At 40.9% G+C, this 72,089-nt stretch overlaps 3 protein-coding genes across 6 annotated transcripts; 2 read left to right on the top strand and 1 right to left on the bottom strand.

Moving 5' to 3' along the window:
• The first annotated feature begins 22,113 nt into the window (after nt 1-22,113).
• plvapa (plasmalemma vesicle associated protein a) lies at nt 22,114-29,003 on the top strand. Its single transcript, XM_080033689.1, has 6 exons — nt 22,114-22,753; nt 23,263-23,326; nt 23,499-24,217; nt 24,976-25,732; nt 26,419-26,476; nt 27,064-29,003. The coding sequence occupies exons 1-6, from the start codon at nt 22,373-22,375 to the stop codon at nt 27,095-27,097; spliced, it is 2,013 nt and encodes a 670-aa protein (XP_079889815.1). The 5' UTR covers nt 22,114-22,372; the 3' UTR covers nt 27,098-29,003.
• An 11,908-nt stretch (nt 29,004-40,911) lies between these two features.
• LOC307255111 (anoctamin-8-like) lies at nt 40,912-59,888 on the top strand. 3 transcript variants are annotated; one of them, XM_080033731.1, is made up of 18 exons: nt 40,912-41,203; nt 44,089-44,199; nt 45,849-45,981; nt 47,438-47,576; nt 47,807-47,903; nt 48,166-48,282; nt 48,482-48,609; nt 48,928-49,089; nt 50,029-50,181; nt 50,527-50,653; nt 51,190-51,245; nt 51,633-51,707; nt 52,725-53,213; nt 55,601-55,741; nt 55,863-56,054; nt 56,222-56,353; nt 56,631-56,741; nt 58,606-59,888. In XM_080033731.1, the coding sequence occupies exons 1-18, from the start codon at nt 41,008-41,010 to the stop codon at nt 59,269-59,271; spliced, it is 3,225 nt and encodes a 1,074-aa protein (XP_079889857.1). In that variant the 5' UTR covers nt 40,912-41,007; the 3' UTR covers nt 59,272-59,888. The 3 variants fall into 3 exon arrangements, with proteins under 3 accessions (XP_079889857.1, XP_079889858.1, XP_079889856.1); XM_080033732.1 differs by having other exon boundaries at nt 48,166-48,285; nt 58,609-59,888; XM_080033730.1 differs by having other exon boundaries at nt 48,166-48,285.
• A 400-nt stretch (nt 59,889-60,288) lies between these two features.
• Nucleotides 60,289-63,387, bottom strand: LOC307255820 (DET1- and DDB1-associated protein 1-like). Of its 2 annotated transcripts, none has more exons than XM_080034619.1 (5): nt 63,071-63,387; nt 62,740-62,820; nt 62,556-62,607; nt 62,218-62,279; nt 60,289-62,104 (listed from the first exon to the last, which is right to left on the bottom strand). In XM_080034619.1, the coding sequence occupies exons 1-5, from the start codon at nt 63,077-63,079 to the stop codon at nt 61,997-61,999; spliced, it is 312 nt and encodes a 103-aa protein (XP_079890745.1). In that variant the 5' UTR covers nt 63,080-63,387; the 3' UTR covers nt 60,289-61,996. The 2 variants fall into 2 exon arrangements, with proteins under 2 accessions (XP_079890745.1, XP_079890746.1); XM_080034620.1 differs by having other exon boundaries at nt 60,289-62,101.
• Between the last annotated feature and the right edge of the window lie 8,702 nt (nt 63,388-72,089).

Genomic DNA, 72,089 nt, shown 5'->3' with positions numbered 1-72,089 from the left:
TAAAGGAATTCCTCTCCCCCACAGACACTTTTATGACATTTTTGTGTGACAGAGAGGCATTGTCCTGGCCATTGTGTGGCTAATGGGTCATCAGAGGGTTGTGTGTGGGTGTGTGTAATTTGAATGAAAGTCCCTTTAATTAGGCCACTGTGCCTGCTTGTTGTCGCATCTTGTGTAAGGAAAGATAAGGCTTGTCAAATAAAAGGTGCTTGTAAAGGATTATGTGTGAGTGGGGTGGGGGGATGTAAAGAAAATGAGATTTCCACACAGCCGTTAATCAATACTTTTGTAATTAAACAGCACATTTGTTTTATAGCAGAGATATCAGCTCTGTGTTCTTTTAAGCAAGGCCGTCTCATGCTGTTGGTGTGACATCCACATTGAATTTTTTTTTCAATCATGTTATGGCAAGTTGGCTTTCCAGCACAATAAATCTTGCCTAATCTTGTCCTCACTCTGTTTCAGAGTTGCTGTGGAGGGAAACCCCCAGATAATAGCCCACTTCTATGTCGTAAGTAAGTTTATTCTTAAACTTTCTTACCACACAAAATTTGCAGCAGTTTGCCTTCATGACATGGCATGGAAATATACACGACTCGGAACTTATTACAGGAACACCGATAATTTGTAAATAATGTAGTTTACATTTATTTTTGTTTAATATAGCATTTGAACATTTACGGCCGGCCATACCAGGCTCGTTAACCGGCCAGTAAACATTAAATAAACCCAGACGAAACCATGAATCAACGTAATAATGATGTAATTTATTAAACCAATCCCACAACTCAACTCAAGAAGGAGGCTGCAAAAGAAAAAGGCTAAACGGGAGGAAGCCTTGGGCAGCCACAGTTGGACTGCAGTATTGCCCAGGTCTTCCTCCAACTAATCTATTCCCCTGCCCCTCTAAACTACGATTAAAGTAAAATAACAGAAACAACAGGAAAGCACAGCAGCTCAGTAGCCGAATCGCCCAGAACCGACAGTCAGGAATGTGGTTGCTCCCAGCTAGGAATCCAAAAGATGCAAGACTGCAAAATATGTCGGCCAAGCTCTAATCCCAACAGATGTACAGTATAAGAGACACAGATGCATCGGCCACTTTAACAACAACTTCCAGTTCAAATACTCTCTTCAGACCAAACACGTCAAAAGGGTCAGGTTACCACCAATATCCTAAATTTGATTATTAAGTCCTAATTGACAGTGTTTATCATTCTTGGTGTTCCGTTCATGATGGCAGCCAAATGTTCTTAAACAGTATATATATTGGCATGGTGGCTGACTCTTTTGAAGCATAAACCATTACAGGGCTGTACAGTGCGACAGTTTTGATCGCATTTGCTACTGAAATTGATCACGTCCGATGATGAATACAAGTCCACTCGCACTAGTGCGACAGCTTGCTAATGAGCAGATGCTGTCTCTTTGAGACACAGAGGTGCGCTGCACAACACTGCTTAGAGGGCTCTACATTAACAAACTCCAAATGCGGGTAAATGTGGTCTTTGGCAAGTAAGTTATTGAGTCCACCCTCCACTTTGGCTGGTGAAAGACGTGTTTGGAATGAAATCAGTCTCAATATTAATGAATGCACAGAGAAGGATTCACACTTGTATTTTGTGATTTATATATAAATGACTCTATTCTCACAAATACATTTCAATGCACACACAAATGGATACCGTCATATATATAAATGTAAAATAAATCCATCTATAAAGAAAGGTTTCACAAACACATTTCCAATCCACACACAAATGTGTCTTGTTTTAAATAAATATAAATCCTAGGGCTGTCAAATTAACGCGTTAATTTCGATTAATTAATCACAGAAAAATTAACGCGATTAAAAAAATTAACGCAGATTAATCGCACTTCTATAATGCCCTTTGACCCGGTGCAAAAGTGGTGCGGAGCTGCACCTGTAGATTTGATATGTCCATGTTGCCGGGCCGGGCGCGCGGGTAAAAGGGAGAAATGTAAAGAGTGAAGCAGGGGAAAGGGGCCGACTCGAGGGCTCTATGGACGGTTTATGGGATGCTTCAGCAAATAAACATGAAGGTAGGAAGACATCTTACTAATTCTCTGCAGTGTCTGTGCATTATTGATTTAGTGGGTGCAACAATGTAGGCTATAGGTTCAAAACAGTAGGCCTATCTCTCAATCTTCCTCCAATTTTGTTTGCTAGCTGTCTCGCACTTAAACGAGTGTGTGTGTGTGTGTCAATATTTTTGCCTATGAGTAGGCTACGAAATGGTGGCAGTGCAGCGCTGTCTGTTGTGGGAGATGGAAAGTCGTCATTTGTCTGCTTGTTTTTTTGAGAAAATTCGACGCTAGTTCATGTATAAAGCTGGCTGAGGGGAGGAGACAGAAGTTACGAGAGATGGAGAGAGAGCGAACGCGAGAGAGAAAGAGAGAGAGAGAGACAGACAGACAGACAGACAGACAAACAGTAGTAGGCTATACAGCTGTTTATAAACAGGTATAAAAGTGTCATATAAGTATGCGATTAATTTAGATTAATTAATCACAGAGCCTGTAATTAATTAGATTAATTTTTTTAATCGCTTGACAGCCCTAATAAATCCATAAATATATTAACTTAAAAAAGATTTGCAATTTTGATCAAAAATGTGTTTGGATGTTGTTACATTTATATACAAACTGTTACATTTGAATTTACAAAATGCTTTTAATTTGTGAACTTCCTTGCATTCGTGTGTGAATTGGTCTGTATTTGTGTGTGGAATTATGAGACTCCCCTGACGTCGCTAGATTCACGAATGTGTTTTTTTCAACCAGGAACTACCTATAGCCAATCGGATGTCTTCCTCGTTTTCAGCCAATCACATGAGCGCAGTCTCACAAGGGTCCGCTTATGCCCAGAGACACAGGACGGTACGGCACGACTGAATGAGCTCAACCTCAATGCATTATTTTTAAAACTGCCGTGGAGTTGTTTTGCTGCAGTGGACCACGTTTTTGGTGAATCATAAACGAGTCACCAACAATTCCAGCATTTGCAGCGTCCATTTCTCCAAAGAAGAGTTTAGTAACTTTGGCTAGAAGGCTGCTGGCTTTGCAAAGCGTTTATGTCTAGCTGATGCCTGCTGGAGCTGCCTTTCTTATCAGCTTAGCTGTACATTACATTTTACTGTCTCATTAGCTTTAGTTATGCTACTACAGTGTATTTCACTTGTGTGTTGCTAACATTTAGCCCTAGGCCCAGTGTTTGAAGCTAACAGCTAACGTTGTTATCATAGTAGCCTACTACCGAATGTTTATTTTTAGCAGGTCATGCTAGCTACCTTGATGACAATCACACAAAATATAGCCACTGAATTAAGAATTATATTATACCCTAACAGAATATCTCTGTATTACAGCATTACAGACAGCCTATGCCAGAGTGAGGGCTAATGCGACATTGAGCCTGAACCTCTCATCTCAACCCGGGACCCTGGAGGACAGACGATGTGACCTACACATGCAGTAGTTAAAGAACCATGGAGAAGAAAAGGAACAGAGGTATGATGAAGAATCTACTCATGCTAATGTAGTTAAAGATATCCTAAACTGCATAGAACTATCTGTATATTCTATTTGATTGTTTCAGTTAATAAGCTTATTAGGTGAACAAGCACATTGCATTTATTCTTCTCATAAGGACTGTTTTCTTCAGTGTCATCATTGTAAATCTATTCAATTTCTTCTTAAAAGCAGAAACAAGGTTTTACTCAGACATCTTGAAGCTCAGCCCACTGTACCAGACCTCCAACTTGGAAGTTTTCAAGGTGTTGTCCAGGAGTGTCCACTGGTTGTCTCATTTTCATACTTAGGATGCAGATCAGGTACTTATGAATACATATGCTAATCTTATAGTGTATGTACAATAAATGCCCAATAAACAATTAACAAACAACATATTGTACTTGCAGGTGTTCCCGTGGAGAGTGCCAGACGACGACAGTAACTATTTGAAATTGTATGTCGCAGTTTGTAACATTGGTGTGCAGTAAATAATAAATGTATTATACCGCTCAAATCTCTTTATCTATATTCTGTGATGGCTTACCTTGGCTGAAGGAGCATAAACTAAATTACTTTTACTATGAAAAACATTTTTGCTGTACCAGTGCATGTCCCTGTACAATAATACTTTCTCCAGGTCAGGAACGAGGTGCTTCTGGAGCCTCCAAGGTGCAGGACGCTTCTTCAAGGCCTTGAACCAAATGTTTCTCAACCCTTATGCCTTAGAAGCTGCTCTACGTATATATAGGGCACATTATGGAACCCTGCATTTGAGAGGGAAAGCAGCTTACTAGATAACTCAATATCCATCATTCTTCAATAATACTGTATCTACTATTTGAAAATGCTTCATCATTTATTACACTTCAATTATATTATAATTAAAATAATTATTTTAAAATTCATAAATACACATGCACACAGCGTTGAATGAAAATATGGTTGCGTTCCGAATCGCACACTCTTCCTTTTTTCTATTCTACATACATCCGACGATAAAAATAATCTAGTTAGGATGCAGTATGCATACTATTGGGACATACTTTACTCTCTTATTTCATCATAACATTGCGCCTTGATCTTGCCTCTTGCTTTTATATCCGTCGCATCCCCGTTTGTTTTCATATGGAGGCTTCGTCGATGTGACGTCACTTCACGTGCGCACTGGATTGTGTGTCAGAATCGCCCAAATAGGATGCAGTTTTCAACACTAACAATCTTGGCCGCATGAAGTAGGACATCCGGGTATGTCTAACCATCCTAAATCTGGCCACAAGAATCGGGAACTCCTAAATCTTTTTTCTACATACTATATAGTAGAAAGTATGCGATTCGGAACGCAACCTTTGTGAGGCTGTATTTAAAGAGTTTGAAGTCAGTAGGTCTTTGAGCAGGACACTTGCACATAAACACTTTGTCCTTCCAGTTCTTGATAACTGCAACACAAAAGCACAGTGAGAGAAAATAGGTAAAGGTTTGCTTATGGTTAACACACACAGGCCTGGCTAACTGTTGTCAAATGATCTACAGTGGGTTGCAAAAGTATTCATACCACTTGAACTTATTTTACAAGCCACACTTCAGTTTTTTTTTTTATTTCAGAGTCACCAAGTCTCACGCTTTGGCCGTGAGACACACGCATATCAACCAGTTCACACGCTCACGCGCCACACCTCCAATTTCTCACGCAGAGAAATGAATCCCCGTAATATATATATATTTTTTTGGTACTTTTACTTTGAAAGTATTATTTTGAAAAGCTAAACGGACTGAGTTCCGTGACATCCTCTTTCTGCCATGCTTTCTGCATGCGCGGTGTCTTTATAGGTCCATGGCCGTGTGCAGCCCGTAGCCGCAGCAGCCACTTGGCAAACCACCACGGCCACGCCCCCCTGCGTTACACTACAAAACTAATAAAAACCCTCCGCCTCCCAGTCCCGCCCTTTGTTCAAATTATATGGAAAATTAATGACAACAAGGACGCCGGTATTAAATGAACAAAGAGGTAAGAACACCTTAATTCAAATCAGTCACTTCACTTGATATATTCAAGCTTGTTTTGCATTATGTTATTGGGCTGGTTGACACACCAACACATTTTTGTTCTAAAATGTTGTCAACATTAATTGAATGAATGTATTGAGTAACTAAGCTTAGAGGTTACTGTGGGAAAATATGTTCTGAGAAGACATCAAGTGTCATAGATTTAATATAATAATGGTGAATTGAAATTGGATAATTGGATAACCCATGCAATGTTGAATACATATAGAATAATTACCTTTATTACAGTTTAACCAAATGTTTTAACAATAGGCTACAGGAGATATTTGAAAGCACTACACATGCATTGTAGGCTATTCAATTAAATTCAGCGAAACCGTGAATGTTCTTTTACTTTACATAAAAATTAATGCAGAAAAGGCACACATTGCTTCATAAAAATTCACCAGAATGCAGGAAATTAAGTGTTTAATGCTCAAAATTTTCTGGGGGGGACCCCCAGACCCCCACTTACAATATGTCCACACCCAATGTTTAATTAAAACCTGTCCTACGACTTTGCAATTCATGAATTTGTTTATTTTAATAAGATTTTTGATGTTTTATCACATTTTCCGATTGTCTTTTATTTCTGATTTATTATGAACAATATGTAAACTTGCAGGACACTAGCAAAAATGATTGGGTGGGAGAGAGGACACGGTTTTGGGTCCCTCAGCCAAAAAATCTCACTCCAAACTTTTGGTGAAACTTGGCAGCCCTGGCCGCACACAACCGGGCGAGTTAACTAATGCTATCCGACCGGTGCTAACTTGGTTTATCGGCTAAAGCACAGCCGCACATATTCACTGAATTAACCAGGAAGCCCATTCACCTGGCTCACTTTCCCCACGTCTTCTAACCCCGAGCGGCATACAGCACCAGCCGCCCGCAAAATTTCCTCCTCTGTGTTTCTCAGCCTCTGTGTGCACTGTCCTCCCACCGTGCCGATGTCCGTGACGTCGGGTCATTCTTCAGGCTGATGCGTTGGAGCGTTAAAAGTTCAATTTTTTGGTGCGGTAGGCGCGCTTGTAACGCGGCTACCGCGCCCAAGCTTTACCGCGAGTAACGCATCAACGCACCTAAACCAATGCTTTCCTATGCAAAAATGCCGATTTTCTACGCCTCTAACGCGTTTGGTATGGCCGTACCTTAAAAACTTCACCAACAGTAATAACCGGAAGGAGACGGCTCTTAACATTAACGCAGTTAAGTTAGCGCGTGTGCAAACAGTACATTTCCTTCACATTAAAAGCCTGTTAATAGCCAAACGTGAGTTGACTTTTATTTTGAAGCCGGTAAGAACAGGAAGTTTACAGCACTGTAGTGCTCTAGCTTGAACGGCAACTCCTTCAGCTGCAGAGAAGTCAACAGTGGTCTATTTAAACAAAGTTTGAAATCACTGAAAAACTACTCCCAACACATTCACAACAACCTATTTAATTTATCCTAGAGCTACCACCTAAAAAAAAATAAGCGTACTATTTTTGTGCTACTGATTTTTTTTTTGCTTGCTAGCACCAGTGCTACCACCTAAAAAAATAAGCGTACAGCCCTGCATTAAAGTTGGAGTCAGCAATTCTGTAGAATGCTTGTCAAATCACTTTCTGTCAAAGTCAGTGAATATCCGTCCATAATGTGTGTGTGTGTGGGGGCCCGTGCTGAAAAACAATCCAGTATTAATACAGAACCTAGGCTCTGTAAACGGGCATGTTGCTATCTACGGTGAGCCATATTTTGTTTACATACCCTTTGTGTACATACCAATTGACGATGCCTAGGCTGTGTCTTAACATCTGATATTTTTTCAGCGCACAGAATGGACTGATAAGAAGATATTCACAGATTTAGAGTTATTAGAGTTATTTTGACAACAAACGTTCTCAAGAATCACTGACTCCAGAATCACTGACAAATAAAAAATGGGATCCCTTGCACTAACTGACTCGACTACCCACAAGAATTTGTAACTTCAGTTCCTACAACAATAACTCATCTCAATGTCAGACAAGATTTCATCATTGAGGACATGAATTTTGAAAAATTTTAGGGAACTAATTACGTGCCTAAATGATCAACCTCCTCCACCCCATCAGGACCAACCTCCGGTCCAGGGGAGACAGAGCCTTCGCTGCAGCCGCCCCCTCCCTCCTTAAAGCTCCCATATTATACACTTTTCGGTACTATTATACACCATATTATATGGTCTTAGTGGTCCCTAATACGTTTTTCTTTAATTGTTTGCTGAAAAAAACTTTCAGATAATTTATTGTACTATGCTGATGTTCAGCTAATCTCACAATGGCCTATTTTTTTAAAAGAGCTGCAGCTCCCCTCGTAAATATACAATCTTTGAGCTCCCCCGCCCCCTGTCCGGATGCGAAGCCAGATACGCCTCGCCCTCTGTCTGTCGGGTCCGTGGACCAATAAGAAATAGGGGTGTGGGCTGCACAGTGGAAGCTTCTGGCTTTCCAGTTTGTGAGGTCAGAAACAAGGAGAATTCTGACTGGAGTATATTGGGGGGAGGGATGGGGGTTTCAGAAAGGGGGAGAGTGAGAAAAGGAGAGATTGTTATTTTTTTTAAATATTTTGGCAGTCTCTAGGCACACCGTGGACCCATGGATATGTTAGAACACATTTAAAAAGTGCATATAGCATAATATGTGACCTTTAATTCCCTCCCCAACCACATCCGCAATGCCAAAACAGCCCTCAAAACACACCTTTTCACCGGCTTTTGCTTTTAACCTTTAAACTGTTTGTTTTGTTCTTGCTTCGTATGATTAAGCTGCTATTGTGAAGCGTCTTTGTGCATTTGGAAAGGCACTATATAAATTAGATTTATTATTATAATATTAAAAGACATTATTCATTTAACACTGTACGAGAACTATTCTTTTGTTAGTGAGGGCAGACCTACAGTATAATATTTATAAAGATTCCGTCCTCAACCAACCACCAAAATGAAGCCCATGGTTGACAAGAACACCTGTTCTGATTTTAATCTCTCAAACTGTTATACAACCCCTAAAAACACTAGTTTGGGTTTCTGGAGTTTTAACCGCTAAATCCTCACACTGCCTTTCTGTTTTCGTTTACTGCAGCCATTTTAAGTCTATTCTATTTCTGGTTTCCCAGGCTTACACACACCTGTTGAGTATTCATGCAGCACCAGCAGTCATTTTAAATAAAAATAAACAATTGTACACTACAGCAGGTGCACACACACATTTTAATGCACCACCATGTTTGTCCATGTTTAAATATACTATCGCCTTCCTGATGTTGCATTGCTTGAAGGTACTCCTCTTTTTGAAACTGTTACTAGAATTTAATTTGCCTTATAATTGTATAATATTTTAATGCTCAATACATGCTTTCTGCCTGTTGAACGTTGTCCCAGTAAACTAACAGCCCCAAAGTGTTTTGCTAAGACAAAAGTTGTTGTTTAGCCTTGAAGAAGAAACTGCCTAATAAGATTTTTGGCACATACAGAGGTATGACACATTCATGTGCACAGTGGTTGAGAAGAAAAGACTCCCTAAATTTCCCATATTCTGTTATCTGCCTAATTAAAAACATTTCTGCTTTCGCCAGCAAAACAAGGGCTGGACACACCAAACCTAGTATGTGTTTGCGCACACACCACCTTCTCTTGCATATAATCCCATGTACACTGTTAATTTCTTTGTATTCAACCATGTACCAACCAGATACATTGTTGATTCCCTTGCTGCTGTCCGCAAGTACATTTCACCTGCTCTGAAGCCTGCCTTGACTCAAATTCCTTTATTACAAACACTTGGGGTTTTAATAATTCCTTTAACAGAAACTTTCAGTCAACATAAATGTATGAAATGAAATGGGTTTGTTACCAATAATTTGTGCCAAGAGCAACATCAGTATTGTGGCATATCCACACAACACTCATGACAGACCGCTTAGCTTGTTATTGTATACCCGCATTATTGGGGGGAGAAGTCTGTTTTTCTGTTTGTTTTGGAAAAGGAGGGGGTGTTAGACTCCTTAAATGACACAGCCATACAGTTTACTTGAGGCCTTGTTACCTGTGAAATCAGATAGGCATGCATTACCCTTACACACACAGTCCTCATATATTTATATGCACCCCATTTTTTTTCTCCTGGAATTTCCAGATTAATCACTACATAGTAAATCTGCTTCTTGAAAGAGATACTTTGTTTATTTGAGTGCAAAACAACTTTTTATTTAAAATAACCTTTAGTTTTCTTTGGCTTTCAAGTTAAGATTACAGGGTGGGTCATTAAACCCCACCCGTTGGCATTTCTGGGCAGGCCCAAACACGACTAAGTCAGCTATTGATTCAGTTAACATTTCAACCATTTAAGTTAACCTTTTATGGGTCTGTTACAGAAGACCGTCCCAAATAACAACCATCCCACCCCCTGCGTGTCCTGAGTGCCTAAAGTTAGGCTAGCTCTTGTCCCTTGGGCATCCCCCAGCAACCACTGTAATTCAATCTGTGTGTGTAAGAGTGTGCTCTCAAGCGCATCAGCATATGGAAAGTAGGTCTTTACTTAAAGTAATCGCGAGGCGTCTGTGCGGCCTTCTCGCGGGGATGGTGTATTTCATCACGCTCCGATGGCTGTTAAATGTTTAGACTTGCGGTGACAGCTTCTCCCTGAGACCAGAGTGACCTGTGACCTTTGAGGAATGGACAAGCCCTGGAAACAAAAACAGAGGCCCTTTTGTGAGGGTCAAAGGGAAAACATCTGCTGGGCACAGGACACAGAGAAGATGTGGATTAACTCGGGATTCATCATTTGAGCTTTTCAGCCTCATCAGATGAGGTGCCTGATGGGAACGTGCAAAAAGGTCACTGTACGTCACACCATGTTCGAGCCAAACCCTCCTTATTTTAGCCATTGAGGTCCCAGCTGCCTCCTGGCTCAGCAGGAAAAAAAAAAAAATTAAATGAAGAAAAACAGATTAAAAGAATATGAGGAAGAATTTCTTTGATATGAAATGCCGCAGTCTCTCTTATCACATCCCAACAGGAGCCGCCGGTCACAGTCACTCTTTCATTTTTTAAATTAATTTTGAGCTTGAATAAATGATATGAGAGGATTTCACATCAGTGCCTGTTAAAAAAAATCCATTTAAGCAATTCTGGCTTTGATATCATCATGCATTGTCATGATAAATGAGTGTCTGTCTGAATTTTTTTCTAACCCCTCTTAATCGGAACAGTATCATTCGAATTCGGCCTATTGGATGCTGCTCACCGGGGATGCTGAAACATAAAGGAGCATTTCAAAGCATTTCTCTTTCCAAAAAACACCAACTCTGCACGTGCAGTCATTTAGCAACATATTGTTTATTTGTCTCTATTCAGGCTGGTGGTGGATTCAGGCATTTAAAGCTCCCATATTATACACTTTTCGGTTCTATTATACACCATATTATATGGTCTTAGTGGTCCCTAATACGTTTTTCTTTAATTGTTTGCTGAAAAAAACTTTCAGATAATTTATTGTACTATGCTGATGTTCAGCTAATCTCACAATGGCCTATTTTTTAAAAAAGAGTTGCAGGTCCCCTCGTAAATATACAATCTTTGAGCTCTCCCCGCCCCCTGTCCGGAAGCGAAGCCAGATACGCCTCGCCCTCTGTCTGTCAGGGCCGTGGACCAATAAGAAATAGGGGTGTGGGCTGCACAGTGGAAGCTTCTGGCTTTACGGTTTGTGAGGTCAGAAAAGGGGATAATTCTGACTGGAGTGTTTTTGGGGGGAGGGGTGGGGGTTTCAGAAAAGGGGAGAGTGAGAAAAGGAGAGATTGTTATTTTCTTTAATATTTTGGCAGTCTCTAGGCACACCGTGGACGCATGGATATGTTGGAACACATTTAAAAAGTGCATTTAGCATAATATGGGACCTTTAACACTTGCCCTCTGGCCTCGTCTGTGTGTCTTCCAGTAACAGAAACCTCTTTCTTCGGTCGAGCGATTTGATCTAGAGCACGGCTGTGATATGGGTAACCAGAGCCTTCAGAGCAAGTTAGCAATTAGTCAAACATCTCTGGAGGGAAACCTCCTGGTGTGACCATGTGTTATTCAAGCATTGCCATGATGAACCTTTACATATAAAACAATATGGCAGGTGGAAAGGTGCTGGGGTGAATAGAAAATGGAGAAGTTTGATTATTTTCCAAATATTTGTTTTCATTACAGGAATAGTTAGACACATTGCAGAAGCTCCAAGTAGTTACCGCTCTCAGCCAAAAAATAGTTCAGGAAATAAGAACAGCCAATCGTATTTTTTTATATTAACAAAAGTTTTTGTGTTAACTAGTGAGCTTCAGAGCTGCTGGTAGGCAGGTTTTGTTACCTTAGAGACAGTTACCATTGTTACCACAGAGCCAGGCTTCCTTTTTCAATGTTTCCGGTCGCTGCACCAAGCTTAACTAAACTAAGCTGACCCGCTGCTGGCTTTAGTGGTATCGATCTTGCCAACTAGCTCTTGGCAAGAGACTGCAAATGCCAACATGTTCCTTTTGCTGTTAAATTTGTTAAAGGAATAATTCAGCATTTACAATTTTTAGCAATTTGCCTCACTCTCCTGCTCAATATAAGGCGACTGAAACGATCAGTGACAGGAAAACCCATGAATAAGTGAAAATGTAAGTTTGAACATAGTGCATCCTGTTGAGCTGTCTATCGTATCCCCCATGTGCTACACATAACCTCACTGCTTTACTGAACTTTTAAAATCTTGGAGTTTATTCACACACCAATTCACCACATGTATTGATATATTGTGCAAGGACATCTTTAGCTGCAGTAATATTGATTCTCCACTAAGGAGCAGTGTTTCCATGACTTTTAAAACTGTATGTCTGTCTTGAACATTGCATTGTGCCATCAGTCCAAATGTCATTACATAACTTAAAAACAAGCAGCCCGTTTTAATTTTTTTTTTACTCAAATTACTGACTAGCTACATGTATACGTGAGATTTACAGTAACCAAGAACAGCAGGCAAGGTAAATATACCAATTTCCTGTCATCCTCCAACAACATGATTTATTGTGTGCATGTGTAGGCTTATTGTACTATATATACATATATGTTTGTTTAAAACAGTATAATCAGTTTAAGTACATTAAGGTTTATACACTTACCAGTGGTGGGCCGTCAGGGCCAGCAGGGCCTTCTCTGCTGGCCCTGTCAAAATCCAAATAATATTTTTTTTTTGTTGTTTAAAATTATATTAATATGTGTTTAAATGTGTCTGAATTTAATAAAAAATGCCAGTAGGCTACGTTACAATAATGATTAAATTTGTATTGGAATATAGTTATTGGATAATAACTTTGACTGACATGTCTCATCAGCCAATCAGATTCTGATGTGTAGTGACAGCCTGCCCCAAAGCCCAGCGATATCGCAGCCGCTAGCCCCCCGTGATGTCATCAGCGAAGTTTGAAACTTCGGCGGGCTATTAGCATTGTGATGTGAGTGAACTACTATGGCCATCGCTTTCACACAACCTACTCAACCCGTTGCTGATCTAGCGTGATCGTTTAACATAGTTTAGATATAGTTTCGACAGGAATACTACACATAAGCTGGATGGGCTGACAACGTTTTTTGCGGCACTTCACTGACTGTAACTACGACGATATGACTGGCTAACAGCTAGCACCGAGCGGAACAAGTTACGGTGTGTTGCTGGTCGTGTCTGCTTTTTAAACCTGTGAAGGAACATGACACATCACAGATTTTAACAGCCTTAATGGCTTATAGGATCCGAGGATGGATTTCCTCTACAAGTGATTGGTGAGTGTTACTTTTGGCTGTGTCTATCTGTGAAGAGATAACGTTTTTTGTGGGGTTTTAAAACCATTTTGTTTGTTTGTTATGGTCGTTGTAGCCTATATTGCTGGGATTTGGGCAGAAGGTGATGCTGTTCTTCATTGTTGATGCCGCTTTCTAAGCATAATATGGGTACCAACTCTCAACTACACTTCTTAATATGCTGGTTGGATTGGCTGTTATAAATATTTGGCATAAAAGACCCTTCTTGCATGTTTCATTTTTGTTATTGAGGTGAAGGCGGCGCACTGGTAATATTGTCGCTATACTAAATTGAATCCGTTGAAGTTGTGCAAGCAACCGGTGAACCCTATTACAATAACTGGATGCTTGTTTTGTATCGTGTTATGTGTTTGCAAAGAGTTGTCGAATGACATGAAATATCTAATGGTGATGGTGCAGTAGTCTGTATGGTGTAGGATAAATAACAGTGGTGTGCGCAGTGCGCTGCTCTGTGGTTGTTGAAGATCAACTGTCACATTCACCGTTTAATTGGAACGGTGACCACTATTTCAGAGGCATCTGTCACAAAATCTCAGCACAATAAACCAAATGTATCTGCTTGGCTGAGTTCCACTAAGAAGAAACAGCTATTGCCTGGAGTCGTGCTGTTGAGGTTACCAGGCATTTATACTCTTCAATTTTTGTACAAAGTAAAAAAATATATATATATATTGCTTGTTAATTATTGAGCTTCAGAGGTGCTGCTTGGTTGATTTTGTTACATTTGGACAGACCCAGGTTATTTTTTTTTTTTTTAACCTTCTACTTGTTTCTCGTCGTTATGTTGAGCTAACAGGTTGCTGGCGGTTTTGCTTCATGCTAAGCAAAAGAATATGAAAGTGGAAGGTAATTATGTTCTCAACTTACTTGTTGAACTACTGTATTCCTTTCACTTAATTTTGTTTCTGTGATTTATGTTGGCTAATTGTATACCATGGACATTGTTTTAAAATTGAACTTCCAACTTATTTCTAAAGATTTTGGACTACACTTAAAGCTCCCATATTATACACTTTTCGGTTCTATTATACACCATATTATATGGTCTTAGTGGTCCCTAATACGTTTTTCTTCAATTGTTTGCTGAAAAAAACTTTCAGATAATTTATTGTACTATGCTGATGTTCTCACAATGGCCTATTTTTTAAAAAGAGCTGCAGCTCCCCTCGTAAATATACAATCTTTGAGCTCCCCCTGTCCGGAAGCGAAGCCAGATACGCCTCGCCCTCTGTCTGTTTGTAAACAATGATGACGTATAGCCTGTTAGCACAGTTAGGTTTAGCCTACCCATGAGAAGAACCAAGTCTAGTCCTAGTAACGCACTTTGAACAGTTTGACATGACCTATCCTTGTCTACATGAAAGACTATGTTCATACAGATGCACTGACAGCCACACGCTAATGGAAACGGCATGTTCACAATAAAAATGCTGCAAAAGATGGTGGCTAATGCGAAGCTAGCTCGGGAGCTAGCTGCTAACAATACCACTAAAATCAGTGAAAAAATGATCTTCAAAGTCAGACTTCTTCACTATTAACTTCCAATCCTTTGTCCTGTTAAAAACAAGGCATTTCCAGACTGGTGTGGGGAATAGAAATATGTTTTTATGAGCAAAAGCTGAATGCTTGTCCCAAAGCTAATAGCTATACACCAGTCAGGCAAAAATACCAATAAAAACATTTATTTCAGTTTCACTGTTTGAAAAAAAGCACAAGTAGCTTCCTATCCCTTGTGTTATTAAAAACGAGGCTGCTGTGGTTAAGATAAATTAGTGGATTATGCAACATTCATCATGTTTTGCCATACTACAGGCATCTTGTCGCTTAGCAACAAGCAAACAACATGGGGGTGAAGGAATATTTTTCGAGAGAATCTCGGGGCTGTGGACCAATAAGAAATAGGGGGTGGACTGCACAGTGGAAGCTTCTGGCTTTCCAGTTTTTGACGTCAGAAACGGGGAGAATTCTGACTGGAGTATATTGGGTGGAGAGATGGAGGGTTTCAGAAAAGGGGATAGTGAGAAAAGGAGAGAGCTTTCTTTTTTTTGATACTTTGGCAGTCTGTAGGCACACCGTAGACCCATAATTATGTTCCAAAACATCGGAAAAGTGCATTTGCACAATATGGGAGCTTTAAAGCTGGGGTGGAGGATTTGGGGAGAAAATGGCAGTTGGGATGGAGATTCGAATCCAAATACCTCAACCGCTCCACTTGTTCTCTTTGATTCCTCCCCTATGGTTCCTCCCTGACACGCTCTACACCAGGGGTGTCAAACTCTGGCCCGCGGGCCAAATCTGGCCCGTTTCAATATTTAATCTGGCCCGCGAAACAATTCGGTAATTCCATTAAATTCGGCCCGCAAAAAAAAAAAAAAAAAAATATGATTTTTTTTTTTTCTCTCTCTCTCATGTGGAGCCTGTGCCATATCCGCACGTCGCACACGCTCCCAACCGTTAGGACGCTCGCACAGCTTACCACTAGGAATGTCTGCTGAAAGTTCCACAGCTCAGGATTTTAAGCCATGAATTGATGAACTTGCATTGAAGAAAAGATGTCAGTTTTCTAATGGCTGTAAATAGGCCAATCTATGTGGCTAAATAGCATGCTAATATGATGATTGATTGTGTCAACTATCTAAGGATGAATGCTAACATTATCTGGTTTCTAACTTTTGCCTCAAGTTACAATATAGCTCACTAGCTAACGTTAGATAGCCGCTGATAGCCCACCCCTTTCGTTTCCAATGGTGGCTTTGCATTTCATTACCAATGTAAAGTGTCATAAATAGTTAACACTGGTGCTGGGTCATGATTCCTATAAAAAAATAAAATAAAAAAATGTGATATGTTTTGAAAGTGCAGAAAGTTTTGAAAAATCCAAGAGAAAACATATTGTCGCTCAATCCAGGATGCCTGAGAGCCTTACTGCATTATAGTCCTTTATAATTGTTTCACCAGGAACCTGAATGTTGTCTTTTCCTTTAGAAAAATAAAGACATTTCCACAATAAATCGATGCAGAAAAGGCACAGAAAACAGAAACATCTACCAGAATACAGGAAATTAAGTGTTTGACGCACAAAAATTTCTGGGGGAGCACCCCCATACCCCCCACCTATAATTTGTCCCCCAAAATATGTAAACGAAACCTAGCCTATGCCCCGTATGTACGCAGGTTATATACCTAGATATGTTGTTTGATTTTTGGAATAAAAAGAAGGCATGTCAGTAAGCGACATGTCTGGCCCTTCGTGTGATTATCATGTCGTAATTCGGCCCTTTGTGAAAATGAGTTTGACACCCCTGCTCTACACCAACAAAGTCATGCCAAAGTGAATGGACAGTCCCAACAGCCAATAAGAACAGAGAATCGGAGCCTCGCTCTGATTGGTCAAAGTGTCAGCTCATGTTAACTTTGACCAATCAGAAATCATATACCCCAGCTTTAAGTCAGAAGATTAACCCTTAGCATTCAGAAATTCATTGTCTGGCTCTTTTACAACAAACTGGCACTTGTTAACTTCAGTTCTTTTATTATTTCATGCTCAGTTTTAAAGGGGACATATTATGAAAAACTGACTTTTCCGGTGTTTGGGCACACTTTTTAGGTTATTGGGGTCCCTACCAGCACACACAAGCTTCAAAAAGACAAATATGTCAGTTTCTTCTGGGATGCTTATTTCGAAAAAGGGGGGATTTGATGGTCTGTTCCAAAATTAAAGTGGACCTATTATACTTTTCGACTTTTATGACCTATAAACGTTGTTATAATGATTTATAGTCATGTTTAACAATACTAGCGTATCAAATAATTACGTCGTACATGCATTTAGACGTATTCCCTGCTGACCGTCTGGGGTGGCTGTGCAGAGCGCTAAACACTAGGGCAGCCGGTTGAGAAGTCACATGTTCAAATCGGTTCAAATTTCCTGCCATCGTGTCGTCACGATTCCGGATTTTTCCATGTATGGTAACGTGCTGCTCAGGCAAGCTCCGGCCCATGCATGGACCTATAAAGAAATGGACAGCGGACTGAAAACCGTTGGAAACGTGAAGCCATTCATTCCTATGAAAGCTGCTCATTGGCGCAGGGCGACCATTCAGGAAGTGACTTTGGTGCCGACACACCCCTAAAGCATGACACGCAGTGACGTTACTCATTCTCCAGCAGTGTAACGTTATAATATGTCCGTACATTAAGCTAAGCGGGACGAGCACAGTTGCATTGTTTATCGACCATGGAAGTATAAGTTACTAATCCCCGATGATTCTCTGTATGTAATCTTTAAATTACACCCCATCGTCGTAAAGTAATATAGTGATAAACATAGATTCCTCCCGCCATCGGAGGCCGGGCCCGGCCGAAGCAACGGTTGTTTCACTACGGCTCCTTTTAGCGGCTACACGCCTAACGGCTAAAACTGAAAATAAAACGGCTATAAAACGCTTTCGGTGACGTTTTGAAAAGCGAAAACTTCCATCCTATTAGTACATGGTCTAAAGAAAAGTATGAGCCTTTGATTGATATCCAGAAAAATTTAGCGGAGATACATTCTTGTTTGACGAAATTGTATTGGGAATGAATGGGGATGGGCTCCATAGATCTCCATTTTGTTTTACGGACCCGTCCCAGACAGTCTAATGCGTGTAATACCAGGCGTGGCCACCTGTCCATGCTGGCTGCTCGGAGAAGGCAGCGTCCTGGGGGCCTGGGCCCATGCCCCCACCTTCCTGCTCTCAAATCTACCCGCGCGCTGCTGAAATTGTTCCGGAAGGAAGGTAACCAATCACAACGGAGTGGGGTTTGCAGGAGGGGGGGAGGGGGCGGAGAAGCACAAAGCCAAGTGTGGTGAGAGACTGCTGTGCTCGCTAGGGTGAGAGGAAGAGTGTCCCGAAAATCTACATGGTTTTTTGTGATGTGATTCGTGTCAGGTTGCTCTATAGCAGTTTTTAACAAGAAATGAAGACCAGAAAAGTAGTATAATAGGAGATCTTTAACATATTATACTCCCACGGGAAAGCTCACCAGAAACTCGGCAGTTGATTGGCAAATCAAGACGCCCCCGTTGGTAACCACACACACCTGAGCCTCCACTCGCTAATGCAACAACAGAGTAGAAGCAAGCTGCAGTGTTAGCTCATCCTCAAGCTACCATCACACCCCAGCCTCGAAGCACACTAGGACTGAATGGATTTACTTCATTTTTTGTTAGGCTATGTCCAGCAAAGGTTTGCAATCTGTTAGTGTGATCAAAGCCCTTTTACTGGACGGTGGAGGAGACTGTGCCAGGAAGACTGAGTCACCATCTGTCCGAAATGTAAGTAGTCCTATTTTAAAAATAATTCTGTCCGTTTCTTAGTTCAATGTCTGTAATGTGCTTTATTTTATCCCTCCTAGAATAACCAACACCGACTGAAATGAGAGAATGCCGCGGGGTTTAGTAGTTTGCGTTAGCGTCTGCTAGCTTTACCATTAGCTTTATGCTAACAGTTAGAGCTGTGAGTCTTTGGCAGTGACTGTTCTTTGGCTCTTTTGTGTGCTCACGTTAGTCCTGCCGTGACAGCCCCTGTGTGAAAAACAGACGGTGAAACTTTATGGTGTGTCGGAAACTGAAGAGTATTTTTTTTAATAGCTTCATCCTGCTACCTGTTAGCTGTCTGATTGTATAGCTAAAGTACAAAGCGCAATTAGTCTGCGAACATTGTGTAGTTATAAGCAGGTGTGGTACAAGCAGCAGTAGGCCTATTACATGATCTCCAGTGTAATGTACACATAGACAGGAATACTGTAAGCTGCCTCTGCTGGTGTATGTTTCCTGTCCGATATATTTCAAACAGCACACAGTATCACTCAGAACGTGTTGCTCCTTGAGCAAGGGCTATACTGAATTTATTAGTAGCCTATCTTATTTTATAATAGAATAAAAAATATATTTTCATCAGGTTGTAGCTTTGCCATAACATATGTATGATGTAGGCCTATACATGTCAGCTAGGCTACATGATGTAACATTGAATGTGCCATGTTTTACAGCTATCTGAATGACCTGACGGAGCCACCAAGACCGTCACACTATCCGTTCCATCAGAGGAGGGTGTGTTCACTGGGTGGGACAGGTGGTCTTCTTCAGGGCACAACAACAACTGGACAGTTACATAAAAGTTATGGCTTTGCTTCTGTTTGATATGTACACTTTATATTTTCATTCCACTGGCTATAAATAAACTGCTTTGTTTTTAAGGATGTTTTTGGTCTTTTTAAAATGTAATGATACTGTCTTATCAGAGAAAATCGTCAGCGAGATAAAGGGGTGAAATTAAACATTTCTATGCGGTCAGAAATTTAGTCCAACATCCTGACTATGAAAATGTAAGTTTCAAGTAATACTTTACTACAGGTAGCAAACAGTGACAGTAAGCAACAAAATACATTTTTTAACAGTACAACTTTATTATGAATTTATTTATTATGAGTGATCACAATACAAATGATACATTATCTACTATATTGAAATGGTGTCAGATCATTTGCAGCTCTGACAAACCTAAAGCATAATTATTTCAACCATACATTTTACAAAAGATAATGCCTTTCCAGTGAATCTTGACATGATTAAGGATACATTTTTTTCCATTATGGTTACTGTACATTTTTACATGTCAACTCAGTGTCGGTTCACAACTAAAGCTTTTTCACTCCACTGGGCTGTAGATCATTCCACAGACCTGTAAAGACAAACGTATGTTACCAGTTTAGAGAGTTTATGCATAAATACTTAGCTCATATTCTGTTATTGACTGTGACATAATTAAACAGTATTTACCTGAGGATAATGCCAGGGAAATCAGAAATCTTGATGCCATTTTCACAGTTTCGGCTGAACAGGTTCAGTTGTACATCTTTTAGTTTAGAACTGGCTGGTGTGCCGATATTTGTGGTAGAAATTAAGCTAAACATGTTTACATTGGTCTCCATGCTGCATTGGCCAAAAGTAAACACCACTGACAGCTGCGCGTGTGCCATGCCCATGTAGGTAGGTATAGAGTAAATGAGCAGGACGGTGCATGCACGCCCATGTAGATTTGACCAGTCAGAGCAGATTAGGATTTTTGCGAAGGGGGGTAGATGTCAAAACCAACCTTTTGAGATAGAGAGCAGAAAAGGCTGGAAAAGGCGATGAAGAAATGGGCAATGGTAGAAAACTAATGGGTTTTTTGAACAATAAACCATGAAAACCTTTTCTAGTAGACCTTGGAAATACACCTTTAAAACTGAGATTTAGCATAATATGTCCCCTTTAAATCTGCTGGGTAAAACCGAGTGGACTGCCCGCTGTCTTTATTAAAATAATATTTTTAGAGCACCTCTTTAAATGATTTAAAATGTTTTAGTGAGATCAATGATGCAAAAAGCATGTTTTTACTGATTTGAGAGATGTCAGCCAGGTTGGCAACTACCAATGAAAAGATTCAAAATGTAAAAAAAACATTTAACCTTCCATACCCAGTGTTGGGAAAAATAAACAACCCACTTAAAACTCAATTAAATCTACAGTGCAACTGTTTATGTCTTATATTTGTGTTTTATATCCTGCGTTTGTTGGTGCCTTTTCTTTTAGGATCTTGTCTGTAAGGTTGCGACCATCAACAGTTCCTCTATGAATTACTGCTTCCTGTAAAGATGAGGCTTGTCACGTCAACAATGCCTGGCAGGAAAACATTTGGGTTGTTACTGTCAGGCTCCTGAATTTCATTTCAAATTGAGAGTTTGTATGAGTGTGAGTGTGTGTCCTAAGAGACAGAGGGCAGCTTACCCACGTCATCATGTTGGACTGAGACTTGGGGCATCAAAGTGCCGCTCAACCTGAGCGTCATAAGAACAACATGAGCCATTGTCCTCCCTGTCTGCTGTGCACCGGAAATCACCGTTCATGATCCCATAATGAAAAAAAGTATCTGGCACGTTCATGGAGAAGCTACACATGGGGAGTCCAGTGAGGATTTTTATGGCCTGTAAGTTTTTCAGGAAACAGAAGGTGTTGTCAAAATAAATGTCCCTTGATCTAAAATAACTGCAGCTTCCTTAAAACATTGGAATTTCACCAGGATCATAGTTGTTGGGCACCATCTTAAGCATAATGTAGGCTAGTGTCTGGCCTGCAGAAGGCGCTTAGTTCCCTGGACAATTTATTATAAAAAAAGGGGGGGGGGCAGCAGGGTGAGAAGGTGAGAGTTAGTGAAATTGCGGTTGATAAAGTTCAAAATACATGACAGAGAGGGCCCGACAGAGTTTGTATGTAAGAGTGAAAGGTTGGGAAGGAAAACCGTTGATATTTTCTCATCACAGCGATCACAAAATAATTTCAAAAAAGGATTGAATCAAATATGTTGTCTTTTTCCTGCTACTGGACCACAAACAAAACACAATTGGCTTCTCATGTTTAACATAAAAAACAGTATGTGTGTGTGTGTTTTGACCATGCTGTATGTGCATGCATAATTGCCATGTGCGTGTGGTGTTGACAACCTCTGAATAGGGATGGGCAGCCATTGGAGCAGGGAGATGGCCGATTGAGGGAGGGGACTGAGACCAAGCCAACTTCCCCTCAGGGGGAGTGTGTGGCCAGAGGAGTTTATAAATTCTTATACATGTTTACACCTCACCCACAATCGGATCAATTCTCATGCTATCAACGCTGCACAGAGGAAACATCTGGTCCACAATTGTAGTGTGTTGGGCTTTATAAGGGGCACAAGCTTTTTGAGAAAGGGGCCGTAAAATCCACTGGCGGATCTGAAATGTTCAGAGTGCTTAGGAGGATCCTCTGATTTAGAGATGAACCTTGTTTGAATTTGGCTTGCCATCCATAGTAAGCATCAAGCCTTGGACTCCAGTATATACTACTGCTCTCTTACCTACCATTTGATATCGGCAGCAATGTACTCCCAGGTCTCCAAGTACCCGGGGACCCAGAAGAAGATGCAGTACCGCTCAAAGGGAAAGGGCTGCGGCTACTACATGCGCATTGTCTTCTTCTTTTCTTCGCTCATTCAGTCTCTCATCATAGTCAGCCTTGTGCTCTTTCTGGTCTACGGCAAGAGGCAGGACTCGGCGTCTGTGTCACGCATCCATGACTTGGAGGAGAGCTTCAGTCGGCTCTCCATAGAGAATGTCGCGCTGAGGCAGCAGAGGAAGAACTTGACCAACTTACTCAACACCACCCTGGTCGAAAAGGCCCGCAACGACTGGGACCTGGCCAATTTGCGCTACCACTCCAACATCTCAGTGGGCCTTATCAAAGACATGGAAAAGAGGATGGTGAGAAACCCAGCTAAGCCTTGTAATTATATACCATTTGAGATACACATTAGACATTGTTTTCATGTGTAATGTCACCGATATGTCTTATTTGGAATTTAACTTCTAACATTAAAACAGCCATACATTAAGGTGTTGTTATCTTTTCTAGTCAGTATGGTTCACCAACTTTCATTAATGCGAGTAATCTAACAGATGATAGTAAAATGCAAAGTGTCAGTCAAGTTGAGCTTCAGCAGACAAAAGTTAAACAGCATATTAACACCATCACAACTTTGGTGTTTTTTCATATATGATGGTAAAATGTTGCTCTGAGATAATTATTATTACACTTTTGACCTACAAGTCCTTATGTTTGTACGACAGCATACAAGTTATGACCTTTGATTACGCCTAATGAATGAAGGGAAACTGTAAAGCATTAATTGCTTTTCCTGTTTTTCTACATTTCACTGGTCTAGAACAAAACACTAAAACACATGTTACTTTTCTTCTTCTAAAATGAACAGCAATCGTACAACATGGAATTGATGATGTGCAGGTCTCAGCAACGATCTACTAACTGCCAAAACCGTAAGTTTGATATTCCTTCAGGGCAAACCCCAAAAAGAATTGAATAAATTAAACATTTTAGTTATTTCCCATGATCCTCAACTGCTGTCACAGTAGACCGGACAAATTTTGTTGAAACTGTTACTATGTTTTAGAGAAAGATATATTTGCCCTCTTCTTTACTTTTTCACAGTTCCACCTCTGGATAAATGTAACTGTGGGCTGCTGGTTGACCAGCTGAGAGCCAAGCTTGAGTTGGTTGAGTCAAACTTCACGCAAACAGCGCAGAGGATGAGGATGGAAATGGACCAGATTGCCAAGGACCGGGACAACATTAACTTGGAGGCCATTCATCTGAGGAGGGACAAATCCACTCATGAGAAGGAGGTGGAGTACTTCAGACAAAAATGCAAAGACGACTTTGCCCAGTCTTTGAGCGGTGTCTCCAGTGTCTCCACTGCGTTCCTGGAGAAGATTGATTCCCTGTTCCCCTCACACATCGCCTTTCAGCTCACCTGTCCCAAACAGAGGGAACACCTGGAGCAGATCCGCACCAACTGCTCCAGCCTGTCCAGAGAAGTGGAGGACCGGTTCCAGCGTTACCTCAACAGTGTGGGAGAACAGGTGTCAAGCATACAGGGTCAGAACAGCCGCTTGAAGGCAGAGAACTGGCGAATCTCTGAGGACTACCGCTCGTGCAGCCATAACCGCACGGGCATGATCCAGCAGCACAGGCAGAGCTTAGAGAAGCTTCAGCTGAAACATGACCAGGACAAGGAGAAACTCCTGATGGACAAGTTGAAACTGCATGGAGAGATAGATGTCTTGGAAAACAATGTCAAATATAAAAGTAAAGAGGCTGCACACCTTACAGAGCAAATCAAGCAACTCAACATGTCCTGCATGTCTAAGGTAAGAAAACATTACTAAATATTTCAATCATTATATCAGGGACAATCATAGAAATCATTATGAAAAATTGTATATGTATTTTCTGAGTTAAACTGTTGACCTTGACTGCCCCAAGACATGATCTACCTATATCTACATGATTTGTGCAGCAAGTGGGTCATTTTGTGTACCACCTTTTGCTTTGTTGTCATCAATATTCTCACTTTTTGCAGTTCAAGGTTCAGGTTACTTTATTCGTACCCGTAGGTAAACTTGTGTTGCAGTTTAAAAGTGAGCCTCCGTTACACCGTTTAGGACATCACATACACACAAACACAAATGGGACAGTTACATACAGTAGGTAAAACAATTAAATCATATCATATGGCATACTTGCTTATTTAACAGCCACAGAAAGACAAAAAATGCACTTATCCCTGTGCTTTGAGGTCTCAAGGCCTTACATAAGATGTATGCAATCAAAGCAGCCAAGCTGGTAGGTAATTTGTAAGGATCCAGCTTTAAGTGAGGAGGAGAGGGTGGAGGAGGGTCATTGTTTACCAGTCAGGAAGAAGAGGGCAGAAGGGTGAGAGCTGAGTAAATATTTCTGTCTGTTTTTATGTGTCGGCTGCTATAGAAAAACCAGGGGTTTGCATCTTAAAACAGAATTCCATTTAATATATATATATTTTTTTTTGTAAATTCAAAATAGTTTGTTTGCATCAAATTACAGAAATTCAAAGCTCCACCATAGTAACGCTGCTCTCCTTTGATTTCAGACAGGGTTTGGTGGACTTCCAGGAGCCTCGCCCTCTCGTACAAACACTGGGGTCTTGTTGGGTGGTGGTGGTGGTACTGGTACTGGTGGTCTTGGTGGGGGATCCAGCTCTTCTAGTACGAGTCAGTTAGGTAGAACAGGGTCAGGTGGGTTAGGCTCCAGCTTCGTATCGGCATTCAATAAGCCAGCATCAGCTGGGGCAGGTTCTTCAAGCATGTCCCTCTTGTCAAGTGGGTCAAGTAGTTCCAGTGGGTCTGCATACAACAAGCCAGCTTCAACTGGGGGAGCTTCCTCAAACTTTGGATCAACAGGGTCCAATCCAAATGGTTTAAATAAGCCAACATCGGTTGGGAAAAGCACTTCAGCCGTTGGGTCAACTGGGTCAAGCCCAAACCTTAACTCAGGCGTGTTAGGCTTAAATAAACAGACATCAGTTGGAAAAAGCTCCTCAAGCTTTGGGTCAGTTTTTGGGTCAACAGGGTCAAGCTCCAGTGGGATAGGCTCCAATAAGCTAACATCAGTTGGGAAAAGCTCCACAGGCTATGGGTCCTCTGCTTCTTCTTCTGGGTCTTCCTCTGGGTCAACTGGATCCACAAGTAAAAGTGGGTCGACCAACTCTGGATTTTCTTGGTTTGGGATTAGTGACGCAGACAAGAGTAAGCCAGACAGTGGAACAGGGAGAGGAACATCTAGTGGGAGTAGTGGTGGAAGTGGATCATTAGGTGCCGGAAGGACGAGTGGACTGGGAGGTGGACCAGGTGAGAACAAATAAATGCAGTAATTGCAGGTGTTTGTCTTAAGTTTATCATTCTCATTCTTGGACATATAAGTAAATGTATGGTTCATCAAGATTGCAAAATGCTCTCGCATATTTCTGATAGTATCTAGCCATGCAGATAGTTTTTATTTTATTTGCCCTGGTTTTGAGAATCCATCTCTGAGATGGAAATGTTTTTGCTTATCCTTTTCCTAAAGCGTTGCAATGATTAGAATTTTTTTTTTAAACTACAGAAACATCTCTTCCCAGGAACTGTCTTTCCTGTATAGTGGACAGGAAGGTCTGGGGATCAGCCTGAGCAACAGTGGCACCAGCTGCTGTAGATTTTCTTTCTAAATTTTTTTTTTTGTGTCTCTTCAACATCACAACAAAATCCTATTCATCCCCATTCATAGGGTTGACAAATAACTCAACCTGGTCAAATAAAACCAAAACTATCTGCATAGAGAAAAATGGGTGAACTGGTCTTTAAAAAAACCTTACAAGTAAGGCAAGATATTTGCATAAACCAGGACATTTCGCACACAACCATAAGTCTTTCTTCAAAGTAAAGCTCCATTATGATAATTTCACAACTTCGTCAAGCTTTGAGTGAATGTCTCTTTGTCTGCTTTTTAAAACCTCAACCTGATGACAAATCCCTGTTTTCTTATGTTTAACCAACAGCCAGTGTTGCTCAGCACCTCAGGACTCTGCAGCGCCTCATCAACCCTAATAGCCCAGAGTAAGTATAACATAAATTTAGTTTCAGGTTATGAGTCAGCGATTCTGGACATTGTTTGTTGTCAAAATGAGTTATTGTCAAAGTCGGTAAATATCTCTACACAATTTGCTTTCTGTACGTACCATGTGTGCACTGAAAAAAATCCAGTGTTAATGCACAGTCTAGGCTCTGTAAACGGGCCTGTTGTAAGCCACAGTGGACCATTTTACAGAGCCTAGGCTGTATACTAACTCCAGATCTTTTTCAGCGCACACAGTACAGACCAGTAGCAGATCGTGAGGAGATATCCACTCCTTTAATGTGAAAGTGCAGTTTTTGTTGTAGTCTGATCAGTAAACAATTACTTTAGTACAAACGCTGGCCTATATGACACAAAGGAATAAACTGAAACCAGAATTTGACTCCACAGTGCCCGTTAGTCTGATCAATTCATTGACTGTTTGTTTATGTGGGGTTGTCTTGGGATTTTTTTTTTTAGAATATCACCAAATTTATCCTCTAACAAAAGATGTTATGTATTTTAATACCCTCAGCAGCATCACAATAGAAAACAACAATGTAATATTTTCTTTCTTTCTTTTTTTCAGAGAGAAACAAGATCTCTCCAGAATGTTGGGTTAGTTCATCTGGATGAGAAAACCTAAACCTAGAAGAGATGTATCTATATATTATGTACTTCACATACAGTCATATGAAAAAGTTTGGGACCCCCTTCTAATTTTGGGGATTTTTGTTAATCATTAGCTGGGATTTCAAAGAAGCAAATTCCTTTACATATATGACATACCTTAGGTAAACAGAAGCAATTCAGCGGTGGCATTTTGTTTATTGGAATAATAGAAAATATGCAATAAGCATCATAACAAAATTTGACTGGTGCATAAATTTGGGCACCCCAAAAGAAAAATGTCATCAGTACTTAGTTGAGCCTCCTTTTGCAAAAATAACAGCCTCTAGACGCCTCTGGTAGCCTGTGATGAGTGTCTGGATCCTGGATGTAGGTATTTTTAACATTCTTACATACTAAAGCGATCCAGTTCAGTTAAATGTGATGGCTGCTGAGCATGGAAGGCCTGCTTCAAATAATCCCATAGATTGTCGATGATATTCAAGTCATTGGACTGCGACGGCCATATCAGAACATTGTACTTTTCCCTCTGCAGGAATTTGAACTGTGTTAAGGGTCATTGTCTTGTTGGAATATCCAACCCCTGCGCAACTTCAACTTTGTGACTGATGCTTGAACATTATCCTGAATAATCTGTTGAAACTGGGTTGAATTCATCCGACTATCGACTTTAACCAGGACCCCAGTCCCTGAAGTGGCCACAGCATGATTGAACCTCCACCAAATTTGAAAGTAGGTTGCAGGTGTTTTACTTGGAATGCAGTTTTCTCCTTTCTAAAGCACTTTTTATAATGATCAAATAACGTATTTTTTGTCTCATCAGTCCAAAGCATTTTCTTCCAATATGAATCTGGCTTGTCTAAATGAGCTTTAGCATACTCCAAGCATCTGTATCTGTGGCGTGGGCGCAGAAAGGGCTTCCTTCTCATCACCCGGCCATACAGATGTTTTGGTGCAAATTGCACTGAATTGTTGAACCATGTACAGATACACCATCTGCAGCCAGATGTTCTTGCAGGTCTTTGGAGGTGATCTGTGGGTTGTGTGCAACCATTCTCACAATCCGCCGGATATGCCGCTCTTGTACTTTTCTTGGTCTGCTAGACCTGGGTTTAACTGCAACTGTGCCTGTGTCCTTCCATTCCCTGACAACATTCCTTACAGTAGAAATTGACAATTGAAACCTTTGGGAAAGCTTCTTGTAGCCTTCCCCTAAACCAGGACAATGAATAATCTTTGTTTTTAAGATCTTTTGGGAGCTGTTTTGATGATCCCATTCTGTCTCACTTCTGCAGAGTCAAAGAGAAGTGCAACTTGCATTTAGGCACCTAAAATACCCTTTCTCATGATTAAACAGACCTTTTTATGAGGTTCAAGGCTTACCAACATAATCCAACCAATTTTGTGTTTAAAGTCCTCAGTTTTACATGCTGTTATATGCATTAAAATCAGCAAAACCACAAGGGTTCCCATATTTTTGCACAGCCAGTTTTTCACATTTTATTTAATTTCGTAAAACTAAATACTGCTTTTCAAAAAATCTTTGTTTGGAAAACATCCCAGTACTTAGCTGTTCCTGGTAAATGAAAGACATACCACTTTTATGTTTTTTGTGTGAAAGCAGAGTCAATTATAATGCCGGCTGAGAGGGGTTCCCAAACTTTTTCATATGACTGTAGCTAAAACGTATATTGATTTCATATTGTATATCAATAAATGTTAATGTTCTATATATAATAAACTGTGAACGTTTATACTTCAGTCATTTCAATAACTTTGGCACGTTTGAATGTAAAATGTGAAGTTTGTTTGTATTTGTGTGCAACCTAGCATGAAAAAGCACTTGTATTTTTACACTGTAAATACAAAAAAATAAAACTTTTTTTTAATGTAAGCACATCAACTCTGTCTGTCTCTTCTTTATAAACAAAGCTATTCAAGTTATTACCCTTTGTAGATCCGGAAATAACTGTTTGTCCCTATGTGCGTCACCTATTGTGTGGCTAATGACTCCCCAACCCCTCCTGCGATGTTTCAAGCAAGAAGCCTGGCAACGCCATTTAATCCATCCAGCATGTTTATATTTACCTGCCAAGCTGTCAGCAGGCCGGGAGAGGCAGATCGGTGGAACTTTTGGAAACACTCTTGCACACATGCTTCTGTTAAAAACAATGTGCCGTCACTTAACTGCAAAGAACACGGATATGCATAGCCTAAATAAAATCCAAATATATCTCTAATGGAGAACACGTGAGCTTGTCTTGGTTTCTGATGAGTGTTATTTCCCAAACCGACTAAAACCAGCAATCTGTTTGGATCAAAAAGCAAATAGTGAGAAATATAAAATGAGGGTATGGTATGTATGCTATGCTTGTCTTACTTTGCATTATATTATTGTCATAGATCGTGCAGAGCAAACTTACTTAGGTTTGCCCCACTACAACATCACCCTAAATACAAAATGGAGTCAGGAAGAAAACCATCGTGAGAACAAACAAACATCCTGTTCGTTGTTGTGAAAGGATGGGAACATACTGTTAATTCAACCAATTGTGAGAGGTTGGCGCCAATTAATATACATACAGCACTTAGGCTGGAGCGAAGGGAGAGTTCTTTCCCGTTTAAGGATATCCTTTGTTTAACGTCAAGTGTTTTTCCACATTTGGGATGTGCAGCTCCCTGCTGGAGTAACTGCGAGGATATTACAGGTCAACTGTTTGGGTGCTTCTGGGAGTCTCTTTATTAGACTGACAGAGACACAGGACGCCTCAAATCCACTTCACTGGAAAATCACCATGATGATGCTGGTTTCCTGTCGTCTCATGTAATTTCTTTATTCCCCGTACACAAATTGCATGCGTCTAACCCATTGTTTCAACTGACACTGTGGAAAATAGTACAGAATTATTTAATTTTCACTTACAATGGCTTTTTCCTAGACCAAATTACAGACAAGAGTGTCAAATACCAGACTTCAACAGGGTTAAAACAGCAACAATATCTGTTAAAGGAAAGGAGATTTATTAATGCACTTTCCCACCTTTGATTTACCAGGTGGTTTTAGGATTCAACAACCCACAGGAGTTTATTTTATATTGTCAAAGTGTTGACACAATCAATAAGTAGTGTCATTGACATTTCCACCATTGCCAAGAATAATGGGTGGCTAATTTTTTTTCATATGCCCATTAGCAAGACTCAACTTTTTGGACAAAACAAATGTAATGTTCTTTCATAATTCAGAAAAAAAATGGTTCAACCGAAATTGGACAATATCTTGTAGGCTTTGAGGAAGGAGTGGACAATCATTTGTTATTCTCTGTCCATACTGGACCTTATTTTTCAAGTAGGTCATTATTAATATTTAGGCCACATGTGCCACTGGAATCAGGAACAGACAGCACATTCAGCTCTAAGACTGCAGACCCAGAGTTGGGGCCATTGTGTCGCCACCTCCCTCTGCCTCCTGATGCAGGAAAGGGAACAAGTGCTTATGATTACAACATCCTTCCTCACCTGGGGTAACAGGACTGTGACCTTTTTTTGTCTGTGACTCCTAATGTTCCCTCTTTACTGGGAATTCTAATTGCATTTCCTATCTGCCTGGCCTCCCTCACTCCAATGGCTGCCCAGGCTAGTAAAGATATCAGAGGGCAAAACCCTTTCTCTTGTGCAGAGTCTATAGTGTTGAGGGGGTGTGAGGTAAGTGCTGGAAACAGCTGGAAGGTGATATATACCCAAGTTCTGATGTTCCTTTGTACTGAAGTCCCTAGGCGCAACCCTGACTTTGACCTTGAACTCTTTCTGTGAAAGAGGTGTGGAAAGCAAAACATGGGACAGTTTAATTGCTGAAAGAGGGTGGGTTGACTTGATGCAACCTTTGTTTGAGCAGCGATACCTCAGTTTCATGGCCAGTCCAGCAATCACAAAGTTGTGTGTGTGATGTCAACACTTACTGCAGTACAACAAAAAGCAAGTAAGTACAGTCGCTACCATGTCGTGGAAAAGTGCCATAAGAGCGAAAAGTTCAAATGTCAGTATTAGAGCCAGGCATAAAAACAAAAAACAAAGAAGAAAATGTTTTGTATGAAAAGTTTTATTTGCATTTTGAAAACAAAGTTTTTCAAATTAAGAATTGTCACAATGTCATGAAATAAAGTTTATATACTATTTCGAAAATAAATTCAAAAAGACCAGAATTAAAAGGTCCTTTTCTCAATAAAAAACTTCCCCAGTAAGTTGGCCATTAAATCCACTCCTTCTCCTCTGTAATCCACTTTGTGTTTCGACAAAGTCTCATCTAAAAGATCTAATCAAAAATAGAAGAGAAGAGATCTAACATACTTTCGATCAATGGAAAGTAGGCTAATGTCGGCTAGCTAGCGGTAGTTCAAGTAAGCTACTTTCCCTCCCGATTGCGATTGCGACAAGGCCAGCTAGAAGGCCGAGCCGTGTAAAATGATACGCCCAACTCGGAAAACTAGAAATCTGATTGGTTAAAGAACATGTCAATCACAACATCGTCCCCATTAGCGCCAACAGAGAGGGGATTCTCTCGGAATTCTGAAGGCCTTGGCCAGATATTTTTTTACCCGGAGACAGCGCAGGGAAATAATCTGATTGGATAAGAGCTCTAGTATATAGCAGCACACCGGAGGCAGCGCAGCCGAAGGAAAACAATTCAATTACGTATTTAGACTTACGTGAACAAACTCTTTAAAATAGATGGAATTAATGAAAACATTTTATATATTGAAATCTATAAATTATATATTTAATAAAAAATATAATAATTTATTAATACCGGTAATATACATTTTGTTTTTCTGAAAGTCTTTAGGCCAGCAGAGAAGGCTTTGCTGGCCCTGACGGCCCGCCACTGGTCATACTAATGGCTAGTGGCGACTTTGGCACATCTGTTTTTTTAAGTTAAATGCTTACATCAGCTTGCTAACAATGGCAAAGCATGCTGATATTTATTGGGTATATTGTTTTTCATAGTCACCATCTTGGAGAAGGTTTTTTAGCCTGCTAACATTAGCTAATTAGGGAATTATAGTAGATCAAATAAAGCAGAAATACATCACTATAGCCTACATCAAAAAGCATACCATTTTGGTGGTCGCTGTAAAAGTAAGACTCAAACACTCATTTTGCATTGGTCTGAATGTGATGTTTTATGTGTTGTACCAAAGGTATGTTACAATGTAAAACAAAACCGACTTGAATCCAGTGGATTCGCAGAGGAACCAATGAATTATTCCTTGTGTCAATTGCATAATTGTTGAAACATTGTAGATGTCATGAGCTGAACTACTGAATTGTGTCCTATTTAACTAATTTATTGATTATTCATCACATACTGGGATTACTGATCCTAGTCTGCTAAAACATAACAAGCCACTGCAGTTATCAATCCTTCACTACCACTGAGAGGGACATGATAAACTCATTAGGTCAAAGTTAGGTGAAAACCAAAGCTTGCTCAGCAGGAGGATGTCCATTATTTGACCCTCTCGTAATCGGTAATAAGAAGTATTTGCTCCTAAAGAATAAATTACATGATTGTGTGTCACTAAAAGTTTCTATTCTAGTCTATTTTCAAAGGTTATCAGTTATCTTTATTTTGGGTTAAGAACAGAAAAGTGAAGCCAAGGGGGCGCCCTTAGCTCAGTTGGTAGGGCGTCCCCCCCATGGGCCAGCGGACACGGGTTCGATTCCAGCCCGCGGTCGTTCTCTGCATGACACTTCCCTCTCTGCCCCATTTCAACTCTGTCTCTAACTCTCTACACTATCAATAAAGCATAAAAATGCCAAAAAAATTATCTAAAAAAAAAAAAAAAAAAAAAAGTGAAGCCAAGAAAAGGGAACTATGTGGAAAGTCCCAATATAATTTCTAAAACCAGGAATGATAAATTCGTAAAGGATCCATTTAGAAGGACATGTGACACAGTTTCAGTTATAAGGCGTGAAAAAGTGTTTTACAGAGGTACGACTGCCCACACTTCCTTCATTTTTTGACAAAGTAAAAAAAGTGGCACGCTTTTGATTTGTCCATGTGTCAGATCTGAAAACTGTTTATTTTATCTTAATTTTTATAATTCTTTATATATATATATATATATATATATATATATATACACACACACACACACACACACAGTATATTATGATCGCATGATTTGTTTGATTTATCTGGCCTTAATATGTTTATCCTCAAACTTCTCTGTCCCTTACTGCTTATTAGGATTTCCTATACGGACTTCTTTTTTTAATCAAGTTATCATATTTTGTAAATATTGTAAATCCAGTTAAGACAATCTGGTTATCTTTATGGCCATATAAATAACATTTATTTGATTTGAAAGTAGGCATGTTTGTCAGGAGGGGAGTCATCTAATTCCACGTGTGTCTTCAGAAAATGACAGAGCATAAAGACCTAAAATATTGTGAAAAGTGTTTTTCTTTTAACTTAATAAAAAGAAAAACAACTTTAACAATATTTTAGGTAGAAACATACTAATGTGGCAGCAGCCTCAACCTTCTCTGGTGGATTTAACTGTCTACCTCCATCTAGTGTCCACGGCTGTGTTGCCATGCTGGAATTGGAGGGAAATAAATGTGTAGGCTAATGAGTTATCCTTCAGGATTTGCATCTTTCCACAGGTCTCAAGGGTGCTGCAATTTACACACGATAAGATTATACCACCTACATATTTTATGGACAAGCTGAAGTCTATAAAATCACAGGGATATATACATAGTTTACCTGACTTCACTGCAAATTGTGCTAGAAGCAGTGAGACACAGGCCAAAACCTCTTCTTCTGACATTTAGATGTGAATGTGTCCAGTGGTGTAGTCTAGTTTTTTGTAGTGGGTATACTGTGATGATTCCTTCCTAGCCTCTTCTTGAATATGCAGCATAGCATTTGTACATTAAACATATGGCTTACACCGTGGTTAGTTTACAATTTTGTTGTTTCTGCATTAGGTGCAGCAAAGGCAAACCATTTTACACCTTAGCCTGCCTTTAGATACACAGAGTTTAGGATTTCTATTCCAAAATGAAATTGGTGGGGTATGGGGGTCTCCCCCAGATTTGTTTTATATTAAAATACATTGTTTCCCGCCCTCTGGTGACACTACAATAGAAAAACACAAACATCAGTATGTCTGTTCTAGGCCCTTGTAGGGGGATCCGGGGGTATGTCCCCCCGGTAGATTTTTTTTTGACCTTTTTTAAGTGAAATGCATGAATCTGGTGCACTTTGAGAGGAAAATTAAGAGGCTTAATCTGCAGAATTGTGTGAACAAAGAATTTGGAGACACTGGGTCAGATGAATTAGAAGCTATTGAAGAAAGACACTTGGATTTTCCATAAAAATATTAATTAAAATAAAATATATGCAGGGTCCTCTGGGATGGGCTTGGTGCTCTTTTTCTTTTATGGGACATATTTCTCTGTAATACAGTGAATGCATTTAAATGCAGTGAGAGGAACTAAGCAGTAGAACTCTGTTGTCCAGCTATCTTTTTTTCCACAGACGAGGCTGAAATAGGCTATAGAGTATAGACTATACACAGTGCATGTGCAACTGAGGGCAGTCCCATTTCCAATTTTTTTTTTTTAATTAACTCAATACACACTGTGCATGGACGTGAACGTGACGTGATCAGTTAACCTTGGATTATCTCCCAGATGAACTGATTAAATTATTAGGCTATTAACTATCCAGACCAACACATTGTATTCCACATTTTTTTGTATGGTACATAACATTTGCACAATATGATGTTGATATCAAACTGAAGCCCCTTTTACACAGCCAGTGAAAGCCGGGAATATGCCGGCCTTTCGGCCCTCCGCCCTGCTGTTTAAATGCGACAGTTGCGGAACGAGGGAAGAAAGGTGCGAGAGATTGTTCCGGGAATTTTACTACCTCGGGGGGTAGTAAGATTCCCGACACAATCAGTTCCGCCTCTCTGTTTAAATGCTCCAGCTTGTTGTTGCGGAACAGGGGGGCGTTTGACGTTCCATAGCCTACGTTCTAAACATGCGACCATGTTAGCAGTTGAAGGACGTGTGTTTAACATTAATCACGGCGGCCTGATGTCCCGTAAAAATCACCAAATAAAAGGAACGGCGTATAATCTATCTGATCATGAGGTCCGTTGCTCAATCTAAACCCCCACGCTTCATTTTGCAGAGTGCCCAGGAGAAGTTGTACAATGGGAAAGCTAGGCTAGGCTAAGTAAGGGATAAAGTATAGCGAACGGGTCACTTGCTAGAAATAAAGACTGACAAGCTGAAGCAGGAGCCTGACGCGGACAGACAGTCCCAGTGATGTTGGACTCAGCGCGTAGCGAGATCAACTGGCACATAGTGGGGACAGTAAAATACGGCCCTCTTACTGCAAGCTCCAGCACTTCTGCTCTCAATTCACCAGCCAGTGTTGTTGTTGTAAAGCAGCTGACCGGCGCGGCGCTAAATGTTTACGTCACACCTGACGCTGTTTACAAGCACCTCTTTCATTCCGGAGCGCTGTGTAAAAGGAGCTACTAATGCGCCAGCAGGCCGGCGTTGCTTGGTTCTGTGTAAATAACACAGAAGCAAGCAAAGCCGGCATATTGGAGTGATGTTGTTCCGTCAATATGCCGCAATCTCTGTGTAAAAGGGGCTATCCTACAAACTAGGGGGGGGGGCAACCGCTTAGTTCGCTTATGCCTCGGGCCGGCTCTGGTTTTCTGTCATGTTACTCAGTGCATGAGTTGACGGGGTGAATCAATCGCCACCTATGAAAACTGCACTGATGATCCGATCTTGAAGTGCTCGCAAAAGTTAATATGAATTTCAGACCGGTTATGCAAACTGAGAATATTACTTTTTCCTCATTGGGAGAAAATAAGTCCCTGCGCGCTTTTGGTGTGCTCCGACAGCACCGTGTGCGTCTCCCGAGGGGACTACTGAGCTGAATGTTGCGTCGCGCTGCCAGTATTTTCGGGTTGGACATCGCCCTTTCTTTTACCCAACCGTTCGCAATGAAACGGGCCGTGGGGTAATGCCTGGTCCCGCTTATCTATTACAAATCCGTTGCGACTTCCACAGGGACACAGCACACAGGTTGAATTTATGAATGAAAGTATGACAGTTGAGTTCTGTCACTATCGAATTTGTTACGTGTCATTTCGCATTTCTTAGTGGGCATACGGAAATGCTGGAGCTTTCTTAGTGGGTATACTGCGTATACCTGCGTATCACGTAGACTACACCACTGAATGTGTCCATGACTTGGACTTTGACAGTGAAATCTGATCCTAAGGAGGAACAAAGGAGTGTCACTGTGGCCCAAAACAATTCCACACAGGAGTTTTTATTCAAATTGGTGATGGAAATGTGTTATAGAAGAAATGCAGTGCCATATGGTGCTGACACTCATTTAAATCTCCAAGCTCTTCAGCTTTGAAAAACAAGAGGTTTGGATAAGGGCTGGCTGACATTATTGAGTGAATTGTGTCAGTGTGTGGGAGTAACATTCAAGGCAGTATTACGAAGTGAGCAGAGCTGTCAACTGTACCTTTAACACCCAGATCCCAAAGAAGCCCACCACCTGTCAGAGGTTGAAATTGTAATGTGGGTTTCTACAAAAATCAGTTTATGGTGTAGTGTTCAAAAAAAACTTTTTATTTCTCACAGTGCCATTGTTGAATCTACTCTTTTTGCCACCTTTCAAAAAATCCCAATCAAAAACAGGTTTTCAGAAAGGTGGAGAGAAAGAGATAGGGTTGTTTTTTCTCATACTTTGTGAGTCTCTGGTCATTGGTCACACTGGGGACCCATATTAATGTTGAAAATCCATGAAAAGGTGCATTTTTCATAATAGTTGATCTTTAAGATATTTTGCCTATTTTTCGGTTAGAGAATTTGCCTTGTATACTTTCTTTCAGTGGCGGACTCAGACTGTTTGAAGGGCAGGGGCGAAAAAATAAAAAGGGCACATTCTGGACAACACAGGACCCACCAGCGCACACAGTGGCTTTTCTAACTCAATGGTTTTTTTTGTTCCCCCAATGGAGCCTTAAAGGCAGTGCTGCCTGGAAGGCCCTATCCCCTAACCTTAGCAAGCGCTACCATGAAGGCCCCGTTCAGGGCACTTGTTACATCCCCATGTAGCACATTGTAGTTTGTTTTATTTGAAGCTATAGTACTTATGTGATTCTTGTTCTGAGTTTTTACCTTCATTGTGGAATGCACTTAATTGAAGTCGCATTGGATAAAAGCGTTAGCTAAATAAAATGTAATGTAACGAAACACTTAACACTGTTTGCAGAAGTAAAAAAAAAAAAAAAAAAAACGGTTGGGCTCATACAACCAAAATGCAATGGTGGGTTTGGGGGTCCCACCCAGAAAAAATTTAGTTTCAAAGACACTGTTTCCCCTTATTCTAGCGACTTTATAAACACCAAAATGAGTTGTTCACATCATTGTGTACTTTCACATTTTAGCCAAAGAAGGGAGGATGCCTTGCTGCTTTCATCCTTACTAACATTTAAGTAAAAATTAGACTGGAGAAAATTCAATGTTCTGCTACCATACAGTAATTGACCTCTGACAGCCAGCTACGGAAAAATTTAAGGAAGTTTTCCTTCATGTTGAGGTGATAACTGACTATTATCGTCTCTCTTGCATGACATAACCTACACTTGAATGAGGTCCGCATCTTGAACGCTCCAAAAACAATATATAAATTTTAAACGGATTATGCTAACTGAAAATATAAAAAATTTCTAACTTGGCCGTTAATTGCGCTTTTCCCCTATGGGTACGGACATACTCTTAATCCGCTTTTTGCTTCGTTATCCAGTGGAGATTCAAGTAGCCTACCACTCGATGTAGCTGTTTGTCATAGCGACGCCACATGAAAGCAACGCCTCTTTCGCATTCCCCGTTCGTCAGCTACCAAAGAGAGGAATGTCTGCACCTCATTAGCTAACCACAACATGTTTTTTCGGTTTGCCATATTCTTGCTCTAGAGGGCACATCATACAGTAATCATTTAGGCCTAGTGTATGGAGGGGCAACCTAGGGCACTCAATCACTTTTGTTCACGTATAAAGGGCAGCCAATAAGGCACTTTCTCTCGTTTTCACCACCATAGAGGGCACTTTAGCAACACTTTTTCAACCATGGGGGCACCAGACGGGCAGAAGGGCACCAAAAGGGCACTAATGAAGGCACGTCCTCTTGTTCTAGAGGGCACATCATCATAACTTATTGTATGAAGGGGTACCCTAGACGGGCACCCAATCATGTTTTGCACTTGAAAAGGGCAGTCAATAAGGCATTTCCCCTCGTTTTCACCACTCTTGAGGGCACTTTAGCGCGCTTTTTCAACCATTGAGGCACGACACAATTCACTTAAAAATTAATAGTTTTTGGGAACATGCTTATTCACTTAGTTGTAGAGAGTTAGATGAGAAGATCCTTGTCACGTTCATGTAGCCCGTGGAATTAGATGCCACACAGGACACAATGAATTTGGGGTTTTTGTAGCATTAATTTATTGTGGAACACAGTATTTAAATTCTTGTGACTGAGTGTAATAATTCAATTTAAAATACTTTATTTATTCTTACAGTGCTCAACAGTTGCACTTAAATTAAAACAGACTATTATCCTTCAGTACTCAACAGTTGCACTTCAATTAAACTCTAGGAGACCGAATTATAAAATAAATTAATAAAGTAAATACTACAATAGAAAAATACAGTTAAATACTAGCCTATAAAATACTAACCTATCAAATACGGCAGTGGCATGACTGTAAACAGGAAATATAAAATAACATGTTATATACACATTTTGCCACTATAAACATTAACAGGTCATTTAATAATGTAAACAGTAAATGACTCATACACATTGGCTTATAACGCTTACATTTCAGCAACTTGAACTAAGGCAAGCCCTTCCCGAAGTTTCCAGCGGACTTATTTCCCCCAAGTCGTTATCTCTAAAAGATAGACACTGTTAAAGGTCACATATTATGCTAAATGCACTTTTTAAATGTGTTCTAACATATCCATGGGTCCACGGTGTGCCTAGAGACTGCCAAAATATTTTAAAAAATAACAATCTCTCCTTTTCTCACTCTCCCCCTTTCTGAAACCCCCACCCCTCCCCCCCAATATACTCCAGTCAGAATTCTCCTCGTTTCTGACCTCACAAACTGGAAAGCCAGAAGCTTCCACTGTGCAGCCCACACCCCTATTTCTTATTGGTCCACGGCCCCGACAGACAGAGGGCGAGGCGTATCTGGCTTCGCTTCCGGACAGGGGGCGGGGGGAGCTCAAAGATTGTATATTTACGAGGGGAGCTGCAGCTCTTTTAAAAAAATAGGCCATTGTGAGATTAGCTGAACATCAGCATAGTACAATAAATTATCTGAAAGTTTTTTTCAGCAAACAATTAAAGAAAAACGTATTAGGGACCACTAAGACCATATAATATGGTGTATAATAGTACCGAAAAGTGTATAATATGGGAGCTTTAAGCAATACTGCGATTCACAAACACACCGCGTGGTGCCATACATCTCATTGCAAGCGAACGCCCACGTTGGCGACTGGCTCCGAAAATCCCCGGACATCTAAAGCAAACACGGCCATCCAACACAAATACTCACTGGTATCGCTATAAAACTGTTCCATACAGCAACAACCGGCAGCATATGTCCATAAGCCACTCTATAACGCAAACAATGGAGATACACCTCGTCTTCACGGAAAAGACCAACACTGTCCAAAGGTAAACACATGGAAGAAGGGACCAGGATGCATCGGGCGCAGCACTATAAAACACTCAATACTGCCACCCTGTGACCAGACGGCCACACTACCCGTTGCAAACCACCCGCAATCCCATTCCCAAGTACTACATCTGTAAGCGTTATATTCATAAAGATATTAACTTTACCACCCGGTTACATTCATGTAAAATATGAACCTACAGCCAGGTGGTTCTAGCTTGGCTTGGCAAAAAGAACGGAAACAGCTAGCCTGGCTTGGTAGAAACGCCTCGAAACTGACATAACATCCTAGCTATATAATATTTTACATACTGTATATTTGCCTGCACAAACTAAGCAGAATAGCTTTACATTTCAACTCCCATAAGGAACAGACAGAAATCAGCAGGCCTAACACATTTCATTTCCATTGACTGCCCAACAACATAACCTATTCTAATCCCTCATCAACTATTTAATGTAAAAAGTAATACATGAACCATTTTAAATGAGTCATTAAATATAATTTTTAGTGGGTAAAAAATATATATTGCACTGCCTTACAATGTATTCAGTGTAGGTAGGTACTGTGCAATTTCAATTAGCCTACTTCAAATTTTTTCCATGAATGGAAAAGATAATGCATCTTAATGTTTACATTAATCTTTATTAACAAATCACAATATAACAACAAATCCAGCTTAAACAAGTCCATGCTCAGTAACAGGACGTGCAAATGCGGGTCAAGTCTCTACTAATATGATCAATGGTGGTATAGCCTACAATGCTAGGCATGGGGTACTGACTGACCCACCTGCAGCTGTCATTGTGCAGCTCACAGACACTTGCCATTGTATATAGAGCTGCAGCAGGCTGCGAAGTGCTCGGACCCTACACACTCTGTCGTCACTGCCCTGTCACGACTCGTGCGCGTAACGTGTGAATGTCATGATCATGTTCCTTCCCCCTCCTCCTTCTCCTGTTCCTCATCTATCAGATACACTACGGCTTTCCCCTTTACATGCATCGGACATGCAATAAAAGTAGAGTCATTCCAGTCCCGTCACCACCACCTGGGAGGTGGCAACTTATGCACACACCACCAGCAGCAGCAGCATGCAGGCGGCGGCGGGCAACGGAGCAGCTGATACCGACGCTACTGTAAACAGTAGCAGCAGCAGCACCGCAGACGTCGACGACAACGACAGAGTTCGAGGGGAGAGGATGGAGAGGACGGGGCCAAGCGAGCAGCAGGATAGGACCAACAACCCGCAGCAGCAGCGAACGCCCCTTACGCCGTCCGGAGTGCTCGGTGAGTGTCACAGAAAAATATGGCTAAAATACTGTGGTAAAATACCGTGTCCTGCGAGCAGAACAGTGGAGTGGCCTATTTGCGTTCATTTACAAATACATATATAAAAAAAATATGGGGATTAAGGAGATTGGGCTATTGTTCATGGTTAATTAAATATGGTGCAGTGAAGTCACAGATGAGACTAAAGGGGTTATCGTGTTTTGATTGTAGTGGATTGGGATTTTAGGTGCGACTTTCTTTTCCCGCTACACAGTGCGCATTCCCAATTTCCAATTCAGCATACAGGCCCGGGAAGAGTATGGCTTCTGCTGTCCACAGGTGCATGCAGACAGCAGGAGTCTTGTGCATGTCATGACGGGCTGTGCATGCTGCTGCTACACACTAGCATAGACACTTCAAAGAGAGTAAAGATTGTGTTACAGGTTCGGGTGTATGCTGTGTTCGTCTCTGTCTCAGGTGTTGAAGAGCATTTCACAAGAGAACTATCTTGGTGGTGAGTAAGCAAATTACTGGTGTTATGGTAACGTCTGGAACTGCACGATAAGGATAACGAAGCAGAGCTGAAAATGTTTTATAACGTTTATCAGGTTACTTGTTATTATTTTCTTCTCTGGGGGCTCTGAGAGTGTTCCTGGCCCCTGTCCATCTTTGGGCCCAATACATTCCTGAATTGTATGTCCCCAACCAGCATCTCAGTACAATGGTAGAAATTGGTCATATGGCTATGATAACCATATAAGCTTTTACAAGCCTGAAAAATGGCACTGCAGTTGGTCTGGCAGTAGTGAGCCAGCTGATTTGAACCTTTTGGTTTTATCTTCACCTCATTTATAAGGCGTACACAATTTACAAATGAACTTGAAACATTCAAAGGCTGATATAGCATTTAAAATGACACTATTTTAGATTGGCCATCATTCATATGACTCCAAGGTTGAGTTTTTTCTGCACCACTGTGGCGTGTGCCAGCATTGATGATTATTTATCACATCAGAACAGGATCAACAAACAGAGTGCACTTTCACAGCCTGCCTCTCATGGCTTTGCAAAGGGGCTTTAGCTGAGCTCCAGGAACTCGAAAAGATGATTTTGATGATGACAAGTTTGTTCTAGGACAGATTACTACACCTAGTTAAAGAGCTGTTGATGGAGCTGTTAGTTCACAGTCTATGGTGCGCCTCATGAAGTGTTTGCATTGTCTCTGTGGTTAACACATGCATGCCCTAGTTTATTCTCTAAGCGCAAGTTAGGTTAACCACTTCACGGTCTTGATTAGGCCAACTACCCCAACAACACCTACATCTATGTTTCAGCAAAAGATAATATATATAAAAAAAGTATGATTAACTGTATTATAACAAAGGTAATTTGCTGCATACATGAATGCCTTTTTTTCAGGTTTGCTCACTGCTGATATTTTTGCCCAGGTATTACAGTGTGACTACCTAAATATAGTGGTCGTTAGGCTGATTGGTCGCCTGAACTTTTGGTTGTCACTGGTTGTTGTAACAACTGTCAGTATGAGTTCCATTAGGACGACAAGTACATTTATGATTTCATTTATTAACAGTATATATAGCCAAATCAATATCTAGATTCTATGTGCAAGATCAGCCTTTTTTGTTATGTTTATTCATGGCAAATAATATGTCAAGCTATTTGGCCGATGTGCTCCATGTTTTGGACTGCATTTCAGTTATCATTCTGCGAGACCCAGCTTTATATCATTACAATTGACAACAAAACTCTGTAACATGAATCATGATTAAACTTTATCTTAAAAAAAAAATTCTATTACAAAACTATTTTGGCTACCCTATGTGGCTCAGTGTAGTGAAGCATTTAGCACTACTGTTTACATAACGAATAAAATAAAAACAAGTGTCTGGTCTTCTACGACTCTAGTTCTCCAGTATGCACTAGCTCATCTGTAGATGGACTCATCTCGTCAGACATCGCTTTAATGTTGCTCTGAATGGGTAAATCGGCGCTTCCTGGAGGAGAGATTTGCATGTCGGATACATCTACTAAAGTGCGGTGGCCTTAATGAGCAAAGGTGTCAGTGCCAATCAGATAGACGATCGCTCTGCAGTATTCAGAAACGTACACGCGAGACAAAGGGGGAAATAAAGAATGTCAGGCTTGGATTGCATAATTATGACACACACGCACACACACACACACACACACACACACACACACACACACACAGTGACACACAATTCAATCTGAAAAGTTACGCTATTACAGAGGCAAGACAGCAACACCGACGGCTATTAATGAGAAGGATAAGGCTTGCCAAAAGTAGGAGATGGGATCATTGCAGATATGCTGCATAATGTGAAATCCTCATCACGGAATCACAGACAGGCATTAAGAGCGCGTTACAGCATGATTCATTGAACATTAAAGATATTGGTCGGTCACTGAGGCTATTGCGCCTGCTGCGTGAGGCAGAGAGTGGGACTTCGGGAGTGGGACTTTGGGATCAAATGGTTTTTAGAGACCGACTTGAAAAGCTAGTCTACTTAGGGGCTAATATTTACACACCGCCTACTTTCCAGCTCGTCTATTTGTTTAGAGCTTAAAGCATTTGCTTAAAGGCGCATGACCTATGCCTCCCTGAACAATTGTTGTATACGTATCTGTCATGCTGTCTCTGTGACAGAGCAAAACATTGGCAAGGACAGAAAAGGCAGAGTGAGACTTATAACGAACCTGTGTCCTATGTGTCCTTGATCAGCCTTTTGAGAAAATATCCCCATCTGCCTGACCCCCATCTCTCTGTCTGACCCTCTTTCATATTCATTTTAAACTTCATTAACCCCAATTTAACTTACCCCTCACCTCCTCACTCCGCCGCTGTCATTTTCTCCCTTTAGACAAATTGTTCGGGAAGCGCCTTCTGCAAGCCAGACACTACATCATGTCTCGGAAGTCCTGGATGAAGATGGTGCCCACCGAGAACTGTGATATCCTGATGACGTTCCCAGGTATGCTGTCCCCTGCCCCCCACCCCACCCCTTCTTCATCCCTCTATCTATCCCCTCCCTGTCTAAAGAACAGTGCATCCTCTTTAAATGTCTTTGGTGGTCAACCAGCCCCTCAGACGCAGGACTTTGGACTCAAAATAGACCCTGGGGGACAATTAAATCTCCTCCATTAATCGTATCTGTATAGAGTAGACCTTTCCCCAGTGATGTTTGAGGAAGCCGCAGTTGTTGGCATAAAAGATGGGAATTGGAAGCAAACTAACTTTGGAGTTTTGATCTTACAGATTAGTTTATACACACATACAATGTTCAAGGCACATCCATTTTTTTTATGTTGTATGCAAACATAACTTTAGTGGGCTTTATCTACAGAGGGATAGAGGGTTGCTTCATTCCATTAAGCAGTATTTTTCAATCCCTGCACACAATCCTCCCACATGTGACTGAGGTTTTTCTTTCGGAACATACAGTAGATAGTAAATTTGGCATGTATCTTCAGGATCTTTGATACAGTTCTTATCGGGCTGTATATTTTACGAATAAGCTTAAAGTTGCGAAGATTAATAAATTAAAAAATCTAAAACTTGAGAATTGTATTTTCACCAACATTTAAATGCAAAACCAAAACTAACCTGCTGCAATGCGAGCAAAGAACAGCTCTAGTTTAAATGGCCGTTTGAATAACACGGAAAGGCACGTGAATAGCTGGATCTGAAGTGTTTTATTTCTCCTGCTTCTTCTGAAAGCAGATCTCCATGGATAATTGCATAGTGCACTGCTTTTTTAAATTGTCTATTAAACCAGTATACATTCAACCTAAATGACATAGTACTGTTTGTCATACCAACTGACACATATTACAGTGGACACACTTTAGCTACCTTTAGTACTTCAGCATCAACAGCAAACAGCTTCAACATAAATTGTAATAGCTGTTATTAACATAACATTATAACTTTGTCCCATTTTTAGTCCGACTGTAACAGTCAGTGTACATTACTAACCCTTCTGCATTGTCAAATGCAGTACTACTGCCAGAATCCAAATTCAACTCGTTTTGCTGTGTGTAATGCCTCTATCTCGTCGACGAGAGTGGGGTAACGTTACATTATCCCAAAATAAATTGCTGCACTGTAATTGGTCATAAACGTGAATGTCTATAATTATGTGTCGATCATAAAGTAACTCCACAATATGTTTCATAGTCTTCTGGTCAATGCATCCAGCTGTGCTAAGCGATCCAAAATATATTAATTGAGACCGAATGAATATGTCACATATACCGGTAGTTGGTTGAGACCTCTGGAATCAGACTGTAATCAAGCTGGGAAATAGCTGGTCCTCTCTACCTGTGGAAAAAGTTTGTGTATTTGTGATATACAGTATTAAGACAGAGATTTAATTGGATTGCATCTTGGCACTTGTGTCAGAACGGTGAAGGATGGCTTTGTTCCAAGCTTTTAATACAGCAGCAAACCTCTCATTTCTTGCCATGCCTGCAAACGTTGTCAGGATGAAAGTACATCTAGACCCACAAACTGTATTTAATGTATTCTGATGCTCATATTCACTATCAATGACTGTAGCCCATATGATTAAAAGTATCCTATCAAACTTGGAATTAAACAATTGTTTCTCCCTCCATGCAGAGACAATAGATGACCACACTATGCTGTGGCTCCTGAATCAGATCCGTGTCGGTATCCCACAAGTCAGCATTCAAGTTCGACAGCAGAAACACACCCAGACGCACGCCTTCTTCATCACTACAACATTTGAGAAGTAAGTATCTGAAAAACCCCACACTCTAACTGTGCTTGACATGTGTGGGCTGCTTCTATCTTTGTCTGAACTGGTTAGGTTGTTGTTAGGCATGGCGATATTATGCAATATTATTCCACTAGGTTTTTGGTAGCATTTCACTTGAGCGCCGCAAAATTGCTAGACTGAAGCAACACAAGCAGAGAGTCAAATCAAATCAGTTTTATTTGTATAGCCCAAAATCACAAATACATTTGTCTCAGTGGGCTTTACATTTCATACAATATGATACAATATGACACCCTGCCCTTACACCCTTAGCTCAGCTGAGAAAAAACTCCCAGTATAAACCCTTTACCGGGATTTTTAAAAAAAAATGAGAAATCTCAGGGAGAGTCGACAAAGTAAGGGATCCCTCTCCCAGGACGGACATACTGCAATAGATGTCATAAGTAGAGAAAATCACGAAGGAATTTGATCATTGACCAGGTGATTACATGGTAATACTAAAGTACAGTGCGAATAGTGTGGATGCAGGAAGACTTCAGAAGCTGCCAGAGGATCCACACCGTCTCGTCTCCACCAGGGAAAACTAAGGTTTCCATCGCCGGGATTACATCCCACGTCTCCAGGTGGCGTCCTTAACCACTGCAACATCTTCAGCGTTGATGGTCCATTCTCAGATGTTACTGGAGGGGGGACCAGATCCACACCGTCTCGTCACGACCAGGGAAAACTGGAAGAGGACAGGCAGGCAACCAATGAGCAAAGCAAAAATTTATTTAAAGATTGAACAAGCAAGCGAGTAGAAAAAGAACTATCCTGATGGACGGTGAATCAGGATAGTACTCTGATGAGACAATCAGGCAGGATGTGAACACATCCCAAGTCTTGAAATTTGATCGGAAGCGCCTTTGATGATAACGTTTATGGCCCAAGCCAACAGCTCTACATTCAATTCTGCAGAAGAAGACAACTTTGTAAATATAAATATGCCTAATAAAAGTAAGGGAAGAGTCTATGCATTATGTCTGTCAGCTTATGTGTGATTGTATACCTGCTTGTGTATGAACAATTTCTCCACCACAGCAGATGAGGAGAAGGAGTACATTTAAGGAAAGTATTGTTTTGTAATAAAATTGTCTCTAGTTTGGCAAGTTAAAGGACTTGTTTGAAATTGTAGAAGATACACTCATTTGCTTATTAGATGAAGATGATTAAATATAGAAGTAGTGGGGAAGAAATAAAAAAACATCTAGCAAGAAGGACATGCTGTTATCTTACGGGGCGATTAACTTTGCAAAATCACCCTGTTAGGTTGTGAGTGTTACAGTTTGTTGTGTGCTCAATCCATCTGTCTGATGCACTTATGTACTTAATCTAGCAAACATCTGCAGTCCGGCCTCTACACAGTGTTTGTGGTCCACCAGTTTTAATCCTGTCTCTGCTGACTTTCCCTCTCTCTCTCCACCATCAGCTTACTGCGAGGAGCAGAGCAGATGTGCATGCACAAGGCCGTCAAGCCACAGTATGGCGGCGGGATGCGGCGCTTTTCCTGTGAGGAAGATAACATCTATGAGAACATAGAGAGCGAGCTCTGCTTCTTCACCTCACAGGTTAGAAGTCCAAGCTGTGGGCCATGTGTGCCAGATGCCAGGGTTGTTGTTTATCATACACATAGTTGCTACTTTGGGGAGGTGGGGGGGTAATCAAGATACATTTTCTCTATCAATTGCAGATAATTTATATAATCAGTTATATTTCAGGAATGAAAATAGGCCTTAAATTGTAATGAGTTACCTTTTTTTTTTCTCCCCTCCCCATATTTGTGATGTTTTTTTTTCAGGAGCGTCAGAGTATCATAAAGTATTGGCTGGACAATCTCCGTGCCAAGCAGGGGGAGGTGCTTCACAACATTCACTTCCTGGAAGGACAACCAATCAGTATGCTCTAATTTATTTAGTTATTATATTTCAATCCTGTTCCAATGATTTACTACTTTGTGCAGTAGATTTTATATGCAAAGTTGGATTCGAATCATTTGAAATAATGCAGACGTACAGTAAACATAACATTTATGTGAGGCTTTTTAGGCAGAAAAAATCATTGTCAATTTCTAAAAACCTAATCTTGATGGGGATTTTATCACGTGGTGTCGTCCAAATGTCTCCTTATGTACTGTGTTTAATGGTGTGTCCTCTTTAGTTCCAGAGCTGGTTGCTCGGGGGGTGATCCAGCAAATGTTCCCTCTCCATGAGCAGAGGATCCTCAACCAGCTGATGACGTCTTGGGTCCAGGCTGTTTGTGAAAGGCAGCCTCTGGGTAGTAAATATTGCTTTTCTATTTCAAAGAGCTTTTTTTGCGGGACAGTTTACAGCAAACCTGACTGTCAGTACCAAATTGCATTCATTTATGCTGTCAAATTGTATGAGCTGTGTTGTTGATGTAATTGTTTGAGACATACTGATTATGCTTCTCAACGTCTCAATATCAGCTGTTAAGGATTTCTCTCGATTTGTAGACGATATCTGCGACTACTTTGGAGTGAAGATCGGCATGTATTTTGCCTGGCTGGGTTTCTACACCAACTCCATGCTTTACCCCGCCGTCGTCGGCTTTCTGCTCTGGATACTTGCAGAGGCTGACCAGGTACATGAACCCTGTATCTAGTACTGGATTTGTTATAGCATCTTTCTTTTCAAACAATACTGAAAATCTTTACCTTTCACGCTTCAAGTGTGTTCTGATAATGATTTTGTCTTGTCCTCACACACACAGATTGTATTATTTTCTTTGCATTGTTTCTTAAAGATAACAACAGCAACAAGCTGAAGCAGCACAAAGTATGATAAAGGAGATATTTTTGGCCACTGACTTGGGCAACATAAAACCACGGGGCAAGATCACTCATGAACAGTTTATGTATTTTTAATGAGGTTTTGCCTTCTCATTCCTGCTGACACACAGACCAGCCAGGATATCTGCTGTGTGGTTTTCGCCCTCTTCAATGTTGTGTGGGCGACCTTGTTCCTGGAGCGCTGGAAGAGGCGTGAGGCAGAGCTGGCATACAGGTGGGGCACCCTCGACACCCCCACAGAGTCCTTAGAGGAGCCCAGGCCACAGTTCAGGGTAAGGATTGGTAATGAAGTTGAAGCATGCATGGATAAAACAGCAGTATTTTATTGGTGTGTTTTTTGTTGTTGTTTGTTGCTCAGACTGACTTCCAAAACACTCACAGTCACCTGTTGATAGCCCTCTAGACTTCTCCAAAAAGTTTAATGTATCAACAGTGACATTACACAACTAAAACTCTTTCACTTAAATGTACCAGTTCCACTATACCCTCAGTCAAAGTTGCAATGTATGTCAGTCGGGGTGTGCAGTGTATCAGTGAGCTCTTGCCCAACTCTGCCAATGACTGAACTTGCACACAATACCTTGAAATGAGATCATGTTTACGAGAGGAGTGTGATCTCCGACTCCTCGTGCTCACAGAGTAAAGAAGGGGGGCCGCCTCTCTTCAAACCCCACCCAGTCTCCTGTTGTGCACGACTAACGGATGTGGGGGAGGGGTGTTAAATCCGACGAGTGAGACAAGGGTGAGATATGCCCGGCTAGCTTTAGCTCAGTCGGTAGAGCATGAGACTCTTAATCTCAGGGTCGTGGGTTCGAGCCCCACGTTGGGCGCAGATCTTTTCCCTCTGAGCACTTCTGGCAACAGCAACACGTGCTCTCGTCATATCATCTGACATACTGATAGGAGAAGTTGGTGTCGCGTTCATTACTGGACTATCACTGATGTGGGCATGTTGTTTTTTTTGTACGTCCAATCTGAATTTTTGGCTGTAGATATAGAAAGTTGTCGGAACAGAATAACTTTAATGGGGTTACAGATACATACAATAACCTGTAGCTCAACAGCAAAAAAACAGAAACATTGGAAGCACTTATTATTGAGCAGATTTTGCACAAACTTTTTCAATCCATTTTGCAGTTAAGCTGACTGACTGCAATCGTGACATCAAAAAAAAGTCTCTAACACTCTCCCTTTGTCTGCTGTCTCTGCAGGGAGTGAAGCGCTGCAGTCCCGTTACGGGCTGTGAGGAGTTTTACTACCCGCCCTGGAAGAGAGCTCTGTTCAGATGGCTGGTCAGCCTGCCCATCTGCATCCTCTGTCTCTGTTTTGTCTTCCTCGCTATGCTCCTCTGTCTGGAACTGCAGGTTTGAACAGATAACACAGAACGCAAGTTTTAATTAAAGGAAATGGAACTGATTAAGACTGGGGCAGATAAATGTGGATTACATTGTATTAATATATTTATTTAGCAAGAAAGAAAGAGCTGCGTCACAATTTATTATTTTCCACGAAAAAAAATATGTCCAATTTAGGCTGAGAATGTGTGAATTATATCATTCTTACTAACTGGTTAAAAGAAGCACAGTCAAAAAATACTTCCTGCCAGCTCATAGTTATTTAATAGCCTGTTAAAAATAGCTGTGTGATTAGAGAGGTATGAATGAATAGGACTTGTTAAATATTCATCATGCTTAACATGCACCTTGCAGGAATGGGTGATGGAGATTCAGGAGCTGCCTGGTATCACAAGATTCATCCCCAAGATTCTTCTGGCCCTTACTGTTACCATATGTGATGAGGTGTATAAGAAGATTGCCTACTGGCTCAATGACATGGGTAAGAGGCGCATAATGAACTACCTTGCCGCAATAGTGAATTATTATCTCTGTGAGAGGAATTACTTCATAAAATGGAACCTCTTTGCCCATGACTGTAATTTAGGGTAGCCATACCTGTTCATGCTGTATGTTTATATATTATGCTCTATTAGAGATATGTGAGGCCGTTTAAGGTGGAGTCAGTGATTCCGGAGAATGCCTCTTGTCAAAATCACTTTTTGTCAGAATGTGTGAATATGCTGTCACTAAAAAAGACGGTGTTAAGGCACAGCCTAGGCCCTATAAATGGGATTATTGCTAGCTACGTTGGGCCCCTTTGTTTACATACCAGTTAACAGAACTAAGGCTGTGTATTAACACCATACTTTTTTTGCTGCGCACTCAAGGTACGGACAGGTATTGGATCATTAGGAGATATTCACTGATTTTGAAAAAAAAGTGATTTTGACTACATGCTGACCTTTAAAGGTTAAACAGTCAGTCCTGCAGATGCACATTGACAAATGCTTCTCTTTTGTTTACTTCCTCATCCAGAGAACTACAGACTTCAGAGTGCCTACGAGAATAATCTTATCATCAAGATGGTTTTTGTAAGTCATGCTTCCCCTTCTGTTTGGGGTGGAATAGAAACAATTAATCTTGATTAAAGACATACTTCACAGGTGGGAATATGAAGGTGTATTGAACTCTGAGATCCAATGTAGGATAAATGTGCAATTTCTTTTTTAAATCAGTTCATCCTAGCCTGAGAAAAGGCAGAAAGAGTGTTTATGGTCTCACTGTCTTACCCTACATTTTACCAATGTGACATCACACTAGTAAAAATGTAGGGGAAGACTGAGGGAAGAAAAACCTAATTCATTATATTATAATAGCGATTTTGTAATGATAGAACGCCGGTTCCGTATGGGTGAAGTATTCCTTTAAGTTATGGTTTAACTTCCTGTAATGTTTCCTCCCTGTGTTTGTTTTCACAGTTTGAATTCATCAATTCTTACCTTAGCCTTTTCTACATTGGATTCTACCTCAAGGACATGGAGCGACTTAAGGAGGTGACATCAACTGTTGGGAGAATCAAAAAATAACAGTGGCAACTGTGCCACGAAATGTACCACTCAAATTACGAAACAATTGGTCCTTGATTTCAGACATAGGTTAACTAAAGCAGATTTCTCTTCTGAAGCTGGCAATGATCAATTTTGATTTGCATTTCATAGCTAATGTCCTTTCTCTGAAGGACTTTTGAGGGGTTGTTTCCAGTAGAACTGTTTTCAAACAAGAACTCAATGGCTATATACGTGATATTGTGGTCAAATGTAGAGGCTCAAACTGCAACCGTAGGGCAAAAAGTCAGCCTCTTCCCCAGCTGATGATCCATATATAATATTTTGTGATGCATTGCAGTGTAGTTTATCCCAAAATGTTTACTATAGTAAGGACACAGCTAAGATCATTCTGTAACTAACTTAGCTTGTGGGTAATTAGCTTAGGAACTTCTTTGGAATTTTTATGTTACAAGATAAAGTACTTTTTAGATGAATACCCACTGTGTTTTGGGGAGTGTAACACTCAGAGTGGTTAAACAGAGTCTTTAATCGACTTCTTTCACTTTCGTCCTTGTGTTTTTGGTTTGAAAACAGCTCCACCCTTCAAATACATTAAAATACCAGTTATCACTCTAGCTATAGCCCCCAAGCGCACTGTAACAACATGTGGAAAAATCCCAAAGCTTTGCAGGTCTGCTGTGACAAGTTACAGATGTATAGCTATGATTGGAGAGACAGAGGAGTATGGCAAATGGCCACAGAATCACAGAATAAGCTATTTACTATGTATTAATTCAAGTTGAGTATGTGTTATTCTTTTTTCTCAAACGTCACAGTCTAACTTTGTCATGTTGGATGTATGTTGGATGTTGTAAAAGTCCTGGGATCATGGCAGGCAATGCACTAAATTTGTACCTTCAATCAAACGAATATCCACTAATCTCTAACTGTGCATGTGCATTCTCTTTTGCACCACTTACATTCAGTAACGGTAACAGATGTTGTGCCTTATACTACTCACAGATGCTGGCGACTCTACTGATCTTCCGCCAGTTCCTCCAGAACATCAAAGAGGTCCTTCAGCCTTATCTCTACGAGCAAAACAAGCTGGGTGTCTTCACCCCCAAGGTATTGTGGGAGCTACTCCAAGCCATCATGCTGAAATATGGCCGCCTGGCTCTGGGAAAGGCCCAAGCATCGATGACAGCCTATTCCTTCATGGGTCCCAAAGGAATCCCCGTCAGTCACAGCACAAATGGCAACCCAGAGCCCAAGAGAAGAGGGGATCTGAAAGCTGGGTTCAGGCTGACGGAGGAAGAGTGGGACATGAGTGACAGTAATCTGAAGCAGCGTAAAGTCAGCTTCACGGAAAAGGTGGACTACCAGGACGTCGCCGCCGAAACGCAGCCGGTGTACGACAGCTACCGCGAGGACAGCCCCACCATGTTGGAGGAAGGGATGAACCAGTTTGACAGTTGCGATGAGGACAGTGATTGCGAATCGTTGGCTCAAGTACGTGGTCTGCTTGTTATTTTCATTTAATAATTTTGTCTAAAATCGTCATATCCATTCCACTTACTCTCTCATTATGTGTTTAGATACTTATCATTCTATCCAGTTAGGTTAGACTTGTTTGCTAGAATTAAAGGTAACATATTATACTCATTTTCAGGTTGAAAATTGTATTGCATAATAGGTGACCTATGTATGGGTCACATCATGTCTGTGGGGATTGATCTCCTTCATCTAGGTAGTACACTCATGGATATGATTTTAAGTGGTCCACTCCAAAGCTGTAGGATTCAACAAATCTTACTAGTCACAAGAGACTAAGGGGCTACTCACACTAGGGCCGCGGCCCCGTGCCAAAGCTCATTAGCATACTAAAGTCTAGAACGTTTGGCTAGTGTGACCACGCCATCCGTATTCCAGCACGGAACAGCCCCTTGGCCACGGCACACCTGGGAGAGGTGTGCCGTGGCCAAAGTACAGATGCTAATGAGATGACACGCGCACAAGCAAGCGCACAGGCGGCGTTCCTGACGTGAATTTATTAAGGATGCATTGTCCGTTAACGTCCGCTGCCTTACTAGTCGGCACCAGAATTGCCCACCACTTGGACTTGTAGCTATAATGTGTGAGAATTAACGTGTGTGTAAGCCTAGGTGTGGGCTAATAAAAGAGGGAGAGAGCTAATTAGGTCGGCTCAGAAAGCACAGCAAAAAGGTTTTCGTGTTTACTCACGTTCGTCAGATGATTTTTTTTCTTTTTCCTCCCGTCAGCTGTCATAACTGCATTTACGCATGGCGGTGGAGACGCACCCAAAACAACACACCGCAGCCCGGTGATAAGGAAACAGTAGCCTACACTAAGGTTTAACAAGAAACTTTATAAAGACACTTAAAAAAACGATCTCTGCCCATACAAAAAGTTCTGACTTGGATTTGATGGAGCGATCGATGTGTACAAAACCATCCGGATACATATGGTCTGATGACGGGCCGTTATATTAATAATAAACAGCGTGCTGCACAAATATGAGACTGTTCACCGCGACCTATTACGTCAAGACTACATTTAAAAAAAAACAATAGCTTAAGGATTCTCGTTGCTCTAATGTGGAAGTGGAATATTTGATGCAAATTTGGCCGGATGAAAATATTCACAAACAGTCGTATAGCCTACAAGTAGACTAAGCTCCAAATCCTAAACGTGCACGGTGACGTAGGCAAGGTGCAAGTGTGCCCAGGCCACGAGCAGTGTGAGCACGGGCCTGCGGGGGGAGTGGGGAGGGGGGGGAATCGTGCTGAATCGTGCTGAGCACGGAACAGGCAAACGGCACTAGTGTGAGTGCGCCCTAATGTTGACCTTAGCAGGAGACCAATTATGCCTCGTTTCCACCGAGTAGAGCGGGTCGGATCGGAGCGGCTCAGAGCGGGACAGCTCACTTTTAAGAATCTCGGTGTTGTTTCCACCGCCGACCCTACCCTTACTGGTAGGGCGGGGTTTAGGCTGGACTGCGATAGCCGACGCCAGAATGTGGGTCAAACTATCGGGCTGTGGGAACAACTGTGGTCAAGCCAGCGGTCTCTTGTTTTTGCTTGGTCAAACCAGCCGCTTCTTTATTTATTCCCCCCGTGTTGTGAGCACAGAGACGGCTCGGTGCAACTGATAGAGACAGTGAGCGAACAGCACTGGCTGCGGCAGCTACGTGACATCGTAGCAGTGGGACACAGTGTAGCCAACTGATTCATTTAATGACGAGGAAAAACACCACACAATAAACAGTGCCGCGCTCACATTTTCGCCAAAACTCTCTTCACTCTAGCCGAGGTGACTACAAACGGCGGAGATGATTCAAACCAGCCGCTTCTTTATGTATTCCCCCCGTGTTGTTGTGAGCGTGTATTTTACTACTATCTATGGCGTAAACACACAGAGACCGCTCGGCGCAACTCATAGAGACAGTGAGCGAACAGTGCTGGCTGCAGCAGCTACGTGACTATGGGACACAGTGTAACCAACTGATTAATTTATTGACGAGGAAAAACACCACACAATAAACAGAGCTGTGCTCACATTTTCGCCAAAACACAAGACTCTCTTCACTCTTGCCGAGATCTACACATGGCGGAAATGATTCTTTCGACCAATCAAATGACGGCAGTGTGTAGCTCCGCCTTCTCATGCATTTTCGGCCCGCTTTCAGGCCGCTAGTACCCCTACGGAGGAGTACTGAGATCGGGAGCGGCTCAGAGCGGTTAGGTGCGCTTAAACCGTACCCTACCCAACTTTTGGCAAATGAAAAGCCAAACTACCCGGACCGAACCGCTCCGACCCGACCCGCTCTACTCGGTGGAAACGAGGCATTAGAATACCACTGTGTCCTCTCTCCAAAGGAATCTGAGTCTCTCTGCCGGAGAAGAAAGAGTGGCGGTGAAGTGAAAGAGGATAAAAAGTCCTGGATTGATCCACCAGAAGAACCCAAAACAGTCACTCTGATGCAGGCTGAGATCGAGAGCTGTATGCAGACGTACGAGGTGGGGCCCTTGAAATGTTCATTTTGCTTCTTTTTTTCTTGCATCTTACAAAATCAACTAGATCCAGTTTCACCATCACAACAGTTTGTCAATGAAAATACTAGTATTGTTTCCTCAACAGGACACGCTTCAGGACTACCAGGAAATGTTCATTCAGTTTGGCTATGTGGTGCTCTTCTCCTCTGCATTTCCCCTGGCGGCCATGTGTGCCCTTATCAACAACATCATTGAGATCCGCAGTGACGCACTGAAGCTTTGCACCGGCCTACAGAGACCCTTTGGACAGCGGGTGGAGAACATCGGACAATGGCAGGTCAGGGCGCTTTGTTTTGGAAAAATGTCAGTGGTGTACATAGTGGGGGCATCTGATCAGACCAGCCTGTGTATTCTCTCTCTCTCTCTCTCTCTCTCTCTCTCTCTCTCTCTCTCTCTCTCTCTCTCTCTCTATCTCTCTCTCTCTCTTCTTTCTGTCAATATCAGACTGCAATGGAGGCCATGGGCTTGATAGCCATCATAGTTAACTGTTACCTGATTGGCCAGTGTGGGCAGCTCCAGCGTCTGTTCCCCTGGTTAAGTCCCGAGATGACCATCATCTCCATCGTCCTTCTAGAGGTATGCTCTGCTCTCTGTATGGTAAATTCAGGTTTGTTCATGAAGAGTTTGGTAGGGTAAAGCTGGACTACAGGTGAATTGGGTAAAAAAAAGTAACTATTCCTAAATATTTAAAAAAATATACAGGTTCATGAATATGAACACAAAATCTCACAAGAGTTTTTGGGGCGTGTATGAGATGTGATGTTTTCTCTGTAATAAAACACACAGAATGTGTTTGTGCCTTGATGTAACTGTCTGTTGAGCCTATCCCTTTTGTGGTCTCCGCTGTTTACAGCACTTTGCAATCCTCCTAAAGCACGTCATCCATGTGGCCATCCCTGATATCCCTGGCTGGGTAGCAGAAGAGATGGCCAAGCTAGAGTACCGACGAAGGGAAGCTTTCAAGGTATAGTTGTACCATAGCTTGAAAGACCTTCGGCCAACCCAAGGCTTACTGCTGGCTTCACTGTTATACAATTTATATCATATATCTCTATTCGTAACCCCTTTTGTGTCCCTTTTTTATTTTTGTGCATTGACCAAAAATGCACACAAGTGCAGCCTTTTCTGACTGTCCGTAAGGAGCAATTGCATGTGTTTGAATATATATGTCCGTAATGTGTAGTATCACATCTGTCACACTTGTTTACACAGCCAGTGAAAGCCGGGAATATGCCGGAATTTCGGCCCTCCGCCCTGCTGTATAAATGCGACTGTTGTGGAACGAGGGAAGAAAGGTGCGAGAGAGTGTTCCGGGAATTTTACTACCTCGGGGGGTAGTAAGATTCCCGACACAATCAGTTCCGCCTCTCTGTATAAATGCGGCCAGCTTATTGTTGCGGAACAGGGGGGCGTTTGACGTTCCATAGCCTACGTTCTAAACATGCGACCATGTTAGCAGTTGAAGGACGTGTTTAACATTAACCAAAAATCACCAAATAAAAGGAACGGCGTATAATCTAGCTGGTCATAAGGTCCGCTGTTCAATCCAAACCCTCACGCTTCATTTTGCAGAGTTTATGAGTCTATTTCTTCCCCTGGGAAGTTGTACAATGGGAAAGCTAGGCTAGGCTAAGCTAGGCTGCGACCGGATCGCCGCCGCTATTATTATCCTAAGTCTGAGCGTATATCCACACTTTATTTCTGTCTACAGTAACGTGACTTCACACACTGTGTGTATGTGTATGTGTATGTCTGATTGGCAGATCGCTGCCCTTACAAAGAGACTCGCTCACAGCCAACCTGTCACACAAACACACACACAGACACAGAGGTGAAGCAGTGAGTAGCGGAGTGATTTTTGACAGTTTGGTTAACAGTTCCAGAGATGTTGGACTCAGCGCGTAGCGATATCAACCGGCACATCGTGGGGACAGTAAAATACGGCCCTCTTACTGCAAGCTCCAGCACTTCTGCTCTCAATTCACCGGCCAGTGTTGTTGTTGTAAAGCAGCTGACCGGCGCGGCACTAAATGTTTACGTCACACCTGACGCTGTTTACAAGCACCTCTTTCATTCCGGAACGCTGTGTGGCTACTGATGCGCCAGCAGGCCGGCGTTGCTTAGTTCTGTGTAAATAACACAGAAGCAAGCAAAGCCGGCATATTGGAGTGATGTTCTTCCGTCAATATGCCGCAATCTCTGTGTAAAAGGGGCTTTAGATAGATCTTTTCACAAGATAAAAAAGCACAATCGTGGGAGAAATGGGAGAAGTCAAGCAGCACTATTACTCTCTGCTGTTCCTACTGCTACCTCATATGAATTTTTACTCATGATCAATTTAACCATGATTTCAGACAATTAAGAGGTGATAACAGGCTATTCAAGAAAGTAGATGTAAAATAAGTTAATTATATGCGGGGCACAGGTATGTTAGCTTGGCTATTTGAAAATAGAACCTACGACGTACGTTATTGCTGAATTTATTTAAAAGCTATGGGCTAAGAGAAATATGTCATTATATATTTAGTTTGTTTATCCAGAGCTGCATGTTTTACAAATAGTGTATTGTTAGTTAGTTAGTTAGTTAAATCTTTATTGTCCACGGTGTCACAATTGTGATTGTGTATGATCTACACTTTTTGTGTTGTATTATATCAATGTCTTGTAATCCTGTGTAGGATGGGCTACTTGTGTGGCATGACACGAAAATAAACTCTTCCTTCATTCATTCATATACTTATCCAGTTTTACCCTCTGTTTCTCTGTCTGGCTGTGTCTTTTCCTGTCCTTCTCTTCCCTCCCCTTTTCTAACGCGCCTCCCCGTTTAGAAGCATGAGCAGCAGGCCCAGCAGCACTTCCAGCAGCAGCTGAGACGGCGGCGTGAAGAGGAGGAGCTCCAGCGCCAGGCCGAGCTGCAGGCCGAGGCCCGGCAGGAGAGTGACCTCCACAAGGCAGACGCCCAGCACCAGCACCACCATGACAAAGCAACAGGGACCAAGGCCGGGGACAAGCCCAAGAGACCCAGCTCTCTGCTGTGCAACAACAATGTGATGAAGCTCAAGCAGATCATGCCTCTGCAGGGGAAGTTTTCCTCCGGCTCCTCGCGCTCACCGGCCCAGTCCCCGACGGGCGGCGAGGCAAAGCTCCCAGGATTCCTCAAGTTCTTGAAGTCGCCCGAGGCCAAAAAAGAGGCAGCAGTGGCAGCTGGAGAATCGCCAGGGTCGACGGTGACATCATCAGCTCCCCCTTGTGGCCAGGAGAGGGCACAGTCCCCCAACAGGACATTCAGTCCCGGGAAGCTGTTCGGTTTCAGCAAATCAGAGGGGACTGTGGTGTGCATGAACGGGACACAAGGAGCAGCGTGCCAGTCTTCTAATGCTCAGCCCAACAGGGCCGACTTAAACTCAACCCTGGAGGAATTACACACTACTGAGTCGGATAAAGGAGAATCAAAACAATCGTCTGATTTAGAAAACTCTGGCTCAAAGAGTTAATAAACGTTTGACCATACTGTAATAATATGGACGATGAGCAATGTACAAATGTTCAGGCAGCATTCAGAGACAGCGACACCTGTACTGTAGGAGAACACATTAGTCATATGGACCACATGTAAGGTTAGTGAGTGTTAAAAGACTTTCACTCTTGATGCAACTTACTTCGCACAAAGTATTATACTGTATCAATTATCAATTGATTAACTTGCTTCCATGTAAAATATGTACAGTTAAGTGTAACTCAATGAATGGGCCTTGAATGACCTTTTACCCAAGGTTAAAATACTGCATGGCTTCCTGGTTTTCAACAGCACCAGAACAGATAAGGGTGATGTGAAGGATCTTTCTCCAAAAAGGTGGACCTGATCATCAACGGGTCCTTTTGTCAAATAACAAAAGACCAGCTTCCTATTCAGCATTTGTGTCTCATTGCCATGCCTGAATTGGATGCATGTTGCACAATGTGCATGCATTTTACTGTATGTCCACCATGTATTTTCAGTTGTGAAGCACTTTCAAAGCCATTGTATTTTCCCGCAATATGTCAGATTATAATCACTGTGACCATAAAATATATTCTATTTTTCTTAACTTTGATTTTCTATGAATTATTTTACTACATAAATTAGTGAATGTACTTCTATAATGCAAATAAATTTCACTTGAATAAATCATCTAGAAATAAAGCGTTGGCTGATTTTGTTAACGGGAAAAAAATATAAAGCAGTGGTAGAGCATAGTAGTTGGTTGACTTGGTTCAGCATACACACCTATGCTATGAAATGAATGATCTCTTTGCTAGAAGATAATTTCCTAATAGTTGGTATACTATTGCCCAGTATCCAAATACAGTATTTGCACACAAGAAATGCAATCAGGAAGGGGGGCGGGGGGGTTTCTTGAGTTCAAACCAAACCATTTTGCTTTACAGCCTTTACTGTATGTTACAGTGTAATCTATACGAGATCTGTAATTGACATTACATTTATACAATGAACTCAAAGCAAAGCATTTAACAAAAGACACATTCCAAACTTAATTAGGTGATTGAATACAAACCATATGAAAGTAGAATTAGCACTCTCATCTGTGTCTGAGGGGGAAAAACACTGCATGTCATTTTCTACATGTTTTACATGAGTAGCCAAGCTCAAATATATTCCAATACTTTTGAACATCAATCTGTGACTTAAGTAAAAATGTACATTAGCAGACTGAATTGTAAATTGTTTTAAACATTATCGAAAAAGTAGGCAAATAAAGGTTGCAACAGATCTTTCGTTATAGATGCACACAAAAAGTAATGTTTCTAAAAGGTGCAAAGCATATTTGTTTTGAGTAAACTGGCTTATATCCCTCCAGCATTAAAGAAAAAATTGACCAAAGAAAATCAAATAACATAGAGACTTTAGAAAGAAAAAAAATGTATACTTGTGGTATTGTTACCTGATAAAAAAGGGAGGTCAAAACAATCACAATATACATACTGTACAAATATACAGGACTGTTGGAGCATTCACATGAGATTCTCCCACTTTATGAGCAAGAACAGTTTATAAAGTCCAAACCCAGAATCCTTCCATAAGATCGACCTATTTAAGCAGATGTGAATGGCACATTTATACCAAGCATTGACAGCAGTCCTAACACGCAGCTAACACATCAGTACAGCTAAATACCTTTAGTCAGTCACATATTCCATCAATTATTTTGCTCACTTTGCAATAACAAGATGCAAGCTATGCTTATATAAAGTGTTGATCAGTGATCACAGACTATGGAGCATCTAACTTAAGAGAGAATATGGCTACAGAATCTGCAGTTTGCACTGTACAAAAAGAGTTTAAACTTCCTAGTATGTCAGTTAAGGTTTGAATGTGTCCATTTTGAAAAGACATTCTAATATCCATTCAACAGTGGTTCATTTCTTAACCTGAAACAATGTAAACCAAGGGTCGGGAATCTAAGACAAAGTGAAAACACGCTCACTTCCTTTTAAGGCAATAAATCGTTATTCATTGGGAGAAAACACAAGAACATTTCTTCTTCCATAACAGTCCATAACAAACCCTGAATGTTTAATCAAATCCAAGCAACGAACACAATGCAGTTTTATTTTTAGAAAGCAATCCCACAAGGATGAGCTAAATTAAAATTTTAAAAGGGGCCCGTGTCATTACATAATCCAAAACAAAACATCCCTCACCACTAAAGATGAGATGTCACAAAATTGCTTAACTTAAAATGTGCATATCTCAGAAATGGTATGAATAACTATAGCTGTACACCCTTAAATAGCTGCAGAGGAGCAATGACATCACTCCCTGCATATTTTAAAGAAAGCTGTGAGCATCAATTAAGGAAAAACAGAGGGAATGAGGAAAAAGGATGGAGGTAGATGCATGTTATTTTTTAAATCTGAGGCAGAGGTGTCTTGGAAGTAAAGAACATACTGGGTGATATAGTGAATAAGCTGTGGAGAAAAGGTTTTGGTTAAGGGGGATATCTGAAGTCAAATGCAAGCATTAAGACAAGGGGATTTTCCTTTCTTATTCTTAGGGGGCAGGGTGGGGGAGAATAACATGCCGGCTGTGGTCTGAAAAGTGTCGATCCTTGTGTGCTTCAGTGTCAAGGCCAGGGTTTGCAAACGTTTATCCTCTGTGTGTGCATTATTGTTTGTATAGGTCAGTCTTCGTTGGCTGTGCATCAACAGCACAGCGCTTTATGAATCCTCATTCAGCTCCCGACTGTCTGTCCTGGCGATCTTTCTCGGAGGCGCCGTGTTCTCCCCCTCCGCTTGTTCCTGCTCTCGCTTTTTGGCTGCATTCTGCTAAAGTGAGAAGAAAAGAAAAAAACGCGGTTTGCAAACCATGAACCATACAGCAGAGTATATCTACTATCAGAAATGGTACAATCAGCACTAACTATCTTTAAATCCTTCACCTTTTTGTCCCACTGTTGATGAAGGTATCGCAGTAGGATGTTTGTCTTCTCTGTGACTATTACTGAGCAGAGACAAAACCGACACTGATTATATCCCCAGACGCACAAAGTTAAAACCCATGCAGAAACCTAAGAATGCAAGTGAAATCTGCTGTTCCCGCTTGAGTATTGACTTAAATAACAGATTGAGTAATAACTACATTGTAATTTGGGATATGAAGAAACTGACAGTTTTACTTTAAAAAAATGGTTGTAATGTGTGCTAATGACAATATTTCATCAATTCTGATAAACAAGTAAGATGTGCCTACAACGTTTTATAAATGCAATGCACTTACTCTGCTCCGATGGATATTCCCGGGTGGGAAGATACACAGATGGCCGACGGTTCTACAACAATATTGACACCCATGTTAGTCCATTGCGTGTTGCAAAATGTTTTGACTGTTAAGACCTTAATTACTAAGTGAATTGAGGACATGGTTTTATCTGCGCATATTGAGAAAAAGAGAGATGACTCACTGATGCTTTGCAAACTGAGTCTGCATGGAACCTGCTGAAGTTGTTTTTGTTGTAGACAGGTAGTCCCTTCAGGAAATCTCCCTATGAACAGAACAGACGAACGGGTGTCAAGCAAGGCCGACTACCACAGCCATAGCTGCTGGGTAACAGCTCTTTTCTGCTATATTTCACTAGATAGCGTGGCAGTAATGTGGCATTAGGCGACACAGGCTACTACTTAGCCTACTAGTATTGGCCACAACGTAGGTTAAGCAACATGTCAATCGGTCCTGATAACTATTCGCGATAACACCTATGCCTAAACGATTAGGACAAGCCAGCAACAACCTACCTTATCCATGTTTGTCCGAGTCACGCTCTCCGCTCGTTTACTAGCTGAGCACAGTGAGTATGGAAAACGAGCAGATGCTACTTTCAGCTAGCTGAGAACTAAGCCTTGTTGTCTTTGTCGTAGCCAAGACACCGGTTTATTTTTCCATTCGACAGCTTCCTGCGGCTGCTCTAAAACATACACTACGTCTGACTTTGAAATGCTCGCATCACGACACTTCAAAACAGTCCGAAGTCTCCACTCGTTCAACGATAATAACACAAAAACTGAAACTGAACGTCCTTAGGAAGCTAACTTGCTACTAGTTCACAACTCCATCTTTGTTGTTCGTCTGTCTGGGGGCGGTTGCCTTCCGAGAGTCAACGCACCTCATTGGTTGAACAGTGTACTATGCGTGACGAAGGAAAGAAAGCAATGCGTTTATTGGCTGAAAAGGGATTATGTAATAGACCAATCCTCCAATCCAAGCTGGGTTGAGGCATGCAAACAACACAGTCACTTTCTACATTATGACCTCCTCCATGTACAGTATGCATTTATGCATATCTCCAAAGCAATACATTGTTGTCATTAAAACTTGGGGGGAAATGTAATAATAACTAATCATTAGTTTGCACATCCTATTTACAGTTTATTATTGTATGTCCCTTTGATTTTTATGATTAATGTTTAATGCACAGATATTAGTAAAGTGATACTAGAAGCTTATAGGATCATCTTGCGGTGGTAAATATTTACTAAAACTACATTTAAACTTTTACTGAACCAGCTACTGTTTAATGTATGTTTAATTGTGTATTATTCAAGTACAGTGAGAACCCCAAAAGAAGGCTTGTGTGAAATATTCTTATTACTAGTATGCTCATAATTCGGCATTCATCGTTGTCAATTAATGCCTCAATTCTTTCTTCTTTAATATATTTTTTTTCTATCCCAACTTCTCCCTGGTAAGTAAATTCAACACTTGAATTCAGATTCTGTTGAAAGGCCAGTATTTTGGGGGGTCCCCTGCTTGCTGTAACACAGGTCCACAAGGACCCCCCCCCCCCTCTCTCAAACTGCACTACACTCTGTAAGAAATAGCCTTAACATTCATTTAAACCTGCAGTGTGTAGAATTTTGGGATTTTTTTCATAGCAGACTTGGTAGAAAATAATTATAATATCCATAAGTACGTTTAATTTAGTGTATAATAGCTGAATATTTTTTTAAGATTGATTATTTTTTCCCTTAGAAAGGGTCTCATATATCTCCATATTTCTCCATAGCTTGGACCAAGGCATGGGCGCCGCCATGTTGGAAGCGTCATAGTTGGAATGTCATCAGGTGCATTGTTTAGAATTTAGAATTATTCTTGTCCTTGAAGGCCACTGTAGCTTCTGTTATTATTCGAAAGGGGTGGGGTTACCCAGGGAGCGTTGCATACTAGAACTTTCTTGATGATGTCATATTACACACTGCCCCTTTAAACTCTGTTTTTGCTCTCCGTTGAAAAAACAACAACAACAACTTTGTCACCAATAGCAGATAGCAGCCAATTGGGTCAAAGACAAAACCTTTGTCCACAAACTATATTTGGAGATCTCTACTTCACAAATGCAAAAGCAAGCTATGCTCTCAGGGATGTTTTTTATTTCCAAGTCAGTCACAACTGGTGTTTTCATTTGAGAATACGAAGATGACAATCATTCTTAATGACACATTTTGTCCTCGAAAGCAATGATTTCACACACGCCGACTAAAAAATAAAAAAACATACGTACATCTGCAAACATGTATTCTTTATGACGAAAACATTATGGATGAAAAAAAAATGGGTGAGACATTGGGTCTTCTTTTTACCCAAAGCAAATGGAACTTGTTTTTCAAGGGCACTTGACATTTTCCCACCCATTACAAACGTGGTTGGAAGGCCAAACCCAAGACACACCCAGTATCACCAATTAACCAAATACACAAGTTATTTGCTGAGCAGCCTGAGCACTAGCAGCATTTCATAACCAATGTATGTTTCCTGAAAGTCTTGCAGGTATTTTCCAATGGGAATCTTCAGTGCGAGAGGGATTTCCGTCCCTTCAACATACGGCGTAGAAGCACCTCGATGCCGCCTTTTGAGCTGAGCCTCTTGATCCAGCCGTGGGTCCTCTTGCGTTTGATGTTCTTGGGTTGATACTCTGTGCCTCTTTTCCGCGTCCGCACCTGCTGGTATTGCCAAGGAAGCTGTTGGAATACTCCTGAGCCCTCGGCCTGTGAAGAAAGAGGCCCGCATCTGGATATCTGAGGTGCTACAGCTGATCTGGGCAAAATCCAGTTGCTAAATAATCTAATGTGAGTGGTGCCATTTACAGCAAGTTTCCCTGCAGGGATGCTGTTGAAAGATCAATAATTGTTGTTATAGAATTTCAGCATTATGCAACAATAGCACTGTTATTACACTACATTTCTAAAATAAATGAATGATGCTGATGCTTTTGAGTTGAAACTTTCGTACACAGATCCCTAACCTTGGTTTCCATGAACAACACAACAATTATATTTACTGTATGTACTTAGTTTAATAGCTACTTGAACTCATATCAACCTGTGATTTACACCCATTCAACATTTACAGTAGATGTGTTAAGAGTTAGTATACACATGTAGTCCTTCATAGATATGGGGAATTATATGGAAAAATATGGAGTAAATTTAAAATCACAACACGTGTAGAACTTAAGTGCCAATTAATACAAACGATAAATATAAGGTTATTAAAGTATATAATTGGACCCAAGGATTACACACTGCCACTAGCTTTAGCCAGTAGTCAATTAGCTGCAGATTGGGCAAAATATCCCCTTGTACATTATTAGTAATACTGTTACTATGAGATAGAATATGGTCGTATTCAACATGTTGATAAGCTCTTTTTTAAGATATCAATATAGTACGATTTGATCAACCGTCGCAATAACAATAATGTAATTTCCAATCTGTGGATTTCCAGCTCCCTGCACGATTAACTAGCCACGCTGCTAATTTACTGCTAAACTAGCTTGCCAATGTTCTCATCGTAAACAAACACAACCGGCTCTTCAATTTGTCAAACATACAATGCGTTGACTCTGTTACCTGGTCAAATGGGTTACTCCACGCAGTTGGGAAAAGGACGACAGAATAAAGTTCATTTTTATATATTTATTCACTTGACACAGACATGAGAACAGTGAATGTCACAGGTCTGCCAACCTCTATGCGTGTATATGAAGCAAAGCGATTGGCTCAGACTTTCAGCCAATTGAAATGCTTGTTGCTGAAATATTTGTTTTTAGGCCCCGAATTAGGTTTTTCAGGTTAATTTCTCAAACAGTTTACCGACCGTTGCCAACGTTTGTAACTGTTTTTTTTAATAAAGGTGTGCGGTTTGTGTCTGCTAGACGGGAGAATTCCTTTCTTTATAGGTCCATGGAGAAAAAAAGCCAACCCGTTTGCAGCCTGAGATAAAGCTCTGCCTGAGAGGTTATACTCGGGGTATAAAGTACAAGCTATTTACAGCTTTTCCTTTCTATTTTTTTTAAACAATTCTTTATTGTAAGAATGTGCATACAAAAGTATACAAACCAGTATACAAAATATATAGATAACAATGACATGGCTAACCTATATTATATAAGGACTTTTTTAATGCTGAATTGATATTTATGAACGTGAAATTTTGACATCAGTATTAATACATTTATTATAGTAGGCTACTTATTTTATTTTTATTTGACTTTTGAAAAAAAATCTACATTCTCCTACATTTATGTAAAATCTTTATAAATATGGTCAATGAGTAATCTACTGAGGTTTTGCTAGAATCATTTGTTGTGCGAACAATACCAAGAAAAGGTGCAACACAATTTCTGGGTGATCCTCATATACAATCATATGAAAAAGTTTGGGAACCCCTCTCAGCCGGCATTATAATTGACTCTGCTTTCACAAAAAAAATATAAAAGTGGTATGTCTTTAATTTACCAGGAACAGCTAAGTACTGGGATGTTTTCCAAACAAAGATTTTTTGAAAAGCAGTATTTGGTTGTATGAAATAAAATAAAATGTGAAAAACTGGCTGTGCAAAAATATGGGTACCCTTGTGGTTTTGTTGATTTTAATGCCTGTAACAGCATGTAAAACTGATGAATTTAAACACAAAGTTGGTTGGATTATGTTGTTAAGCCTTGAACCTCATAGAAATGTCTGTTTAATCATGAGAAAATGTATTTTAGGTGCCTAAATGCAAGTTGCACTTCTCTTTGACTCTCTGCTGAAGTGAGACAGAATGGGATCATCAAAACTGCTCCCAAAAGATCTTAAAAACAAAGATTATTCATTATCATGGTTTAGGGGAAGGCTACAAGAAGCTTTCCCAAAGGTTTCAATTGTCAATTTCTACTGTAAGGAACGTTGTCAGGGAATGGAAGGACACAGGCACAGTTGCAGTTAAACCCAGGTCTAGCAGACCAAGAAAAGTACAAGAGTGGCATATGCGGCGGATTGTGAGAATGGTTGCACACAACCCAAAGATCACCTCCAAAGACCTGCAAGAACATCTGGCTGCAGATTGTGTATCTGTACATGGTTCAACAAATCAGTGCAATTTGCACCAAAACATCTGTATGGCCAGGTGATGAGAAGGAAGCCCTTTCTGCGCCCACGCCACAGATACAGTTGCATGGAGTATGCTAAAGCTCATTTAGACAAGCCAGATTCATATTGGAAGAAAATGCTTTGGACTGATGAGACAAAAATTAAGTTATTTGGTCTTTATAAAAAGCAGATGTTATGGTGCAAATTGCGCTGAATTGTTGAACGATGTACAGATACACAATCTGCAGCCAGATGTTCTTGCAGGTCTTTGGAGGTGATCTGTGGGTTGTGTGCAACCATTCTCACAATCCTCCACCTATGCCGCTCCTGTTTCTTTCTTGGTCTGCCATGCCTGGGTTTAACTGCCACTGTGCCTGTGTCCTTCCATTTCCTGACAACGTTCCCTACAGTCGAAATTGACAATTGAAACCTTTGGGAAAGCTTCTTGTAGCCTTCCCCTAAACCATGACAATGAACAATCTTTGTTTTTCAGATCTTTTGGGAGCTGTTTTGATGATCCCATTCTGTCTCACTTCAGCAGAGAGTCAAAGAGAAGTGCAACTTGGATTTAGGCACCTAAAATACATGTTCGCATGATTAAACAGACAATTCTATGAGGTTCAAGGCTTAACAACATAATCCAACCAATTTTGTGTTTAAAGTCATCAGTTTTACATGCTGTTACAGGCATTAAAATCAACAAAACCACAAGGGTACCCACATTTTTGCACAGCCAGTTTTTCACATTTTATTTTATTTCATACAACCAAATACTGCTTTTCAAAAAATCTTTGTTTGGAAAACATCACAGTACTTAGCTGTTCCTGGTAAATTAAAGACATACCACTTTTATATTTTTTTTGTGAAAGCAGAGTCAATTATAATGCCGGCTGAGAGGGGTTCCCAAACTTTTTCATATGACTGTAAATAACAGTGTGTGTTTATATCTCTTTTACAGGTATTTCATATACAAATCGTTTCCATTATGACATAGTATACCAGGTGGAATATATACAATTTATTTCTAAAACAAGGAACACATGTTCTTATTATTATTTTGAGGAGTGGAGTGTTGACCAGTGTTGAGGTATCCAATTTTTTACAACTGGTGAGCCGGCTGGATTGGGGAGGGAGATGGCAGTAGGTGGAGGTCTGACTGTATTTCTAAAAATGATTACAGTGCATGATGGAATCAGTTTTTCCTAAATGATGTACCGTTAAAATGATCCATGCAGTCATGTCAAGAAGTGCACCACTGCTTCCAAAATGTGATTCCCCTCAGCAGTCAAAAGCTTAAATATATGTGTCAGTATGCGGGAGCTTTTTAAAACTGTATTTTTTGTATTTATTTTTTTCACTTACACTAACATAGGCAATTGTGGTAACACATTTTATTTCAAGCTGGTTGAGGAGAATCCATCAGAATGTGCTACAAACACTGTTTTACTTGTAAATTACCTTTACAGCAAGTAGGCTATATACAGTACCATTTACAGCAAAACCTCGCAGTTGTGTAAACCAGAAACCAAATCAAAGCACACAATTATCATTTTAAAACCCTCATATGAAACACGGTATGTCATTGTCCTATAGTAATAATATTACACTGTGGGAAATCCCTTTTTACATGGTGAGGACAGCCTCTTCATAGCCACCTTAAATGTTATGGTTATATTTGGCTTCATTATTCTGAATGTGAGGATATACACAATGAGCCTGTTGTAAACAAAGAGACAATGAGTAGGCCTATGTGCATAGCTGGGTGAATTAAGGATATTTCTGCATTCATTCTAAATGACAATAATGAGACTGCAAATGAGAGGATGAGAAACTTCAACGTTTCGTCTATGCCTACAACACAATGACAGAACTCTGTCGTCTTCATTGTACACAGTTGTGGGCTCACAAAATCTCCCCATAAACGTCACAGCTCAGCTCGCTATTTCGTGACAGGCACCGGACCGTCCCATCAGATTTGTTGATGTGAGTTCGAGAGTAACAGGGGGAGACAGCACGTCTGCCAGTGATGCAGCAACTGCAAACACAAGTTTTCAGGTGTCAGTTTATGATGATCCATAATAGACAAATGCAGAATCTGAAGAAGTAACACGCTTGCAGGTCTTATTGTGGCCATGTGTTAAGTCTTCAGATAATTAGTTGGACCATCGAAGGCTATTTATCATTTCCGTCACTCTCTCTTGGTGCGCGCACTCACGAACGCACGCGCGAATTTTGCTACTCTGTCAGCCCTGGCAACAGGGAAACAATCTTCTCCCATTGGCTTTCCCCTCAGTATTGAGCAGTCTCCCATTCGCCCCCTTCGCTGCCACTCAGGAGCGAAAATGCCCGAAGATCGCTGTTGCTGCTGCGGGTAGAAGAGCAGCAGGATTGGGTAGGGTCTGGCCTGAGTGCGCAGTGGATGCTGAGGGAGGGAGGAAAAAACAAAACAACATTGGCGTTTGTCATCGTAATGGGTGTCTTATTGGGATGCAATTGGCGCACTTTTATGGATGCATGCTTTCTCATCAAATCCGGCCCCTACGTGTTCCTCGATAGCAGTCTTATGACGCTAATAAGAAGCTTCTACTATTTTGCAGCATCCATAGAGTAGACAATTTGTTGCACCAAATGCAACGTTCGGTTTCGTCGGCCCTTGACTGTCATATTTTTTTGGTGCAGATTCCCAATCACCGTTAATCATCAGTTATTCTGCAGGTAAGGAATCGATTTCCATTGCATTGTGTTGTCTAATTAGCTCATGTTTATAACGCATCAGCATCTATTAATTGTTGCATTTGTCCTGTAACAGAAATGATAGATCCATCAATAGCCGGTACCTGTAGCAATTATGGTCCTCAGTCTGCAAGACAGCCACGGATTTTCAATATTTTTTTATTTGTGATGCGACGCAATTAATTGGGACTATGGAAGACACTTACAACGTCCTTTGCTTTCCATTTGCATTTTTTCATTATTTCTAAACATAATATTTGATGATTTACGTTAAATTATTGTAATAGGGAGCTTACTAATGCGGTTAATGACTTTAACGGAAACATCTAAGATATGAAATGTGTGCATTTGGTTGTTATTAACAGAAAATGTGTTGCAATGTTCTAATTTTTCCAAATGATATTCGCATTTCATTTGCGGATTTATTAATCTGTGCATGAATTCGTATATTTGCAAAAAATTAGACCAATGATGACTGCGCTGTAGCCTACTGTATTGTGTGCACACCCGTATTGTGGGGATAGAGCAGCACTGCACAATGTTTACCAAATGTGTCTTACTGTAATACTTGGTAGACAAATCAACCTACATATTCTGCAATGCAGACAAAAATTGGCCGAGTAACCTTCAGTTTGTTTTAGATAGGGGTCCCCTTGGACATATTTCAGATCCTGGTTGACCTTATGCATGGATTGGTCAGGAGGAGGAGAATCCCTGATTTAAATTACAGGTCTGTTGTTTGGTGCTGAGGCATTTACTGTTGAGTCATCCTAACATCTCTACGCTAGTCTCATCCAAACTGTCAAACAAAGTGTCTGGTCAATGGCCATGCAGTCAATACCATTGACATGAGTGACCACCTCTCAGGTATTTCTTCACGGACCACTTGTAGCTGACTATCGGATCTTATTTAAAAGTGGAACCACCACAGATGTGTAGGCCTATGTATAGATAGATAGATGTATAGATAGATAGATGGATAGATAGATAGATAGATAGATAGATAGATAGATAGATAGATAGATAGATAGATAGATAGATAGATAGATAGATAGATAGATAGATAGATAGATAGATAGATAGATAGATAGATAGATAGATAGATAGATAGATAGTAAAGTGTGCTTTTAGGGCAGGAATAAAAGACGATAAGGTCGGACAGAGTCGTTGCCGTCCTGCAGCCAGCCAACCATCGTTATTGATGAATGAGAGGGGCGATCCTTATCTCGTAATTACGAGATCCTGAGTGTGCTAACGGCTACATTAGCTGTGATTTTTTTTTGTGAATGCTCAGAGCCACCGTAGAAACCTGTTTTTCAGCTCTGATTTTAAAATTTTCAGTGAACTATGTAGAATATTGCAATATGTTGCAATATGCCTCGTATTGCATGTCGTGAAGTCCTTGCCAAAACCCAACCTTAACCTGAAGATTTAAAGTTATGATAAAGAATTTTAAATAAATACACTATTGATTACCAATGACAATGAATCCCATGGTCACAGTTAGGTACAAATCAAATCGGTTTTATTTGTATAGCCCAATATCACAAATAGACATTTGCCTCAGTGGGCTTTACATCATACAATATGATACAATATGACACCCTGCCCTTACACCCTTAGCTCGGCTGAGAAAAAACTCCCAGCACATGTACATATTTACCTTATTAATTAA

Source organism: Ammodytes marinus, assembly GCF_949987685.1.
Source record: "Ammodytes marinus genome assembly, chromosome: 9".
NCBI classification, from domain to species: Eukaryota; Metazoa; Chordata; class Actinopteri; order Uranoscopiformes; family Ammodytidae; genus Ammodytes; species Ammodytes marinus.
Note: the sequence above shows the minus strand (reverse complement) of the source record. Positions and strands in the feature narration are given on the sequence as shown.

Excerpts from the sequence above, each read along its gene's own strand:
- plvapa (XM_080033689.1), top strand. The coding sequence starts at position 22,373 with ATGTACTCCCAGGTCTCCAAGTACCCGGGGACCCAGAAGAAGATGCAG. Across the intron at positions 22,754-23,262 it reads AAGACATGGAAAAGAGGATG|CAATCGTACAACATGGAATT; the intron begins GTGAGAAACCCA and ends TAAAATGAACAG. Across the intron at positions 24,218-24,975 it reads ACATGTCCTGCATGTCTAAG|ACAGGGTTTGGTGGACTTCC; the intron begins GTAAGAAAACAT and ends CTTTGATTTCAG.
- LOC307255111 (XM_080033730.1), top strand. The coding sequence starts at position 41,008 with ATGCAGGCGGCGGCGGGCAACGGAGCAGCTGATACCGACGCTACTGTA. Across the intron at positions 55,742-55,862 it reads GCTGTATGCAGACGTACGAG|GACACGCTTCAGGACTACCA; the intron begins GTGGGGCCCTTG and ends TTTCCTCAACAG. Across the intron at positions 56,055-56,221 it reads AGAACATCGGACAATGGCAG|ACTGCAATGGAGGCCATGGG; the intron begins GTCAGGGCGCTT and ends TGTCAATATCAG.
- LOC307255820 (XM_080034619.1), bottom strand. Across the intron at positions 62,608-62,739 it reads ACTCAGTTTGCAAAGCATCA|AACCGTCGGCCATCTGTGTA; the intron begins GTGAGTCATCTC and ends ATATTGTTGTAG. Across the intron at positions 62,105-62,217 it reads ATCAACAGTGGGACAAAAAG|CAGAATGCAGCCAAAAAGCG; the intron begins GTGAAGGATTTA and ends TTCTCACTTTAG.